Here is a 72,089-nt window from a genome sequence, read left to right as displayed (position 1 = left end):
CAAAAGAGAAGTCTGAATTTGTCTTGCAGCCCAGACATTGTTTGGTGTTCAGCCCATATCTCGAGTTCTAGAAGTTCAAATGCATCCATTCATTTTTGGTTGGAAATCTAAAACAAATACCCTCAACTTTTATGAAGATCATGTGTTCAAATTATGATGTTACTAATGATGTTTTATCCAGCCACCAAATCATTAGTTAACCACCAAATCAATAGTTCTAAATTTTAGCCTATAAAAGGAGGCATTTGTCATACATTTAGGCATCTTGATTTTCAAATAAAGATCTTGCTCTTGTATTTTTTTTCTTTGTATTTTTGTAATGTTCAAGTTTTATTTCATGTTATATTCATATTAATCTCTTGTTTATGCTTATCATTTCATTTGCTATAGTTAGTCAATTTATATCAAAACTATATTCTTATCTTAATTATTTATGTTTTTCTTCTTTCTTATGTTTAGTTAAGTTTATTTTTGCCAAGGTGAAATGGTTACACTAATAGTGTGAGAATAAGTATAGTACAAACTTAACATGGATTTTAATGTTTATATTCAATAAAGTTTGTTATTAACATGTTTTATAATTGTTATCTTACTCATTCTTAATACATTGCTTGTTAAGTGGTGAGTCTAGATTTATAATGTACAACCATTGGCATAACAAATACTTGATTCTTTCGCAGCCTATTGTATGGATAACTGATATTTGTGCTATGAGAGAAATTTGATTTGTTGTTGATATAAGTTAGCACCATGAATACCTGACAATTTACAAGTATTGGCATTACTCAAATAAGATAATTAATATAATAATGTTAATAATTTAAAATGAGTTATTAATGATAAATCATCTGATTAAAACCTCATTTGTTTGTGGTTTCCAATTAAGTAATAAAAAAAATTTGGACTAACTTATTTGAAATACCATTAGTGGAAATTATTTTATCTTTGTTTAATCTTTACATTAATATCACATCTCAAAGTTCTCTTCAACTTTGTTTCTTTTATTATTTGTGGTTTTATATAGTTAACCTCCTTATGGATTGACCCTAGTCTTGTCGGGTTATTTATTACTTTGACACTCTTGCACTTGGGAGAAGACATCAATTATTTGATCATGTTACGGATCCATACCAATAGTAGCTTGGTAGTTATTACTATATGTAAACTCTACAAATGGCAAAAGATCTTCCTAAATTCCCCTAAAATCTAACACACAAGAGTTTAGAAGATCTTTAAGAGTCTGAATAGTTCTTTCAGACTGACCATCCGTCTAAGGGTGAAATGTTGTACTTAAGTTCACTTTAGTCCCAAATGCTCGTTGTAAACTTGGTCATAACCTCGATGTGAACCTTGGATCTTGATTTAACACAATCGATATTGGCACCCCATGAATTCTAATCACTTTATTCATGTATAACCTGGTTATTTTATCCACCGAATCTGTCATTTTCATGGGTAAAAACAAAGCAGACTTTGTTAGTCAATCCATAATCATCCATATAGCATCATTACTCTTACCCTTTGGTAAACCTGTTACAAAATACATGGTAATGTCCTCTCATTTCCATTATGGGATTGATAATGGTTGCAATTTCCCCACAAGCCTCTGGTGTTCTATCTTTACTTGATAACAAATTCCATAGTTTGATACAAATTCTGCTATTTATCTTTTCATGTTAGGCCACCAATAGTATCCTTTCAAGTCTCTATACATATTGGTACTTCTAAAATGCGTTGCAACTCGAGATTCATGAGCTTCTCTTAACACCTCATCTTTTAGTGTCTTATCTTTAGGCAAATAAATTTGTCTGCCTATTGCCACTAACCCCTCTGGTAAGATTTGAAAAGGTGTTTTCATGCCCTGATTCACCTTTTTTTTATCTTTCTTATTTTCTCATCCGCCTGCTGAGCCTACAGGACCTTGTCTCAAAGTACAGATCGGATTTTAATATGGGCTAATAGTGACCCTTCGGACCCTACACTTAGTTGTAGACTCATTTTCTTCAATTCTACTAAACTCATTTGTTCTTTAACCTCCACATCATTTACCATCACCTTTTCTTTTCGGCTCAAAGCATCCGCTACTATATTAGCCTTACCAGGATAATTGTCAATCACACAATCATAGTCCTTTATCAACTCCACTCATCTCATTTGCACATGTTTAACTCTTTTTACGACATTAAATACTTCAAACTCTTATGGTAAGTAAAGATTTGGATCTGTGACCCATATAAATAATGCCTTCATAGTTGTAGGGCAAACACCACCGCTGCAAGTTCTAGATCATGTAATGGATAATTTATATCATGTGGCTTTAGCTGTCTTGAGGCATAAGAGATTAGTCTTTTATGTTGCATTAATACACATCTCATACCTCTCTTAGAAGCATCACTGTACACAATAAATTCTTCTATCCTCGAAAGAAGAGCTAACATCGAAGTAGAAGTGAGTCTTTCCTTCCATTCTTGGAATTTCTGTTTACATTCTTTTGACCAAACAAATCCTTTTTATGGGTTATTTTAAAATATTTTTCACTTAGAAATGCATCAAAATAATTTTTTAATTTTTTTTAATTTTTAAAATGAGCACATCAAAATTATCGAAAAACACTTAAAAATATATCAATTTGAAGTTTTTTTAAGGCAAACACACTTTCAAAATGCACCTAAATATAATTGGAAACACAATACCAAATAGGCACAATGGAACCTATAAAACAAAATGAAAAGTAAAAAGGACTTAATCAATAGAAAAAAATAAACCTTAATAAAAAATTTAGAAAAATACAAGAACTAAATAATTTATGTATTAATACCCTTTAATCTATGTTTACTCTGGTAATGATAATTATAGAAATTGCTTTGCTAACTATGGAGCCAATCGTTTTCACGGGACGCTGCAAGATGGTCATAGTTCCATTAAAATTTGGACAAGTTGGTCAACTATCATTGACCACGCAATTCCTGCTTACTTTATTGAACCAGTAGTTAATTTAATTAGCACACACCAACGGCTACTAATTAATTTAATTGCTTTTTTTTTTCAAAGCTATGGCATATAATAACATATAAAAAAATCATGAAGAAAAAGAAGAAGGTAGCAATGTTTTTCAAAGTTTGTCTCTCTTGTCAAATAAGTTTACTTTATTCTATGTTTACCCTTTAATCAATACCCTTTAATCTATGTTTACTTTATTGAACCAGTAATTAATTTAATTAGCACACACCAACGGCTACTAATTAATTTAATTTGAAAATTTCTTTCCACAACTTCTCTAAACCAGAAAAAATTAATTAAAGGGTTAGATAGATAATTCATTTCTAATTAAACTAATATATTAATTTTGAAAATTTCTTTTTATATGTACTTCTATTCTAAAATAATTGAGATTTTTTATTGAGCTTTAGTATTTTGTATGAATATTAAAGCTTTTTTTATCGATTCAGTTTTTCTATTTTTTTCTCATTTTTTTTTAAATTTTAATTTTATCATTGAATTTTTTAACAGTTGTTCAAGTTATTTTTTAATAGGTTAAGTTTATTGAATTACATCAAAACAACTCTCACACGATTTAATTTTAAACTTGAGCTAAACAAGGAGTTGGGTCAAAAGGTTTTTTTCTTATTATTTTTTTGCATTTTATCCTCAAAAAGTTTTTACCAATTGATTAGGTTGTCTTTGGATCGACCAAGTCGACTAGGTTACAACAAGAAAACTCCCACAAAGTTTAGTTTTAAACTCACGCTAGGCAAAAAAATTGGGTCACAAGGTTTTTTATGTTAATTTTATTTTTTTCTCAATTTCATCCTCGAACTTTTATTACCAGTTGGTCAGGTTGCCTTTGTACCAGCAAAGTTGACTAGGTAACATCAGAGCAACTCTCATATTATTTAATTTTAAACCCAAGCTATGCAAAAAGTTGAGTCGTGGGGTTTTTTATATCAATTTCATCCTCTTATTTTTTTTTACCGGGATGCTTTTGAACCAATTAAGTCGACTGAGTTATTTTCTTGTAATTTTCAAATAGTTTAATTTTAAATTCAAATTAGACAAGAAATCAAGATCATGATATTTCAAAGTTAACATGCTAGACCGGATTAATAGAAATATCAACTAATTCTTTATAATCTAAAATTTTTTATTACATCAAAAAAATTTGATTTGATCATCGAATAAGAACATGTTTGGGAACGCGGTGCAAACCGCGTTCCTAAAAAATTTTAAATTTTTTTTTTTGCTAAAATTTAATATGGTTTATACGTTTTAGATCGTTTTGATGTGCTGATGTCAAAAATAATTTTTTAAAAATAAAAAAAATCATTGGCATGCATTTCGGCACAAAAAGTTATTTGAAAAGTAACCGCTATCACACTATTAAGCACCCTCTAAATATACTAGTATCTATTAAGAGAGAGAGAGAGAGAGAGAGATATGTGGTTTTTTAATCAAGGGTCCATGGCTATCGTTGGTTTACTAAATAGAAGGTGTACGGTCATTGTAATGCAAAGAGCAGCAGCGTGTAATTAACTTAACCTGTCAAACATCGATGACGAAGTTAACACCAAAAGTTTCCTAAAAGAAAACACCGACAGAAGCAAGAAATCAGAAGCTAGATTTGGAGCGTTTCCAGAAATCCAACAAAAGTTGGAAGAAATGTGAATATTAGAGTTAAAATATAGCTGATATTATTGAATGGAGCTAAAAGTGCTTGACTGGCTGCTTATAATACATATTTTTCTCTACTTTACAAAGTTTTTTTACATTTTATTTAAACAGAATTAACTTTGAAAAGTCTGTCTGATGGTCTATATATTATTTAATTATTTTTATTTATTTAATATGTGAGTTGATCTCTCATTAACCACTAATGAAGAAAAGAATATTATATCAATTTATTTTGATGGAAAGTAGTAAGAAGATTTATAATATATCGTGATCACGGTCGAGCTTAAATTAAAAAAGGTACAAACAAGATTAGCACTTTGGGATTAAAGATTCTAAGGGCTAAATTAAGTGAGCTGGCTTAGGTGAAAATAAAATTGCCTTTTTTTTTTTTTAATTAACATGGGTGTCCGGGCTAATGTGTGCATCTTGACTAATCTTATGGGCCCTAAAGTTAACAACCATGTAAGCCTCTAGTAGTCCTGAGGTTTGTAGGACTCGAACTAGTGATTTTTAAAGAACAAATACAGAATTTAATCAATTGAGCTACACTCCTCAATGTTCGTCTTTTGTGTGTATAGGCGTAGGTGTAACATTTCCTTTGGATAGAAGCCGAGGAGTGGTTGTGAGGCTAAACTTAGGTTGGTAGGGTTATATCATTAACTTGATTTTTTTTTCTATAATTAAGGTATTCGTTGAATCTTAGGCTATACAATCGAAAGATGATATTTTTTTATTATATTAGGTTGACTCAGGACTGGGTTAAGTTAAAATAAAACATGTAGAAGTGACTCGTTCAAACCATATCGAACTCCCTGTCACTATGTCCATTGTAATTTTGTTTTAAAAAAAATCTTGAAACAGAGAAAATTTGTAAAAGAACTTTCGTAAATTGAGAATTTTTTTATTGATTTCCTTGTTTATAATAGACAGAGGTGTTTATATACAAATAAACAAGAAATAGTTGACTTTCCATAAGTAATTAGATTCTTCATATATTTGACCGATTTGTTTCTAATACACCAAGACTTAAAACTGGTTCTATACTTTCCTTCAAGAAAATTTAGTTGAGCTTCATCTGAATCTAATATTTGCAGATTGTGTATGAGTGGAGTTTCTTCTTCTGTTAAACTGCCATCTTGGTTAAAGGATAATATTACTGTTGAAACATCCTTACTGCCCAACCAGAGGCAATCATAATCAATAGGGATTTAACAAAACATAAATTAGAAATAAGTGACAACGTAATTGGTCTACGTACTGATCGTGGAGGTGAATTCACATCAAATGAGTTTACCAACTTTTGTCGTGAAAATGGCATACGTAAACAGTTGACAGCTGCATATTCTCCATAGCAGAACGGAGTTATGGAAAGAAAGAACAGAACCATTATGAATATGGTTCGTAGCATGCTGTCAGAAAAGAAAGTGCCAAAGATGTTATGCCCTGAAGCAGTCAATTGGGCTATATATATTTTGAATAAGAGTCCAACTTTTGCAGTAAAAGATAAGACTCCAGAAGAAGCATGGAGTGGAGTTAAACCTTCAGTTGAGTATTTTAAGGTTTTTGGATGTCTTTCTCACGTTCATGTCTCTGATAATAACAAAACAAAGCTAGATGACAAAAGCAGGGGTTGTGTGTTACTTGGAGTTAGTGCAGAATCAAAGGCATACATGTTATATGATCCCATGTCTCAAAGGATCATAGTGAGCAGAGACGTTGTATTTGAAGAAGATAAGAGTTGGTATTGGGACAAGAGTCATGAAGGAGCAATTAACGCTGACTTGGAATGGGGTGATAGTGAAGACAAAACAGCCATAATTGATGTCAATGAAGAAGACAGTGATGCTGGCAATGCTGTTAATCCTACATATGAAGGGAATGACGAAGACAGTGTTGCTGCTCCTATAGATGAAGGAATATAGGATTTTTCTTCAAATGAATTAATTGAAGAAAACTCACCTAAATCCGATATAGGAAGACACAGGACACTTCCAGTTTGGATGAGAGATTGTGTCAGTGGAGAAGGTCTTTCTAATGATGAAGAAACAACAAACTTTGCTACTTTGTTGACTGATGATCCGTTTTATTATGAAGATGCAGTGAAATATGAAATGTGGAGAAAAGCTATGGATTCAGAAATAGAGGCAATCGAGAAGAATAATACATGGCAGTTGATGGAGTTACCGACTGGAGGAAAAGTGATTGGAGGTAGGTGTATAAAACTAAGCTCAACGAGAATGGAGAAATCCATAAACACAGGGCATGACTAGTAGCCAAAGGTTATGCTCAGCAGCATGGAATAGACTACACTGAAGTATTTGCACCTGCAGCATGATTAGATACAATTCATTTGGTGGTTGCACTTGCAACTCAAAAGAAATAGACTATTTACGAGTTAGATGTAAAATCTGCATTCTTACATGGTGAATTGAATAAGAAAGTCTTTGTGGAACAGCCTTGTGGATATGTGAAAAGGGGTTGTGAGCAGATGGTGTACAAGTTGAAAAAGACTTTATATGGACTTAAACAAGCTCCACGAGCTTGGTATAGTCGTATAGAGTCTTATTTTATGAAGGAGGGATTTGAAAGATGTCAATATGAACATACTTTGTTCATCAAAAACAAGGCAAGAGGTAAAATTCTGATTATAAGTCTATATGTTAATGATCTTGTATTCACAGGGAATGATGAGTCTATGTTTGTTAAGTTTAAAAGTTTTATGATGCGTGAATTTGACATGACTGACCTTGGGAAGATGAGATTTTTTCGTGGTATTGAGGTGGTCTAAAGGGTAGATGGAATATTTATTAATCAAAAGAAGTATGCACTGGAGGTACTGAAGAGGTATAAAATGGACAGAAGCAATCCAGTCCATAATCCCATTGTTCCTGGATGTACGCTTTCAAAAGATGAAGATAGAGTGAAGGTTGACAGTACTTTCTACAAACAAGTTGTGGGAAGTTTAATGTACTTAACTGCTACTCGACCAGATATGATGTTTGCCGTGAGTCTTATCAGTAGATATATGGCAAATCCTACCGAGCTTCACTTGCAGGCTGCTAAAAGAATCTTAAGATATTTGAAAGGTACAACAGATTATGGTGTGTTTTACAAAAATGAAGAAGATGAGGAATTAACAGCTTACACAGACAATGACTATACTGGGGATTTAAAGGACAGGAAAAGCACATCAGGTTATGTTTTTAAAATGAGTTCAGGAGCTGTGTCGTGGTCTTCAAAGAAGCAACCAGTGGTGACTTTATCCACCACCAAAGCTGAATTCATTGCAGCAGCCTCTTGTGCTTGTCAAGCAATATGGCTAAGAAGAATTTTGGAAAAGCTCAGACATATTCAAAGTAAGTCTACTATTGTTTACTGTGATAACAATTCAACAATTAAGCTTTCCAAAAATCCAGTAATGCATGGGTGCAGTAAACACATAAACGTTCGCTTTTATTTTCTAAGTGAGCTTACAAAAACAGGCACTATAAAGATGATTCATTGTGGTACTCAAGATCAAATAGCAGATGTGATGACTAAGCCATTAAAACTAGATGCATTTTTAAAGCTGCGAGGATTGATGGGAGTGTGTCCAAAACCAGATATAAACTAATTGCTAAGCAACAATCAGTTTAAGGGAGAATGTTAAGTTGTCAGTTATTTCTAAGTTGTCCGTTATTTCTAATTAATGTTTTGTTAAATCCCTATTGATTAGGGAGTGTATGTTATGTTGATCTATTTATTAGCTTGTAACCACATTCATAAAGTTTGCTTTGATGTGGGTTATTTTATTTCAGTTTTACGTTACTTGTAAGGCTATATATATAGCTAACTCTTGGTTTTCAATTCAATAAGATTACTTCTCCCAAAACTTATTCTTCATAAAGGTTACTCTATTTTAATAGTTTCTAATACACCAAGACTTAAAACTGGTTCTATACTTTCCTTCAAGAAAATTTAGTTGAGCTTCATCTGAATCTAATATTTGCAGATTATGTATGAGTGGAGTTTCTTCTTCTATTACACTGTCATCTTAGTTAAAGGATAATATTACTGTTGGAACATCCTTACTGTCCAACCTGTCTCCCCTAATGTAGGAATAAGTATTACAGATATCCTTAATTATGAGAGTAGTCAGCCTTGTTACAGTTGTGAGGTTGTGCAGTGCTAGCATGGCTGCTGTCATTGAGTTGTGAAGTATTGATAATAAAAACGACAACGCCACAACTCTGATTGACCTGAATTATCCTACTAAATTCATGACTCAAGTCTTTTCATTCTTTGAGAGGAGATCATCATGGGCAATTAAATGCAACAATCAACTTTAACAATCTAAACGTGCATTATCTATCCAACATCCCAAGATTTAATTCTAATCATTCTTAATTAGAGTATTTTTTTTCTAAATTTTTTTATGTTTGGTGAAATTTGTTGAAAATCAGTGAGTAAAATTTATTTTTCAATCAACCTAAACAACATGTTTTATAAGGGGGATCTGCTTTCCCCTTTTTAAAAGGAAAAACGTTTCTCATAAGACACTAATTCATATAACATAAAAAAATAACTAAATTAGCATAAGATTGGGAGTCAATATATGCTTTAATCTTTCATAGATTAGCATACAGGAAGGGCAAAGCAATTGATGAGCACTTTATGTGTACAGGAAATGATCTTCCTCATGGTGCAGAAAGCATTATCAGTAATGGACTAATCCAGCTAGATGTCATCTTTGATTATCTGTTTTTATTTTTCTCAATTTTTAAAGATCTAGCCTTTTTTTTTTCCTAACCATCTTTGTCTAGTTATTTTTAATATATTTTCTCCATTTTCATTCAAAAAATTGAGAACTAAATTAAAAAAAAAAAAAAACCCAACATGAACTTGCTAACACTGCCGCGTATGTGTGTGTGTGTATCTGAAAAGAAGAGATCCACTAAAAGGATACATGCATGCCAGGCAACTAACTTTGGTCGAGGGGACCAAAAACACAAGCCATTGATGATGTTACATGTAGTAATACGACCTGATAGGCCCTCTCTCTCTCTCTCTCTCTCTCTCTCTATATATATATATATATATATATATATATATATATATATATATATATATATATATATATATATATAGATAGATAGCCTAGTTTTAATGATAGTCCTAGGAAGTGATCTGAAGTACCATGCATGAGCTAGCTTCTTCTATTTTACTTAATGCTTCGATAATTCTTTCATAAAGTAATAGAATGAATGAAACTAACTAAGATCAGAACTATGTCCCAATCGTTTCATTGGTTGCGTAGATTTTGTTGGTGGGGCTTTCAACTTTGCTATGTCCTTTGTTCATGAAAAAAGAAAGAAAGAAAGAAAAGGGAGAGAAAACACTTGTCAGAAAAGGGAAGTTCTGAGGCCATAGGAACAAGAGAAGCTTTCCAACTAGGAGGATTTGATAATGCATGCATACCATCGTCATGGTATTAATTTTAAATGTGGAATATTGAGTTGAAAACGATCACTTATAGCTTCAAGGGGGGCTGTGATTAGAGAGATCAGGAAAGTGTTCATCTAAGAATATGTTTTGTGTGAGACTTTGTTGACAGAAAATGGATTTTTAATGGAGATTAGACATCAAATGGCACCACCCTGCATGATCCCATGCGTTGATATATATATATATATAAAATAACACAGTTAGTTAAAATATTTTGCAAACTAACACAATTAAAAATAAGATTTAAAAACTACAACAGTTTACACTATTAGATATAGCACAAATCAACAGAAGTTTTGTGCAACGAAGACGCGCTGCTAGCTAGAAGTAGCGCAATTCAATTGGTTAGGCTAATTCTAATAGGGCAACCAATTGAAATTTATAAATAAATAAATAAAATGGTGCATGAATAGGAGTAGCAGAACCCTTCAATATATATATATATATATATATATATATATATATATATATATATATATATATATATATATATATATCAACCCTTTAAATTGTAATTCATTTTTTTTTATTAACATGGGTGTCCGAACTAGCTTGCACGTACCTCGACTAATCTCACGGGCCTTGAAATTAACGACCATATAAACCTCCAATGGCTATCATATTAGCAACCACAGGGCTCGAACCTGAGACTATAGGGAAGCAAACTTCTTGGTCTCAAGCTCTTATCATTAGTCACCTACTAAATGATTAACTTTTTTTTTTTAGTTTAACGTGAGTGTCCGGGCCAGTTTGCGCGTACCTCGACTAATCCCACGGGCCCTAAAATTAACAACCATGGAAGTCTCCAGTGGCCATCATATGAGCAACCACATGGCTCAAACTTGAGACTACAGAGGGAGCAAACATCTTGGTCTTAAGCTTTTACCACTTGGCCACCACCTAAATGATTAATTTTTTTTTGTTTTTATTCTTAAGGGTTGTGTTACTCCAGAACATTCAGTTTTAAAAAAAAAATTAATTGGATTGAAAAAAATTCTCGGCAATGCAATCAATTGACTTGCGCTCCTCCCTTCAGCACTGCTTTTACTAGCATAACCAACTAAACTGTGCTAGTTTTCAAAAGTTTCTTTAACTATGCTGGTTTTCAAAATATTTTTATTTATAGTTCTATTATTAATAAAAAAATAATAATTACTTACATGTGATCACTATAAAGTAAACATTTTACTATGTCGTTTAAAAAATCTTCCCTCTATCCACCAGACAAAATGCATGGCAATTATACTATAATTTACTTACCCACGATCTCCTTTCTTCTCATTATTGTTTTAAAATATGAATATGCTTGATAGTTTGATCCTAGATCCAGATAAATAAATCATAACTTGAATTAATTTGAATTGAAAAAAAAATCTAGTTGATTTAATTAAAAATTAGGTTAAATTAATGAAAAGTCGACTCGAATATGATCTGGACATCAAATATTAAATTTAAAAAAAATTTAAAACAACATAATTTTTATTTTAAAAAAAAAATAGGTGGGCTTAGTTTAACCCACCAACGTACATCCTCCGTATCCATGTCGCATGCCTCCAAAGAGGGTTTTGAAACGGTGATTCTCACTACTCCCTCTTGTTTTTGTCCTAACATGCTCACTACTATCTATATATATATATATATATATATATATATATATATATATATATATATATATATAAAATAAATGATTTGGAGACTGAAATAGGTAGGTACTGCCTAAAGATTTATTATTTTACGTACTGTCTGTCTATCTCTAAGCCACCAAAAAATCCCATCAATAATAGAGTCCAAATAATTCAATCATGCGGTCAATCATTAACTCTGTACATTGACAATTTCACTTCTTCCCAGATGACTAGCTGTCTTGTGTCTGTAAATAATTTATTTCTTTCAAAAAGGATTAAATTATCGATCTTCTAATTTTATCCAGGACTCTTAGTATTAAAAAAAAGTAATAAGCTCAAGTTCGTGGCAATTTAGGGTTTGTTTGGCAGTGTGGTTGCGGATGCTTTTCAAATAGCTTTTCGTGCCAAAATACATGCCAATGATTTTTTTTATTTTTTAAAAATCATTTTTGACATCAGCACATCAAAATGATTTGAAAACACTAAAAACATATTAATTTGAAGTTAATAAAAAAATAAAAAATTTTCAAATTTTGTCAAAAGCGCTTTTGAAACGCAGAAACAAAAGCGCTTTTGAAGTTAATGTTCACCCATACTTAATATATTATGTATCATAACAGTAATTTACAATGTATTTTTTTATTGTTTTTTTGTTTTTTCCCACTTTTTTTTTTGTTTTCTTTTCTAAAATTATCTTTGTCATTTTTACTTTTCTAATATTAAACTGGTTAAAAATTTTGTTTTGTAATTTTTTTTCTTTAAAATATTGTGAATTGCTATAGTATTTTTCCACATGGTTTTTCTATTTTATTTTTTTATTTTTTAAAATTATATTTGTTGATTTTATTTTTTAAATATTAAGCTGATTGAGAATTTAGTTTTATAATTTTTTTCTTTAAAAAATTGTTGATTGCTACCGTATTTCTCCACAAGGTTTTTTTTTTGTTTTTGTTTTTGTTTTTTTTATTATTTTCTCCAAAATTAGCTTTTTCGATTTTATTTTTTAATATTGAGCTGGTTAAGAATTACAGTTACAATATGTGAGAGAAGCATTGTAGCTTTCTTCGCAAATTACTATCGATTGCTACAGTTTTTTTTTCCACATAGTTTTTTTATGTTTTTTTCTAAAATTATCTTTGTCAATTTTATTTTTTTAATATTAAGCTGGCTAAGAATTACAATTACAAATAAATACAAGGAAGGCTAAATCATGTGAGGAAAACACTATGGATTGATAAAGTTTTTCCTCACGTGGTTTTTTTCCGATTTCTTTTGTGTTTTCTTTTTTTGTAATATTTTTTTTCAAAATTATCTTTGTCGATGTTATTTTTTTAATATTGAGCTGGTTAGAATTTAACTTTGTAATAAAACTTAATCATGTGGGGAAAGCAATGTAGCTTTCCTCACAAAACACCGTGGATTGTTACAGTGTCTCTTCACATAGTTTTTTTTTCTTATGATTTTTTCAAAATTATCTTTGTTGATTTTATTTTTTTAATATTGAGCTGGTTGAGAATTACAATTATAAGTCATTACAAATAAGGTTAAATCGTGTGGGGAAGCACTGTAGCTTTTATCACAAAACACTGTGAATTGTTACAGTGTTTCCAGCATGGTTTTTTTTGTCCCTGTTTTTTTTGTGTTTTTATTTTATTTTATTTTTTCAAAAATTATCTTTGTCGATTTTATTTTTTTAATATTGAGTTGATTGAGAATTTAGCTTTGTAATTTTTTTTCTTTAAAACACTGTGAATTGCTGTAGTGTTTTCCCACAAGATTGTTTTATGATTTTTTCCAACATTATCTTTGTCTATTTTTTTTTAATATTGAGTTGGTTAAAAATTATAATTACAATAAACTAAATCATATGGGGAAAGCGTTGTTGTTTTCCTCACAAAACACTGTAGATAGCTACAATATTTCTCTAAATGGTTTTTTTATGATTCTTTCTAAAATTATCTTTGTTGATTGTATTAGGGAAAATACTGTAGTTTTCCTCACAAAACATTGTCAATTGCTACAATGTTTTTTTCTCATGAGTTTTTTTCCTTCCAAAATTATCTTTATTGATTTTTTTAATATTAAGTTGATAGAGAATTTAGCTTTGTAATTTTTTTTTGCTTTTTATTAACATAAAAGCTAAATCATATGGCGAAAACATTGTATCTTTCCTCACAAAACACTATCGATTGCTACAAATAATTTTGTTTAGTCTCTAAGTTTTTTATCACCAACACAACTTTTTTTTTCCGTCATGAAATATTGGTTCCATCATACCTTTAGTTTCTATTATTTATCTAGCGCTGGTTCACAATTACAACACTATCAAGTATATTTTTTTTATAAACCCGCAGCAGCGCGCGGGCATGCCATCTCGTATATATCATTGCAAGTGCATTTTATAATGTCATTTTAAGTAATTGTCTTCATTATGCATGTTTAAATATATTTATTTCTTCTTAAAATTAATTATATAATTATATCAATTTTACTGACATTAAACATAAAGGCATTTGTTTTTTTAATAAAAATCTTCATATTCAATGTCCGTAATGATATACCATAATTGCCACTAAAGAAATATAATAATGTCAATTATAAAATGTTATTTTATATATATATATATATATATATATATATATATATATCATAGTATTTATTTTAGTGAATTTGTATACAAATGCCATAAAAAATAATTTTATTATGGTCTGAGACTTTTCTTAATAACCTGTTTGTTATCTATAGTTAATGGAAACACTGACCAAATTTTTTCATTGTTAAATCAGTCGGTAACCATCAACAATAATACATCGTTAGTATATACCAAGGGAATCGCAATAAGAATAGAAAGAATAAAAAAAAGTCAAACAGTGCAATGATGTGTAAGTTTTTACAAACACCGTTATCGATGGAGTTAGATTGACGGTACAATTCATCCGTGAATATACCGATAGAAAAATTCCATCGGTTTATACCGATGACATTACAGACAGTATTACAGTGGGATTCAAAAAGACAAATCGTACGGTGATGTGATATTTATATCGACAAAATTGCCAACAAAGTTACCATCAAAATAATTATATCGGTCAATCCGTTGATAATATTTAACTTATGACCTGACACTCGACCCCTCTCTCCCCCTCCCTCATTTCTACTTCTTCCTTGTAAAATTTCTCTCTACAACAAAACAACCACCCCCCCTTTTCAATCTCAATACAACTCAACCTCTCATAACTTTTCTAGCCACCACAACACTCGATTTGTCAGCATCCATGTTCTAATTTAAATTTTATTGAGGATTCTCTATTTTAAGTAAGCAAATCTACCTTTTTTTTAATTTGAACACATTTTTAAAATGTTAATTTGTTTTTGCATATTTTTGTAGTATATGTATTTTGTTTGGGTGTTTATTTGTTTTATTGTTTTTTTCTCTAACAAACTTGTTGTATGAATTTATGGTTTGTTTTAGATTTTGTAAAATTATATTTGTTTTTAAATTGTTGAAACTTTTTACCGACTTAGGTGTTTTATGATGAAATAAATAATGGCTTATTTAACGAGTTCATTTTATATTTTGTCAATTTTATTGTCGAGTTGTAATTTCCGGTAAATGTGTACAAATTTGCATTTATATAGATAATTGATAATAAATTAAGAGAAGTATTAAAATATATTGAATAATCTTGAACTAAACCAATATTTTTGCAAATTTATTTAGTTAACGTAGTTAATTAATACATGTTGTCATCATTATTATATATAGATTCAATAGAAGTGATTGATGATTATTCATGGATGTATTGAGATTCACCCCAAGAATTGCAAATGATGGATTATTGTAATAGGGTTTAGGATTTTATGAATTTTGCAATATCTAATTCAAGAAATATTAGTGGAGGCAATATTAGATATCCATGCAAGAGGTGTAAAAATAAAAAGTTTCTCTATCTAGATGTTGCAACAATGCATCTTCTACAAAAAAGATTTATGGAGCAATACATGTATTGGTATGCACACGGAGAACCATATGTTCCTCACGAGACCATGGTAGAAAGAATCATTGGGTCAACTTCTAGTGCTAGCAATGTGCATGGAGTTGTAGATGAAAATAGTAATTCTTATAGGACTATGGTTATGGATGCAATGAGAATAATTAGGGTCATGTCGGTCAATGTTCAATCGTAGATAAAGAACTTAATGCAAACATGGCCAGGTTTTTTTATCTTTTGAAAGATTCTGACGAACCATTATGGAATGGTTGCACAAGTGTTCACCATCAAGTCGGATCATGGGATGAGTGAGGCCGATAATGACAGAATTGTCGAATGGGCGAGAAGCATTTTACCTGAAAGAAACAGGCTGAAAAAGACATTTTATACTGCTAAGTTCATAATGGAACCCTTTAGTCTAGGATACCAAAAAACTGACATGTGTCCAAACTTCTGTATATTGTACTACCTTGAAAATATAGAGCTCACCGAATGCAGGACATGTGAGCATTCTCGTTATAAACCCAAAACTAGCAAGGAAAGGACTTTTGTTGCACATAAAAAAATCTTAGATACTTCTCATTCACACTTATACTGTAGAGGTTATTCATGTCACCAAAGACTGTTGAGCACATGACATGACACCAATCACATGATGTGGTGGATGGAGTGATGGTGTACCTTTTTAATGGTGAAGCATAGAAACACTTTAATAGTATGCATCCTCAGTTTTCAGTGGAATCAATGAATGTGCATCTTAGGTTATGTACATACAAATTCAATTCATTCGAGTCATTTGATGCTCCTTATTCTTGTTGGTCAGTTATACTCACGGTTTAGAACTTGCTACTGAGGATGTGTATGAGGACGGAGTTTATGTTTTTATCTATGGTCATACCTGATCTTAATAGCAGCCAAAATATAGATGTTTGCCTTCAACCGTTGATTGATGAGTTAACGCAGTTGAGGTCATCCGAGGCTTTGACTTATGATGTATCAGTTAAGCATAATTTTTAGATAAAGGTAGTTTTGATGTGGACTATCAATGATTTCTAGCTTATGGAATGGTTTTTGATTGGAGCACGCATGAAAAACTAACATGTTCATACTGCATGGAAATTAACAAGGCCTTCACGCTAACAAACGACAGTAAAATGTCTTTTTTTTTATTGTCACCGATAGTTCTAACCAATGGATCATAGGTATAAAAAAACAAAAAAGGGCTTTTTTATTGGCATAGTTGAAAAGGATGTTGCACCGCCACATCGTTCGGGTGAAGAATTGTATAACGTGGTCAATGTACAGTGACATTATGTTTGGTTTTCAATCCGATAAACAGAAGTTTCCTGGTTTTGGTTTGACCCATAATTGGATAAAACAAAGTATTTTCTAGGAGCTTTCTTATTGGAAGACTAATCTTTTTCATCATAACTTTGACGCCATGCATATAGAAAAGAATGTTTTTGAGAATATTTTCAACACGGTTATGGACGTGAAGGGGAGACAAAGGACAACATCAAGGCTAAAATGGATATAACTTTGTTTTGTCATCGTAAAAATATGGAGTTTGTTTATGTTGGGTCACGGGTCGCAAAACCCAAAACAAGCTTCGCCTTATACAATAATACACAACTACTTGACTACCAATAGCTTAAGAGTTTATGCCTCGAACATGTCAAGATTGGTTAATTTAGAGAATTGCAGATTGTATGGAATGAAGAGTCATGACTGCCACGTGTTTACGCAAACATCCATTCTATTAGCTTATCGATATTTATTGTCAAAGGGGATATAGGATACACTCATGAAGATCAATCATTTTTTTAGAGATATATGCTCCAACAAATTGCAAACACAACACATTGAAAGGCTTGAAACAAATATCATCCAGACAATATGCAAACCTAAGATGATATCCCTCAGTTGTTTTTTTAATTCGATGGAGTATCTACCCATACATTTACCATTTGAGGCAAAAGTCGGAGGCTTAGTCCAATATAGATGGATGCATCCATTTGAGAGGTTAGAGATTACACATGCAATATAATTAAAAATTTATTGTCATTTTTTTCTATAATTAAAAACATTTGTTTAATTCCATGCAGATACTTCTTCAACTTTAAGAAAAAAATTAAAAATAAGGTGCATGTTGAGGCTTTAATATATGAGGCCTATATTATTAAAGAGATCTCAACATGTTTCTCGTACTATTTCGAGCCTCAATTGAGAACAAGAATCAATCGCGTTCTAAGACATGAAAGTGATGGTAAAGTGCATTCGAGTGAGAACTTGACAATATCCTCCCATTCTGAATGACCCGCACCAAAAAATATTGTCTAGGGAAGATATTTGTCTTAAATAGAATTCAAACAAGTACATAATTATGTGTTATTTAACTGCGATAAATTGAGACCTTTTATTTAGTTAGTATACTACTTAAACTTTGTTATTAATGAACAATTTATGTCTTATAATATCATAAATCGATACATTGTTAAATACCTTGTAGGCAACATCGTCAATATTCATTGTCTCAAAACTCACGGCTAACCAAATTCCAAATCTTTCAATTACGAGATAAATAATTTTTCATGTGGTTCAGAACACATGTAAATATTATTTAATTATTATTATTATCTATCAGGATACTTATTTTCATTACAATTTTTTTGTTAACTGTTTATGGTTGTACTTTATGTACCGGGTTTATAAATTAAGAGGGAAGGCTAATGTTATTTTGTCTTTACTAAGTTTGGATCCTGAAAGAAAGGTAAGTGCTACAACAAGTATTTCATCAGTGAACACGTGTTTCATACTAAAGAATATGGGCAGGGTAGAAAGACATATAACAGTGGGGTTTATGTTAAGAGGTCGACTTCTAATGAGTTTGAAGTTGACTATTATGAGAAATTAGAAGAGATAATTGAATTGAAGTATTATAACAAGTATAATAGAGTATTTTTATTCAAATTCTATTGGTATGACACCACTAAAAAAAGAATCAAAGTAGATTTCCATCATGGTTTGGTCGAAATTAACTCAAAAGCTAGACTCTGCAATGTCAATGATGTCTTTGTTTTTGTCAAGCAATGCCAGCAAGTTTATTACACATACACCCATTCTTTTAGAAATGATCATTCAAGAGTTGATTGGTTATCTGTATTAAAAACTCAACTAAAAAGTTGTACTGAGGTTGTTCAGGATGAGAACGATGAATCAAATGTGGGAGATGATGTCTTTCAAGTTAGTGAGTTAATTGATCCATATTGAGTTACTCTATTAATTGACTTAGAAGAAAATTCAAATTTCCACATCGCTGAGAATATTTTTATTGATGTTGATGTTTAGGAGTTGAATATTGTTCTGAGCTCCAGTCGATATGCATAAGTCAATAAAGATGATGATAGCAATGAAATCAACATGCGAGATTGTGATGGAGCTAACAACAAGTCAATTGAGGAAGAAAAAGAAAACTCTGACTAATTTGCAAAACACGAAAGTGTAATGCCATAAACTATAATGTAATATTTTATTGATGAAATTCTCTACAAAAAATATTTATTCTATTATTGTTATATGAACTGGTGTCTTGTGTTATACATACAACTATCAATTTAAGTATTTGCAGGAAGGATAGATAGAGAATACAGATACAATCAGCCATCAAACACTATTTCACACCGATGGAAATACCAATGGTTTATTCATTACAAACAGGTATACTGACGGACTGTGGCCATCGATATATTCAAGAGACAAACAAAATTGTTTCCCTTCTCCCTAGAACTGTTTATGGAACTAATTACACACGGGTATACCGACAAGCTCTTTTCATTGGTATATTTCAAAGATGAAAGGAATTGTTCCCCTTCTCTCTGGCACTTTTCATGAAACCAATTACACAAGGGTATATCGACGGTCTGTTTCTGTCGGTATATTCTAGAGGCGAAGGAAATTGTTCCCCTTCTCTTTGGCACTGTTCATGAAACTAATTACACACGGGTATACCGATGGGCTCTAACTGTCGGTATATTTCAGAGGCAATGAGAACTATTCACCTTCACATGTCGGTGATGACAATTAAAATTATTAAAATTTCCAATGAAATCATTGATGGAATGCGAATTTCAACACGCTGGTAATTAATGCATTTTTGACTAACTGTTTACCATAATACCAATGGAATTATAGACAGAATTAAAAAATCTTGAAGGTTTTTGTGAAATTTTTAGTTCAAATAAAAAAATTCAAAGGGACTTTACAGCCGGAATCAACAACGGACTATTTAAAAATAATAATATTTAATTGCTAATCGATAATTTCATCCATAAAACCTAATATAAAAGCTCTATATGCATAACAAACCTTAATTTTTTTCTTTCAGCTTAAAATCTTAGTTTTCTCTCTTATTCTCATCTTTGTGGTCTATTATTAGATTTTATCTCTCAAACATCAAGGCTAGAAATCAAGCTTTTTTCCTCTCGACATAATCAACAGGTATTTATGAGGAAAATTTTTAGAGTTTTTTCTTCTCATTTTTCTTCTTTTCTGAGGTTTTTTTAAAATGTATTTTTGTTTTTTTTATCACATCTAATTCAACTCTGAAATTAAGCACGTCATTAAGGTAAGAATTTTTCATTCCTGAGGCCTATATTTGTTTTTGCATTTTTTTTAATTTTTTGTCTCTATTTTTGTTCAATCATTTGTTCTTTATAATTTTATGAAGTAATAGTTATGTTGAATTTTAATTGTTATTGCAATATTTTTTTTATTTTTTTATTTTAGGTATTATTTTTAAATTTGTTGTTGAATTTCAATTAAATGTATAGGATTAAATTTAATTATTATTTTGTATTGTATTTCATTTAGATCAATTTTTTTTTGTAAATTTAGGATCATAAATATTAGCACTTAGAAATAATTGTGTTCAATTGTAGTTGTTATTGAAATAATGTTTTCATTATTTTGTTGAAATTACTATTTATTATGTTAATTCCTTTATTGTATTGAAATTACTGAAATTTTTCTTTTTATATATTTTTACTACAAGGCTAAACTTGAGTGGAATAGAGCAAATGATAATGTTTAGAAAAGGGTTTGGGAGAATAACGTTGCAACTAGGTAACATCAAAATCAAGATATTTTTTTATTCCAAATATTAAAATTTTATTTGTCATTTACTCATAGATATTTATACTCATAGATACTCATATAGGTTGCGTGAATTTTGGTACAAGACGCAAAAGAAATCTAAAAAATATGCCAAGAAAAGCGCTCTACTAGGCTGGAATGACGTGATGGTTTGAAAAGATTTGAGGTCACCATACATCTTAGAGACTATATGGACAAAATACATTTAGCACATGATGTCCGAGCGTTTCACACGACTGTCATAGTCCGGTGCGAGGAACCAAAGTTGACAAATTCATAGTTTCATTACCACGCACATTAGTGGCTCTGTTCCATTCATTTCGCATGAAAAATGGATGATAAGATTTATTTTAATTACATATATAGTTAATTTGTTGTTATTTATAAATATATTTAATTGTCAACATTTTTATCTTGCAGGCTACGGCTCTTAGAAGTGAACCAAGCCCAATGAAGCTTTTTGTGGAAACGCACCTGCAGAATGATGACCGTAAAGAAAAAGGTGCAGCAGTTCGTTGACAGTCGAGCTCAACACTTTGTGGTATGTTGGTTTTCAACCATTTTTTTCTTAAGTTATTATTTACTTGAATTTTATAATTTTTTTTTTATTTCCATGAGACATATAACAGCCAGTTGTAGGAGAGATACGAGGATGATCCTTCGACCACCCAGATTTTGATCTGGATTTGTGGTTCGAGGCAGGATTGTCTGGTGGACTCGATAGGAATCGGGTGTACAGACTATCTAACACTATGATCGAGAACTTGCAGTCGGCCCATAATGTTTCATCCGTTGGGTGCTCGCAATTGATCTAGAGCACTAAGTCTCTACAGTTCGCAGCCTTGTCAGATCAAGGGGTGCAAGAATGTACGACCCATCTCAATGAAAAATATGAATGACTCTTTGCGGATTATGAAGAACTCCACTGAATAGTCATGTATATGAGATCACAGATAGGTGGTACATGTGCACCTTCTTATTGGCCTAATGGCCCCGAGGACAACCACCCCCTACTTTAGCACTGTCTCTATTCTAGTTTTATTATATTTGAACGTATAAATTTGTAATAAATATTTGATTTTTGTATTAAGATAATTGATTTTTAAATACTTGAATTTTATATAAATTTATTTATTTTAATTATTTTATATTTCTGTTCAATAGTTTTTTTAAAAAATATTTTTAAAATATTACTGACGGGGTTATCGACGAAATAATTTCGTCGGTATATTTCGAAGAGTTGGAAAAGAATTACAGTAAACGCCGCTGCAACTGTTAAATTACCGACAGAATTATTCCATTGGTATAATCCAAGGAGTTGAAAAAAATTACTGCAAATACCACTGCAACGCACTGAAGGAATTATCGATAGATTGAAGCGGTCAATGTTTTTTTTTACGTGCATGGTTCGTCTATAAAGCCATCGGTAAATTTATTAATGATGGACTTATAGATAGATAAAAAATTGCCGATGAATAGTTTTCTGACGGACAATTTATATTCGGGATTCTATCAATAAAATAATCATAAAAATTAATATAAATATCGATAAAAAAATTTATCGGTAAAACTGTTAAATTTAATTTACAAGAATATATTTAAAAGAATACATGAGTAGTTAAATTAGCACGGGTGTATCCAACATCAAGACCATGATTTAATGGCTCGTAATATTCTTTAAGGTGTTTTTTTCTTTTTTGTTATTTATCATTTCTATATCTAAAAGTGTATATATACACACACACACTCAATTTCTTATTTAATGGCAAATGATAATATTCTAGAACAGCTTTCGCAAAAAAAATTATGTATTTACAATATATATATATATATATATATATATATATATATATATATATATATATATATGTATATTTTTATCGTTCGTGGAATTCGAACCCTTGATATCTAGGATGCAACATGATGAATTTAAACATTAAAAATGCATCAGGCCATTCTCGCCGACTCTTCAATTAATAGGTAAAGCACATTGATTATGTTGATAACACTATCATTTTAATAGGTAAAATACATTAGTAAAAGTTTTTTTTTTTTTTAAATCAAGTCTATGCTTCTAAGCTAAGTTATTAAAAACAGTTAGACTCACTCACAACTCAATTTAAGACTTGAGTCATGAATTAAATTGGTTAAATCTAAATCAATTTCAAATGATATTGTTCTAAGATTTATTTAAAAAAATTAAAATAATATTATTTTGAATTTTTAAAAACTAATTTAAGTTTTGATAGGATAATATAAATTTGAATGATGAACTCTCAGCATTTTTTTTTAATTCAATTCCAAAATTAGATTTTAAATGAATTAGATTTTGGTTTCATCACCGAACTAAATAGTGCTAAGTTTAATAAAGGATATTTGAGAATATGGTAATGATTCTTTTTAAAATATTTTTTATTTTAAAAAATATAAAAATAATATTTTTTAAAATACTTTTAACCGTAAAGTTAACCATAAACATGGAATGTCAGAGGGTCCAAGTTATTTGTACAAAGTCTAATAAATTGGTTTTATTACGTTTTATTTTACCTTTATGACAAAATCATTCTAATATCAACAATTTTGTACTTCTTCCCAACACCGAGTTTCCCAGACGTTGGATCAATCAACATGACGTCACTCACATCCTTCGGTGAACGAATCAGAAATCAATCCAACGGTTCAAAACCCACATCTAAAGGAAACTAAAATAAAACCCAGCACTCCCAATCCCCACCCACACAACCTTTCCCTCTAAACATTTCTAAAACGTGTGATTGGAATGTCCATCACAAGTGTAGAAGCACATCCCTTCAGTGGGTCCCACATTCAGGACCGTGATGATGGTTATTACCAAATCTCTAATTTTTTTCACTTAAATAAGAGGACAGGACAGGACACGAGGATTTAACGGTAAGAATAAAGAACTCAATACACACACACACACACACACGCACAATAGTATGCGTCTAGTTTACTTACCCATTATGACTATATATTTATATTATTTTTTATGGAAACTAATATTTTTAGATTAAAATATATTTTTTTATAATGATTTTAAGAATGTACGTGCATTAAGATTTTCTTTTAGATGTAAAAGATTAATTGCAATTACTTGTGTAATTCTTTTTAGTTTAATTGGAAAAAAAAGAATCAGAGTAGAGTATTTTTATTAAAGAGATAATTGAATTGAAGTATTATAATAAGTATAATATAATATTTTTATTTAAATTATATTGGTATGACACCACTAAAAAAATCAGAGTATATTTCCATCATGGTTTGGTCGAAAAAAACCTCAAAAAGAAAAAAGTTGAATAACAAAAGATATTTATTGATTGGAAATCAAAATTATTTTATTAAAAATGAATTTTTTCTAATTGTTTTCACTAATATAAATGGTTGTTTTTAAATTTCTTCCAAGTAAAAATAAAGGTCTTGTTTGGTTCCATAATTAATTATCATTTCTTTTATTATTTTTAACCTTATTTTCTATTTTAAAAATTTTACATTAAATAATATTTTTTCTTGATTTCTTATAAAAAAATCATTTTAGAATAAATAAAAAAATAGAGATGGAAAAAAACTATTTTAAGAAAATAAACACTATGATTTTGTAGGATTTAGACAAAAATACCTCAATGTAAAAGGAATTTGAAATTCCTTTCTTAAAATCTCTTTTTTAATTTAAAAATTTAACATCTGATCGTTTAAGATTTATATTTTTTCTATAATTAAATTACTGCTAAACCATTATACCAAAACATATTACTACAGAACTGCTAGGTAGTTAAGTTTGTCCGAAAATAAATACAGCATGTCTTGTCCTTTTTTTTTTCCCTATCTTTACTTTGTTTTAGAATAAAATATTAAAAAATTAGTTATAATTTAAAAATCATTTATTTAGAATATATGAAAGATGATTTTTATAAAAGTACTTTAAATATATATTAGTTTTTATTTTTAAAAATTATAAAAATATTTTTTTAAGATGAAGATATTTATTGTTTTTTCATTTATATTATTCGATGATGCTTGTGTATTTTTTTTAAGCAATTTATTTAGTGTTTTTTAAAAAATTCAATTTATATAAAAAAAATTAATTTAAATTATATATTCAATAGTAATTTTAATTTAAATGTTTTTAACATACTCATGGTAGCTAAACTTTTTTTTTAAAAAATAGTTTTTACCTTAAAAAAGAAAAAGGAAAAGGAAAAATCACTCACTTTATTACATTAATTACTTTTTTTTACCAGTTCTTGTTTCTTTTGCTCGCTTGAGCTTCTTCAAGATTTTCTTCGATTTGTTGATCTAACACTTTGGTCTCTCTCTTGATCGATCTTTACTTTCAATGGACACTAAAGATCCTAGAGAGAGGAAGGTTTTAGAGAGAGAAAGAAAAAGCAAAAGAAAGCAAAGTGAGTGACTTTGACACTGAATTGTCTCGTTAAGTTTTGTAGTAAAGATTCAAACTTTAAAGAATTTTCAATCTTTTGAGTGTTAGAGGTTTTGGTGGGTCGGGTTTGATTTGCGTGGATTTGATATGGGTGGGTGTTTTCCTTGTTTTGGCTCATCAAACAAGGAGGGTAGTAGCGGTGGTGGTGTTGTTAAAGAGGTTAAAAAGAAGGATTCAGCTAAAGAAGGTTCAGTTGGTCAGTCTCAGCATGTTGGCAGAGTTAATTCAGGTAACAAAGTTCGAATTTTTTTTCTTTTTTGTGAATGATTTTTTGTTTGTTTTTTCAAAGATCAGTTGGTGGGTTTGTTGTGTTGAATTATGCTTTGTTTGGTTTTAATTCGAGGTTTTTGCTGATGGGTTGCTGGTAGAATTTGTTAATGTTTTGATCTGTTTCATTTACGGGTGGTTTGATTACTTGCAGGTTTTTATCTCAGTTTTGCAGTTTTTTATTGGATTGCTAGTGTGTTGGCTGTGCTGCTTAATTCTTGCTCTAATGGTGTAGTGTCAAGTGTTTATTTTGGAGATCTGATTATGTTTTTACGGAGTCTATTTGTGTTGTTTCTTATGTTATGTTTTGGTTTTTTATGATAATTGATCATTATTGGGATGAAATGGGATGGTATTGATTGCATTTCAAACTGAAAACTTCTAATGCCCTAGCAGATAGAGAATCAGAAACTGAAAACTTGTGAGGAGATCTGTGCTTCTAAGAAGAATTTAAAATGAGTAATGTTAGGCTTAAATTTTCGTCCTCTTCAAAATATGAGATTGCTTCCAGTTCTGTTGGACAAAGACAAGCTTCAGATTACTCAACTCGTAAGAGAAATCCAATGAACATCATGTTATTTGCACATCTAGCTTTATGGATGTTGTATTCTTTTTGCGGAAGGTCATTTAATTGTAAAGAGCTCAGAGTAACTTAAAGGGTATAGGGAAGGATAAAGATATGTTGTTCCATATTTCTTTTTGCTTATATATATATATATATATATATATATATATATATATATATCTTTATACTTTAAACTGCAGAATCATATTCCATAATTTAGCGTACTCAAAGTTCTGGTTATAACAACTCATATGCTCAAAGTTCTGGTTATCATAATTCGTATGCTCAAAGTTATGGTTATAATAATTCATCTGTCTGTTTTATGACATATTCATGCAGACAAATCAAAGTCCCGGAGTGGTTCTGATCAAAAGAAGGAACCATCAATTCCCAAAGATGGGCCAACAGCTAACATTGCAGCACAGACATTTACATTCCGAGAATTAGCCACTGCCACAAAGAACTTTAAACCAGAGTGCTTGTTAGGTGAGGGGGGTTTTGGGCGTGTTTACAAAGGTCGCTTGGAAAGCACTGGCCAGGTAAATTGTGCTTAGTTGAAATAGATGTACATATTGCCATGCAGTATACAATCCGTAATGTTTGTTTAAGATCACGAGCACTATCTGTTATACTTTGTGATTTTCTTATATTAAGCTTCTGAATTCTGTGGTCTTTTACCTGTTTAACCCTTTACTCTAAATTGTAATTTCAAAGAATGTTGTATTGATCTCCATCAATGATTTTTGGTTGGATGGAAATTCCATTTGCAGGCAGTTGCTGTCAAACAGCTTGACCGAAATGGCCTTCAAGGAAATAGAGAGTTTCTGGTGGAGGTTCTCATGCTCAGCCTCTTACACCATCCAAACCTTGTCAATTTGATTGGCTACTGTGCTGATGGGGACCAACGCCTCCTTGTTTATGAGTTTATGCCATTGGGATCTTTGGAGGACCATTTACATGGTTAGATTCTGTGCCTTATTTTGCATTAATACATTGCTGCTTGAATTTTCTGTTACAATGCATGGTAGAAAATAGGATCTCCTAAGGCAGACTACTTGTCTTCAATTCACAATCAAATCTCTCTTTTTTTCTGGACAGACAGCTATACCATCCATTCATGAGATCAGGGATGAATCACTTTTTCATTTACTACATACTGTTAGAAATAACCTCTTGTTTCTTTTCTCTTAAATATGTATCTTAAATATGTATTTCAGGACATGTGGATATCATTTGCTTTTATATGTTTGGTGATCTGCATGAGTTTTTCTTCCTAGGAGAGTGTGAGTGTTGACTAAGAACAGACAGAAAATGTATGAGGGTATCTTGCACTGGCCTTATCCTCTTGTTGAGATATTCTTTATTTTGAATAAAAAGCGTAGGAAAGTTTTACGAGTCATCAGATCTATTTATAGATCAGCATAAGGAAGGGAGGGAATAGACTGGCTAACTTGTTTCTTTTAAACATTTTCTGTCAATCTTTAGGTGGAATTTTTTAGAGAAAAACACTATTCTATATTTGTGGAATGGAATTGGCAACCAGCTTAAAATGATGACATAAGCAAAAGCATCATTGTCATTGATGTGAGGATATTGAGACCAATGATTAAAGTTATGGCATTTAGGATAATCTAGGAATGATTTAATAGTGCTGTGAAAAAAAGTTGTAAAAAGAGAATGGGATTGGAAAGATGGTGATGCATATTTGCTGTTGTAGCAGTAGCTGCAGTTGTTTGAATTTGATGTCATAAACACTAGCAGAATGATATTTGATAAAAATAGTCTTATATGGGATGGTATTTATAAATGTCACCATCACTGCCATTATTATTTTAAGTGCTAGTGGTGGTACGACATGTATGTTCGATATTGCTAGTAGAAGTTGTAGTTGAATCTGGCATGCTAGTGGTATTTGGAAATTGCTTGAAGTTTGCAATTGATACTTGGCACTTTGCTTCAACTCATAAGTACTCCTGCTGGTCTAGGAAAAAATAGATGGCAATTTCAGGTGTTTGTGTTGTTTTTAATTTTTTGTTGTAGTTGATCAAGTGTCAACAATGAAGACATGCATGCGCATATGTTGATAGGAGATGCTAGATGATTGGTAGTATATCAGATCTGTTGTTAAGGCAGTCTGTTAGAAGAATGCAAAGCAAAATAATGATGCATGGGTTTTAGCTTGGTAGTTCATGTCAAATGTGATGAATCAAAAGTATTAGTAGATTATTGCATATACAACTAGACTTGTTGGGAAACTTTTGTCAATATTGCTAATACTATGTGCAAGATCATCTAAGTTGAGTCTGCTTCAGAGGACTACCATACAAAACTTTGGCTAGAAGATTTGGTTGTTAAATCTCTGTTTAATCTTCTGATTAACATGCAATCAACCCTCTGTGTTGAGCTGCTTTTTCTTTTTTTTTTATCATGCATTTTTTTATTACCTTTAAATGATGGTATAATTGCATGTGCACATTTATCTTCTTCAGAGATTTGCCTGAAATGATACGACACCAATCCAATCCGGTTAAGCCTTTGTAATTTGTTTTAGCTGTCTTTTCTGTTGCAATCCGTTAAATAGTTGCTTATGAGTACCATTCTCCATATTTTTGTGTTAAGAGCTCAATTTGATTCCTCAACTTAGACTAGCTTAATATCTTTTACTATGAAGCGAAAGGATCTTCTATTTGTATGTGGACTAATCTGCAGCATCTAGTTTCCCATGGACAGAAGTGCTTAGCCTGGAAGTGGTTGTTTCATGTGTTTTTGTTCATCCTTTTCTTTTGGAAAGGAGAGTGGCACACTACTAGTCTAGCAATAACTTAGTCAACTGAGAGATGAATGAGATCCTTGAATCTGGGGCAAAGAATTCACTTATTTTATTGGGTACAGACATTGTGGCTATCAAAGAAACTCCTGCTGAAATGTGGACACTGAGATGAACTGTGGTAGTAACAAATTATTTGTATTCTGGTCAAAGGTAGCACCTGTTGAAGTCGAGGAAAATTTAACTGTGATGGTCCTACCATGTCAGTAAGACCTTGGAGTGCAGTGCAATTAGATTTGATTCAAAGTAAGGCAGGACCACAAGAAAAGCCTGACAAAACCTGGGTAGTAAACAGCTTTTGAACCAAATTTACCAGAACCTTCAAAGTCTCTTGAAATTCCAAAACTATGATTCTAGAAATTTTACTAGATATCCTTTTGAGTTTCTGAACCAGCTTTTTTCTGCAACATTGAGACCCATGATTGACAATATCTGTTAATTCTTGGAGCTAGAGCCTGTAAAATAAATGCTGTTAACAAGCTTTCCTTTTGTGGTGCCAACATTTCTTCAGAACTTTGAACATCAATTATTCTTGATTTAGAATTGCTCTAAAACTGGCATGATGCATTTCAGTGACTGATGTTGACCCCTTTAATTGCTTATACACATGTTTCAACTAATATCTTCTCTGCAACCCACTGTTTTTAGCATATTTAATGTTGTTTTCAGATCTCCCCCCGGACAAGGAGCCTTTGGACTGGAACACGAGGATGAAGATTGCAGCTGGTGCAGCTAAGGGATTGGAATACTTGCATGATAAAGCAAACCCTCCTGTCATATACCGCGACTTAAAATCATCCAACATCCTTCTTGATGAGGGTTTCCACCCCAAGTTGTCAGATTTTGGACTAGCAAAGCTAGGTCCTGTTGGTGACAAGACTCATGTCTCAACACGTGTGATGGGGACATATGGTTATTGTGCGCCAGAATATGCCATGACTGGCCAGCTTACTCTAAAGTCTGATGTCTATAGTTTTGGGGTTGTCTTTCTTGAACTTATCACAGGGCGCAAGGCAATTGATAATACTCGGGCTCCTGGAGAACATAATCTTGTTGCATGGGTAAGTGTTTCTTCCCTTCATATCAATGCATCATGGAATTTTATGTCCTTTTTATTTTGTATTATTGAATCAACATGAAAAGAAATTTCTGCTCTCATATTGTTTATTGGGACCTGGGGCTTTTAGGCACGACCTCTTTTCAAAGACCGTAGGAAATTCCCAAAAATGGCTGACCCGCTGCTACAAGGTTGTTATCCAATGCGAGGATTGTATCAAGCTCTTGCAGTTGCAGCTATGTGTTTACAAGAGCAAGCTGCTACAAGGCCTCTAATAGGCGATGTTGTGACTGCTCTCACATATTTAGCTTCCCAAACATATGACCCAAATGCCGCCAGTCAAAGTAACAGAGTTGGGCCATCTACTCCTAGGAACAGAGATGAGCGGAGGGGAATGGCAGATGGGCTGGATAGCCCAGATGAGCATGGACTTGGTGGGCGACGTGACTCCCCTTCCACATATAAAAATTCACCTGATTATAGAAAACGGGATCGTGTTAGGGAATTCAGCACTGGTGCAGAGTTAGGAAGGAGTGAAGCCGGCAGTGGATCTGGCAGAAAATGGGGTTTGGATGATTCAGAGCGACAGGATTCTCAGAAAGATAGTCTTGTGACTACCAGCAGAGCAAGGGAAACTCCAAGAAATCGTGATTTAGATAGAGAACGAGCAGTTGCAGCGGCAAAAGTATGGGGTGAAAATTGGAGAGAGAAAAAGCGGGCGAATGCAATGGGTAGTTTCGATGGTACAAATGAGTGATCCCACAAGTGCAATTGTTATTTGGTTTTGGTCTTTTAGGCAACATGTGTTGTATGCTTCTGAGGGTCATCATGAAAAAAGAGAAGTTGCACATACATCATCCTTCATTGTCTTGGTTTCAATTTCCCATCAGGGAATAAGACTTCATGTATCAACTTTGACTGTTGTTTGTCCTGTATCATTCTTGTAGTTGAGTATGGAAATGAATTCTTCAATTATATGGTTGAAGGAGAGAGAGACAGTTAAAGAAGAGTTCAGGGGAAAGGGTAGTGTTTGATTCCATGTGATTTACGGGTAGCCCCCCTTGCAGAATGATGTGGACAACATGTTAATCTATGTATTTAGGCTTTTCTGAAGTTCATATATTACAGGGAAATCTGGGAAGATTAGCTAATTTTTTTCCCCATGTATTTGTGTTTAACGTGGGGTGGTTTAGTGGGTTTGGTGTGGATGTCTCATTGGCATCACAGCTTGTACTCGATAGTCTTGTGTATGGATTTCTTTGAGTCGAGTCATGTCTCGGCTTATACAGAAAGTTTTCATGGTATTGTCCTCATGTATAATCACATCAACTCTGTAACAATGACCCTGCCCTCTCCTCTCTCTCGCTCTGCTTCTACTTGCATGTTGACAGATAGAATTGTAGGATGTTTCAGGCGCGAGAATGACTTACAAATGTTTTTATTTTTTTCGAAGCCAACCTTCGTGTGAGTCACTTGCGCGCATCCTATAGATGAATTGTGGAGATGGTCATTTCCTTAACCTCGTGAGGATGTATTGTTTATTCTAACCTCATCTAAAAGCGCAGCTGGCTACACTCTGTGTGTGTCTGTGTGTGTCTGTATCTTTCTATCCTGAGGAAGAACCAAAACTCGAAAGAGAATTTTCAGAACAGGTTTTAATCGGGGAGTGGCAATCCTGGCCAATTGAAGTTGTTCTCTGTAATGAAGCTTCTTGTTCCTGTCCTGTTTTAAAACCGTTTTTCAACTTGGAAATCTAGTCTTCCAAGCCGAAATGGAGATACTGGAAACCAAGTTCGATAGAGACTTTTAAAGGGAGTCGCCTCCATTATGGAAGACTAATTCCTGTATGTATAAGGATTAAAAGGTTGCTATCTTTCTTTATAAAACAAAAGCCTCAACAAAGCGAGCTTTCTTCTCCATTCTTTTGTTACCATGGTAAACCATCATACTAAGATGGCTCTTTAGGCATTCCCAGAACCTCTAGTGTTATTAAAGCATATACAGTTTGAGCTGGACGATTGACGAGGTTTGTTGAAAACCCCCACGAAGATCGTGGTCTTCTTAAGGTTGGAGGATAGATTATGTCTTAATTTTTAAATTTTTTGAAAAACGCTTAAAATAGAATGTTGGGCTAGATAACAGGAACATTTACAAAATAGATTCTCTATTCGATGGAGAAAGGTAGTTTTAGAATAAGGTTGTGCTATATATGTTACAAAGCTTAAGGAAGAACATACAGTTTGTTTTTTCTTAATGAAAGAGAACGTTGTAAAGGGATGTCTATCTTAGAGCTCAAGGCTATTTATATAGCCTTAAAGCCAATGCGGATGTTTTCATGCAAGGTTAGAGTTGTCAAGTGCCGTCAATAATTTTAGATGAATTGGAGACAAAGGTCCAAAGTGACAATAGGTCACCACAAAAGAGATCAAATAACATGTTATGATTTAATGTGTATATTTTATTCTCATAGTAGATTGTGATTTAACAAAAAGATAATACATCCGAGAGTGATAATTGGTTTTGAAACGTATTAACTCGATCCGTGGTTAAACTTGCACTCATCAACATGTCTTTTGTCTAAGGTTATTGTTTTGTTAGACTTTATGGGCATTCTAAATCTAATTTGATTGTTGGTGTTGTAGACTTGTTGAGCCATCAAGGCTTTTAAACTCTCAAATCAATTATCCTAGTTTCAATTAAGCATTAGGTCACATTATATATTTGATCTAAATATATACAACTTTTATTTGGATCTTGGATACCCAAGCAAGCTTTATGACCTTTCATGGCTTTGGACTTGTGTCTCCAAGCCTTATCTCGAATTATAGGACATGGACTGTAATACCCTACACTTTCATATACGTTTAAAGTTACTTTCCTACGATTTGATACTAAAAAAAATATACAGGTTTTTTTTTTTATACAGTTCTCATATAATAATCTACCAAAATTTCCACCAAAATTTTGGTAGAGTTTCCCTATACCGGGAAATCTCAAATTATCGACGTATAACCTGTTTACACTTCAAAATCCCATATCTCATAACTCACTCACGACCCAATCATCCTGGGTCTCCATCCCACAAACATCATCATCATCATCACAACCACAATATTTATATCATACATTGAACAACAAATATCATTTTGTCCGCATCATAAACAAATATAAATTACATAATCATGAAGTGGAAATATAACAGTAACCAAAATGAGGAAGACTAGATATTTAATAATAAATATGATATTTAATGCTACTTATATTATAATCCTCCAAACAAGAGTCTAAGTTATACTAATTACAAACAGTAACATTATGCAATACTGTAAAAGTTTACATTATAATTACATGCCAAAAGAGGAAGCCTATACATGCACAAAAGTCTCCTTAACATTTACAGGTCACACGGACGGAGAAACGAGCCTACCGGATATGTGAAGTTCCTGCAGTTAATGAGAAAATAATACAATAAAATCTATTATATTAAAATAGACATGAATATTTCGATAAAAATATTATTTCTATGATAATAAATTTAGCGTAGTTCATCAATCTCTCTTTTTATTTTATTTTTGTTAGATTTTCATGATTCGTTAGGCAACATAGGCACTTTAATACTTCCATCTTTCAATATGGCGTTCCATTCTTAGACGCCTATCTCTTATCAAGATTCCTTAGTAACCTTTAGCAACCAAATTAAATTCCATAATTTTGGCATTTCATCTTCGAAAGCCAATTTCATTTATGATTCAATAATCATTTCCAGCAATTTAACCGATTGCTATGCATCCGGTGTTCCATTCTCGGAAGCCAATTTCATTTCTTGATTTAACGATCAGCTCTAGTAATTTAATCGATTGCTATCCATTCGGCGTTCCATTCTCGGAAGCCAATTTCATTTCGTGATTTAATGATCACCTCTAGCAATTTAATCGATTGTTATACATCCAGTGTTCCATTCTCAGAAGCCAATTTCATTTCATGATTTTAACAATCACCATCAACGACTTTATTGGTTGCTATAAATCTGGCATTCCATTCTTGGAAGCCAGTCTCATTTTGTGATTCAAAAATCACTTCATTCTAATATTAAATCCATATCAAAAGTTTCATCTTTATGACAATTAATACAACAACTCAAATAAATTCATTATCGGATTTACATGGCTTAAAAAGAGACATTTAAGGAATAATGTCACCCACCTAGAGTATGATGTGATGTTCCGGTGTGGGTACGCTGGACTGCCTCGGGGACCTCTCCTGCACCATAACGAGATTAAAGTTTGTTAATCAGAAACTCTGGATCGGACCGCAAATCTTACTTGACATATTCTTTCATCGAAAAATTTAAAATATATTAGTTCATTCCTGTGTTTCTCATTCAAAATCCCATAACCATTTCTTTTGAAATATTCATGGTTAAAGATTCCTCCCAAATGGTTGTCATTCATTTATCAATATGCTTTTACGACTAAACATTGTTTTGCGTTCCAATTAAAACTTAACTTGTTTAATTGGGAATATGGTGCAAATTCTATTTTCTCACACATTAACATATCCTTTTTAGATTATTAAGGAAAGGGAGGTTAGATTACCCATTAACACATCTAATTTTGCTCATTCTCTACACTCTCATAATCCTGTCTTTTAGGTAACAGCCTGACCCTTCTATGAATTTTTTATGCATAATTGAAGTTTTAAAGGTTCAACTTATGCAAAGTTTGCTTCAAATGAGAATTAATATCCTTAGTACTAATTCCATGAAGAGGTATACTCAAAATTCCATTCCTGTCTTTTTCTAATTTCAGCTTCAATTTAGTCATTACAAGCTGTCACACAAAATATAGCAGGACCTATCTTCTGGTTTTTTATTCGTAACTTGAGTTTTAGGAACTTGAATCAGGTAAGGCCAATTTCTAATGAAAGTTAACACCCATATGCACAACTTTAAGGAAGAAACTTATCCAAAATTTCATGCTCTACTGATCCGAAATTCACTCAAAAGTCAGGCAATAATTTCAGTTTTGGAATGCGACCCCTCATTAGTATTTCGCCCACATTTAGAGTTCCATAACTCCAAATGAACCAAATCTTGTTGCAATGGAAAGTTAACATACCTGTGCTTAATCACGTAAAGAAAAATATCTCAAATTCTTTTGGTTTCTATTCTCAAATTCAGCTGCAGCTTGGACGTCAGAGTTGTCCAGCTGCAGTTCAATGTCTCCCTTCATCAATAATTAATTAAGCAAATAAAGTCTTCCTCCACTCTTTTCTTCCATTTGGCTGAACCCAAAGGCCTCTCTCCCATCCTAATATTTTCTTCAATCTTGAATAATAATGTTATTTTATTAAACAACTAATCTTCTAAGTGCAGAATTTATAAGTTTTTCCTCTTTCCCCAAATTTTTTCTTAAGAACCCTAAAAGACAAAATCTGAAAATTAAGGGTTTTACTTACAATTTCAGTTAGGAAGTATTTAGAATACTTTAGTTTATGCTCTTTGGCCTCCAAAATCCTTCTTCACGTCCCCTTCTTCTTTTCTTTCCTTCTATTCCCGTTTTCTTTTATCTCTTCAATCAATATCCTTTTTCTTCTCTTGATAACACCTTAATTACTCCTTGCATGTTTCCACTCTCATCTCTCTTTGTTTTTCACACTTTAGGGAGGGTAAATGGTGGCATGCAAGGCTGGTTGGTTTTCTAAAAGGAGGGAAAAATATAGGGAAAAATGTTCTTCCCTTCCAACCGTTGGCCTCCCTTAAGAGAGGGAGGCTTCTCACTCTTTTTTTTTTAGGTCCTTTAATTTCTTAAATTCATGTTATAATATCCCTCTTCATTCATTTTTTTTTTCAATTTAGCCCTTGGTTAATTTTTTACTCTTTATTTTTTTAAAAAAATATTTTGACTGGGGTTTTACATGGACCATGTGGTTAAGGGTGTAAACCCCAGGTCCAACCATCCCCCTTAGTCTTTGTAGTGTCACTTGTATAAATACTTTACTCATTAAGGTATGACATCCTAATTTTGCATACAAGGGTGACATATGTTCCCCCATACACTCCTTTATCACATTTATATGCAATCAGGATGGTTCTCGTATGTATTTTCACATACTTGCCCAATATCATTTTAATAATTTTGTCATTTAATTTCCCTAAACTTGTCATTATAACAAAACATGTGTTGGAAGCCCAAGAGTTGGCATGTGAATGAAAGTTAAAGTTAAGGATTTGAGACTTTTGAAATTCTAACCACTCACCATCCGTCGACCACATCTCTTATTGCTAGTACACATGTTGAGGGATAATTAGGCTTAATTGTATAATCATCAAAATATTTTTGATATGTCCGACCACGTTGGTAGGCTTATATATAAGGCTAAAAGTTATCTTGCTTTTTCATTTTCACAATTTCTATTCACTTTCTCGAGCTCTCTTTAAACTAATTATGACGAGGCCAAACCATCATAAACCACCACTAACACAAACTCAAATCCACCTAAGAAAAAGCAACTGCAATGGAGATTTGGGCTATTTTTATGCCTATAAATTAGCATTTCAAGAGGGTTCATAGTGTTCTTGTGGGTTGCTCTCATTTGTTCATTCAAAATTCATTTATCAAAATTTTGTAAGGTCAAAATTCTTTTCATCATTTGAGAATTTTTTTTAAGTAGAAGAGACATAAGTAGGATAGCATTCGGGTCCAGGATTACCGTTGGAGGAGAAGTCTACAAGGAGTTAGTTATAGAGGTTATAGAACTTTGAGAGGGGGCTAGAGGATCTTTATTGAGACTAAGAGATCACAAGATGTGATAATATAGTCTTGAGACAAACTAGAGGACACATACCTAAGTGAGGTGTCCCTAGCTTAGATAGTTAAATGTCATGCTTGATTATGAAGATGATACTTATTAAAAAAAAAACTTTCAAATAGAGAAAATTAATGTCTAGTTTGTTGGGGTCCATATAGAAGGTAAGAGATTATATCTCCACTTTACATGTTTAAATAAGGGTATAAAAAATAAAAAGTTATGAAAGAGTAACTAAAACACTAAATTTTAAAACCACGATTGGGTTCCAAGTAAAATGAAGGATTCTAAACAGCTTCAAAAAACAATTTTTTTCTCAAAATTAAAAGATATTTATTCTATCATTGGTCATATAATAATTAGTTACGTTTTTATAATTCAAGGAGACTATGATGCTCGTGAAATACCATTCAAGATTGTATTTGATAGTAACCTTGTCATTGTTCCTTTTACAAAAATCAATTTTTATTTCTGAAATTGATACACATATATACATAAAAGAAATAAAGGGATTGAGAGAGGTTTTCCTCTTTGAATTTTGGTTCCAAAGAAGCCAAACCAAATCAAAAACTCAAAATGAGAGGCAAATACACTTTTTTTTCCCTCGGAAAATTATCTTAGAACTCCTGTGTGTTTTTAGTAAAGTAGCTATTATAATTTAATTGTTCTGTGGGATAATTATAAAAGAAAAAATTATCCCTAGAATCTTATAGTATTGGAAAATTACATTTTGCATCTTGAATTTTATACGCATGCTAACATTTAACATCATTGTCTAAAAACAATTTTAAAAAAATATCTGATTTTTTACAGATTTGCTATTATTTTTCATTTAACAACTAAATTACCCTTACATTAAATATTATAATTTTTCCATCAAATTAAAAAAAAAAAACACAAAGTAGATACAACCCTCATCCTTTTCTCATCATTGGGATTTGGTCATCCAAACCCAACAATTGAATAATGAAATTATCAATCCGGTGGAGATGAGATATGTAACATCTCATTTAAGTCAAGCATCTTCGAAGTTGTTCTTCTTTTTCCATGAATTATTTTCATACAAATCCCACATATTCTTATGAAATAGATGTAGTAATAAAAAGATTTATATACTCAACAATTTCTTCAATTTGAAGAGAACAAATATGATAAGGTCCCTTGTAGAAAACTTTCAACTCAAATTCCACTCAAACATAGAATCCGTACGTCCCTCCTATATTTTTCTTTCCTTTTAAAATGTATATTTTGAGTATATTTAAAAACAAAAATGGTAAAGTGAATTTAAATAATTATACCTTGATTTTTAGAATGGATAGTATATTTAAATTGAGACTATCAAGAATAAAAGGTTAGACATTTATTTAGGGACGGAGGAATTACATAATTTGTTGGGTAGGGCCTTGCTCCTTTTATTTATTTATTTTATTTATTTATTTATATTTAGGGACGGAGGAGTTACATATTTTCACTTTCTTTTTTCGAATTCGGGCAACCTTGCTTCCTTTATTTATTTATTTATACTTTATGAAGGTAATAATTAAAAATATCGTGTAATATTTATTTCTACCACAAATTTATATATTTATAAATGTCTAAATTTCATTCTAATCTCATTATCAATGTTGAGATTGGATGCTCAGAAGGCAACTCGCTTGATGTATCCTTTTAAAAAACTTCTAAAGTAATTATGTAGAAAAATAGATTAGAAAATAATTGTATTGGTTAATTGATAGTTGTTACTTTACACAAATATTATACTATAAGAATAAATATAAACAAGATAATTTGATTTTCTTTGATATCTTCTAATTAGGATCTTCAATTAATATTGACTCCTATATATTCTCTAATATAATAAAAATAAATTAAATTTCAAATATATAGCACGTATAAAAACATTAAGAAATTTATTTTTATCTTTAAGTTTTGGACCCGTTCTTCACTGGAAATTGATTGCAGGGTTCTTGAGTGGATTATCTCAGATATCAAAGGAAAGACTGGCGAAATCCTGCTCACTGCTAGGCTTTGCGGCAACTGTTCTAACTTTCAGTAATCTTAAACACGTCTTCTTTGAACTCACCTACACGCTGCTGAAGGTGCTGTAGGATCCCAGAACGTTTGGGAACTTGGGTTAGCAGTAAGAACAGGGCATTCACGAAGACTGCTCTCTGTTCTATCCATCTCTCATGAACAAGAAAAGACACCGCTGTAGGTTTTTACAAGCGTATCCTGATAAGTGCATAAACCCTTCGCAGCTTCAAAACTCAGATCAACACATCAAACATCTCTCTCTTGCAGCAGATCCATCTATGGTTAGGGAAATCTAAACTGTTCACCCAATAAATCCATTGAACTTACTGCAATAAATATAATAATAGTTCAAAAGTAGACTCTTACATTTTATACATCTCGAAATCTAATGTTGGCCCTCTCCGCAAGCAAGACCATGGGATCACTGATTAACAGCGACAAGGGGTACTCACCATGATACTACTACTAGAATAATATAGTTGAGATTTGTACCCCCTCACAAAATCCTATAATATATACTCAGGATTACTTCTTCCTTTTTCCCTGCAAACAAAAGAGAAAAAATACACAAATCAGCTACAGCTCACCTTTCCATCCATTCAGCAGCACCTCTCACAAAAAACAAAGGAAAATAAAAGGGAATTAAATGTGGATTGAAACTTACTGTGGTTAGGTAATCATCCATTGACAACTGCTTCCGCTTCTTTTGGGAAGGAGGGCTCTCGGTCTGTCTTCCCATTGAACGCTTCGACAGGGTCATGCTCTGCTGTGTATGATGGCAATAAAAAAGTTTGTCAGCATAAATGATTAAACATAATCCAACCACGTCAATCATGCAATCCAACATGATGAGTTTCAAAAACAAGACAATAAATGATAGCTCATGTGTGCAAGTGTGCGGCAATGATGGGTAAAACTGGGCTAATGAGGATCATAAATAGAACCTTGGCAAGCTTCTTTTCTTTACGAGCCTGTCTCTCCCTCTCATCATGTTCTTGGTTTTCCTTCTCCACCAACCGAATTAAGGTATCACATCTCCTTGCAAGTTCTTGAGTTGTCCGAGACTTTACAAACCAATCAAAACGAAACAAAGGTGATGTACGGAAAGCCACTTTCAGCTCATCCCAGTTCCCATATCCAAGCTTGTGAACCATGCACATCTATGAATTGCAAAAACAGCCATTTAAATCATAAGATGTTCAACATTCAAGAAAATGAATAAGCTATTTGTATGGCATTACAGTAAATGATTAAAAAAAATGCACCATGAAACGATCACATTCTTCATTGTACAATTTCCCTTTGTTCTGACCATACTGGATCTTCAATTCAAGCCAAGGATTCTTGTAACGATCCAATTTCTTCCCAATTGCTTTCATGATCTCATCTTTACGAGAAATTCTGGCCTCCCCTCTTTCAATGTTCTTAATGATCCTATCATAATCTGTACGTATGCCACAATTAGAGAGAAAAATGAAAGATGATGAAATTTTTTAAAGGTCAAATAAACAATAAAATTCAAGTTATCCAACATAATAAACCTGACCAAAACCAGACCCATCTGCAACCAGTAACAATCAAGCATAGTTCCAACAACTTTTTTTGTACATAAGTGACCAGGACCAGACAACCAGTGCAAGTAGACAAAAAATGAGACTTTCATAGAATAGGTTACAACAAACCAAATGAGCGGTTTCCAGACATTTTATTTGCTTCCAGTTCTGTTACCAAGGGCCCTTGCACCCAACAATACATATGCCATATGACCCCACTCTAACAGGTATGAAGTTCAATCCAGGTGAACTTCATCCACAGCCACTAAATCAACATCATTCCACCAAAAATGAGATCACTTACCATTTAACTCTTTGTATCGCTCTTTGAAAACTTTAGCGTATCTTTCAACTTCCTCTTCTGTTTTCCCTTCCAGTTCAGTAGCAATACTTTTTAAGTCATTTCGACCATATTTTTCACAAGCCCTAATAAAGGTATTGAAGTCTCTTCTACTCCATGAGGAAAATCCCTGAAATTACACTGATGAAATGTAAGTAAGGAGACCCATTATTATCTAATTAACATTTAAACATTCCATTCACCTCTTCCAAAAGCCGTTCTTTTTCTTCCAGTTCCTCAGCAGTCAATGGATCTCTCGTCTCTAAATATCCAATAATCAGTAAATAGTTAGTGAAATGATGTAGAAGACAACATGAGGACAAAACAGGGAGCGCAACTGAGATAAAGTACCTTCAGGTTCATCCACATCAATTGTATCTTTCAGTTGATTCTTTTGATGTGCTTGCTGAAATTTTGTAACAACCAACCAAATAAGTAAGAAGCACAAGTACCTCAAAAAGCACAACTAAGCAATAAGGGCAGAGATTAAAACTTGTATTATCTCAATGACAGCACCCACCATGAGGTAGCGTACTTCTTTTTCATACAACTCACTAAGCCTCTGTGTGTTGAAAAACTGGAAATCATGCCTGAAAACAGCAGACAAGAACATTCAAGCACAGCATCTCAGAATTCCAATACATTCCAATGAGAAATCAGCAAGTTCCAGAAGCAATTACAATTGAGGCATGCGAGGAATTCGAGGTTCCTTTGGTTTTGCCGGACCACCTTGACGCATTGTTTGCTTGAAGTATTCAGATTCTGAGTAACTGGTAGAAGGAAAGATTACAAAAAAAGAAAACACTTGTCATACAATGTTGAACCAATATACTCAAAAAGATTATGGAAGAATGCAAAGGGAAGCATTACTTGCGCTTCCGCTCCCTCTTTGGAGGTTCGATCCAGTTCTCACTGACAATTTTCTCAAAGTCGAACTTGTTTTCATCCTTCATCAATAAGAAACAAAATACAAGCACTGAGATCATAGGGTGATGAAAACAAGCCTTGAAGTTAAACTGGTAAAATTGAGATCAAACAGAATATCCTCCAATGCATAAGAAAAATGGAAGAAGTGCACCTACCTTATCATCATCAAAATCATATAATTCAGCATCTGCCAGAAACCAGATAAAATATCAGCACTATTACGTGTAAACTAACATTCCAATCACTAGGCAGATAAATACACAAACTGCCAAAAAAATTCAATATGTGGATTCACATACTGTCATCCATTTTAAATTTGATTGCATCTTCAGTGAATTTCTTCATCTTGGCATCGAGCTCAGCTGTTGCCTCTTCTCCCTTAGCAATGATTCTGTCAATGTCCTCATCTGTAATCGTACTATCCTTTGAGCTGAAAACCATCTCAGCCCCAAACCTCACCATTTGAAGCAGCTCATCTTTATTAACAGCTGTATGAAAGAGAAAGGCATCAAAATGTTGCACACACAAATACAGATAAGTGCTCAAAATGCAAATGCAACTTACTTTTCTGCTCTGCTAATCTTCCTTGTTGGATCACTAAAGCATCAAGTGCAAGCTTCTTATAAGCCCTCTCAATCACTTTTTCCTCAATCGTATACTGTTTAACAATCATCCATAATGAGAGAAAAAACCAACACAGATTAGCTTCTACCTTAGCACATCAAAGATCAAATGCAGACCTCTGTGCAAAATCGGAACACTTGGACTTCTTTCTTTTGACCAATCCTATGAGCACGGTCCTGAGCTTGCAAATCAACTTGTGGGTTCCTACAATAAGAACCCCCAGCATCAACAACCCAGACAAGACGAGGAAAAAAAGGGCAGATGCAGCTAAGAGAGACAGCAAGAGCCTCACCAGTCACTGTCATACAGAATGACAACATCTGCAGTAGCAAGATTGATACCCAGACCTCCAGCTCTTGTTGACAACAAGAAGCAAAATTTCTCACTTCCTGGCCTGTTAAAGGCATCGATGGAAGCATCACGATCTTCTCCGCCAGTATTCCCATCAATCCGACAATACTGATGCCCACTAAAAATTAAATAGTCTTCGAGAATGTCAAGCAACCTCGTCATCTGCATTAAAGGCAAAACCAATTGCAACATCAGTGATTAAGCAATTGAACTGTAACATAACCAAAAGGTTACAGAGGGACATTTCAAATGCTAGCGTACACAGAATAACAATCTTAGCTATCCAGCCAACCATAGCTATCAACAACTCACCTGTGAAAAAATTAAGACCCTGGAATCCCTCTCTTTTAGCTTAGGAAGTAACTTATCCAACAAAACCATCTTACCTGGAAAAGGAAGAATGCAAAAGACTGATTTCTGCTACAAAATTATGAACACAAACCCAAAAAACATTGTATCCACCCGAAGGCGAAGTTTACCAGCATTGGTAACAAGATGCTCTCCTGTAGTGTAAGGTGGACCAGGCTCAGCACCCTGGAAAAGATATGGATGATTACAGCATTTGCGAAGCTGCATTGCTATGTTCAAAAGACGCTTCCGTTCTCCACCAGCATTAACAACTTCAAGATCTTTCTGCAGTAAGGCCCTGTAGTACTGTTTCTGCATCTGGGACATTCCAACCTTCAGTATGGTTTCCTTCTTGGGAGGCAAACCTTTCTCAACATCTGATTTCAATCTTCGGAGAAGAAATGGCCGAAGGACCTTAGAAATGCAGAATCCATGGAATCAAAATATCAGATGACACCTCATTGTGGCAAAATAATTAGAATCCGAATATTTTTACAAAAACAATTGAGAACTTTTCAGGCTCAACGCTAAGAAGGCAATGTGCTTACCTTGTGCAGTTGTTGAACAACTTCCTGCTGGTCATTTTCAGCAGAAATTTGAAACCATTCATCAAAAGTTTCAGCTGAGCTAAAAATCTCTGGCAGAAGAAAGTTGAGAAGAGCCCAGAGTTCATGAAGATTGTTCTTCACATCAAAAATACAAGAAATATTATATTTTTATAACAGCAACTATACAGAATATTATATTTTTACAGCCAAAAGATAACACAAACAAACACAGTAAACTTCAGTGCAGCCCCATGCCACCCAAAAACAATTTATCAAACTCAATGAAGTTAAAGAAATCTACAGTAAGCATCACAGCCAACCTCTTTCAGCATCAAATGTACAGATATTACATATACAGATCAGTTTTTCTACAAGTACCCATGCATCCCAACTTGGTAACTTTTCATGTCATTAAAGATTCAAGCATATACCTGAAGTGGAGTACCAGTAATGAGGAGGCGGTAATTGGTGTTATAAAGCCTCATTGTTTTTGAAAGGAGAGAATTTTCATTCTTAATCCGATGAGCTTCATCAATGATAATATACCGCCAACTGAAGCGACGCAAGATAGACTTCTCTTTGATGGCCATTTCAAAACTCGTAACACAGACATCAAATTTCCCAGCAACCAGTAACTCCTCACGTATATGTTTCTGAGAAAAAATTCAGTGTGAAAAAACGCATAAAGTAAAGAATTATCCATCAATGCGTGCATTGAGATTATTTTTTTTCTAAAAAGAAAATCATGCAGCAAAAAAATATCACTAAACCATACTTAATGCAACTTACTCTTTCATCAGGATTGCCAAGAAACTTGATAGCACGTAAAACTGGACAAAAACGACGAATTTCATTCATCCAGTTACCAAGTGTAGATTTTGGAGCAACTACCATATGAGGACCAGTGATTCCTCTAAATTCATGCAGGTAGCCCAATAAAGAGATTGTTTGTAAGGTTTTGCCAAGACCCTGGATTGCAAAATGAAGATGTGTTTAATAGCACATAAATCACCTGAAACTCAAGAGGAAAAAAACCAAAGCACTTTTAAAATAAAATAATGCCAAGACCATTTCTTGTTTTGCGCGTACCATTTCATCTGCAAGGATTCCATTTATACCATTCTCATACAGCCTTATAAGCCAGTTCAATCCAGCAAGTTGGTAATCCCTCATCTTTCCCTGAATACCTGCAGAAAAAAAAAATGAATCTTAGCCTCCAAAATCAGGCTACCCCAAAACAATCACATCAAATGTAAATATTTCAGTGTAATGAGGATATGTGACAAGCCAGGCAAACATCAATAACGATGCATGCTATTCTTCAACTAGCATTAATTTGTGTACATGTAAAGCTAAGGATGATCAGTAGGTTTATAGGATCAAATCTCTGGTTAGCTTTGACAAAAATGGAATAGGTAAGAAATATCAATGAGCCTGCTAAAAAAAGATGGCAGTAGAAAAACAGTATAAACAAATAAATATAAGTGAATCCATAAATGCACTGATTCATGATACATCAAGCGCGTGTGTATGCAAACAGCAAAGAGAAAGTATTTGGATCCAAACTAATAGCAAAGAAATTTACAATTCTACACTTAATCTAACAGTCAGTCAGGGAGATGCATGTGCGTGCGTGCATGCATGCATCAGAAGAGTACATATATAAGGACATTACAAGATGGTTGTGCCACCAGCCGTGTGTTTCCTGATAAACCATCCTCTTCCTCCTTCAGGTATTCTTCATCTTCCTCCTCTTCAGTTACTTTTGAGGCATGTCGACCCCTAGATTAAATTATGAAACCAAAGTAAATTGCAGTTAGATGCACTGAACATGACCAGTACTTTTAGCCTTACCAACAAGCACACATAGTGAATTCAGAGTATAGAAGTGGTTCAGTCAAATCAAGCTCCTACATGAGTTGCACGAAAAATTGAATTAAGCATGAAATGCACATTAAACCAACTTTGCTGAGCTTGATAAGAATACAATTAATAAAATCCTGTATCTTAGTAATCTAGCAAGACAATGAATGAAGATCATTGTCTGCTACGTATTGATGCATGCCCTTCACCTCACATCCCAGCCTTTTATTAACTATGAAGGCAAGAAAATGTGTATGCAGCCCATCCTGTGCTACTTAGTCTGACATAAAAAAAACCTAGCTTACTATGATTTTCAAAAAGCCCTCACAATAAAAGTTTCTGAAAAAAATCATCAGTCTTATTAAGAAACAACTAATTGAGTCATGCACAGTTGATACTTGATACTCAAAAATGGAAAAGTTTCCAACAAGCAATTAACAACATAAACTTATTTACTAGAGGAATTGTCAGCAAAAGTATAATCAAGCAATTACAGTATTCAATTTCTTTAGAAAGGGATCTTCAAACAAATAACAGTCAAACCTTCCCTTAGCCCTCTTCTGGGATGCTGATTGATCATGTTTAGCAAAGTGAGCAAACAACTCAGTTTGCTGCAGTAAATATTTCAAGCGTCCCTTCCCCTTGTTATTCTGCAATTAAACTAACTTCAGTAAACTTGCCCAACATCTTTTCATATTCTACAAGCAACACATTGCAGAAGCCATTCTTGAAAATCAAACATACTATATCAGCATCTATAGCAGCATTTTGTTGATCCAATATCTCCTGAATCTTATGTTTCTTCAATTTTTGCATTTCTTTGAGTCTCTCCTTTTCACGCTTGCTAATTTCATTGCTGGTTCCTTCCTACAGTTCAAATTATGCACACAAAAATATCAAAAAATATGCAAAAAAATCAAAGGTCAGCAAACTCAGTACAAATACACGTCACATTGAAAATATACACCAAAACACCCGCAGAGGAATTCAAAAGGCAAACCAACACGGTTCACAATAATTTCAGAACAGTCAAAGCCCAAAAGGCCATCGTCAAATCAAGGAAACCCTACAAAAAAAGGCCTGGCCAAAACAATGCATGTGAGTCTACGTAGCTAAACTAAGCTTTTTTATGAACATTTAAGCATCCACCAGAACAAAAACCATAACTACCAGTTCCCCTACTTCACTTTCTTTCCTTCAGCTTCCACCGAGACCCATCAAACAGTACATTATCACAGCAAAAATGCAGAATCACTCCTTCGTTCAGCACGGCAACACATTACGTCGCTAATTTCTCAGTGCCTCCTCCTTTCGAAGCCTAATTTAACAAATTTTCAAGTCTCGTCTCTATTCAGTCTACAAATTTCTCAGTATCAAAACAATGTTAAACCAACAAAGCTCCTTAAAAACACCAAAACCCTAACTAGATCCAAACACACAACAAACTATCAACAATTTAGAATGGCAAGACCGTAAATTACTTCATCAGCCTCCTCGCCTTCATCACCTTCAGCATCTCCATCGGCCTCATCGTCATCGGAATCAACTGAGCGAGCCACCTCCTCGATCTCCTCCTCGTCTTCCTCTTCGTTGATCTGCTCGTTGAGTGGCTCTTCCTCCGATGACATCGCCTCATCCGACGACGTTCGTTTCTTCGAGGGTTTCGCCATGTGAAATATGTTCTTCTCTTTCTCTTAGATTGGGGGTTTCTAAATTTTAGAGAGAGGGAAGTGCGTGTCGTGGATTTTTGGAAGCGAATTTTGAAAGCAGCAAAAAGAAGGGGTCGAGGGCAGGTTCGGTAATTTATTTATGTGGGCTTTTTATTTTTTATTTATATTAGGAGTTTTGAGGTTGGTGATTTCCCGCCTTTATTGGGGAATCGTGATTTCCCTCCTGCGTGGAGGCTGGTTAGCCCATGGTGGCTCAACAGTTAGGTTTGTGGGCTCGTACCTATTGTGCCCAAACACAGTTTTATCCCGTTTAGTAAAAAAAAAAAAACAGAGAAAGAGGTTTTGCACGTCACTAATTACTAAACTATATTTTTAAAAAAAATTAATTTTTTTATTATTTTAAATTATTTTAATATGTTAATATCAAAAATAAATTTAAAAAAAATATATTATTTTAATTCATTTCTAAACTTTTAAAGTATACTCATCATAGTTTTTACTATTCTAGTTTGAATGAATTTTGGTATATATTATTCATTAATTAAATACTTTTCGAATCTATAATGGATATAAAACACAAACTTATGGCACCACAAAAGACATACGGAGCCAATAATGACGCATGATGGGAGTTGGGTTACGTGGGGGGAGCATTTGGGGGTTGGTTGCATTGGAAAAGGGTTTGAAGTTGTTATGGCTTATGTTAAGTTATTCTATCTATCTATTTTTGTTTTTTAAAAGTATTTTTTTAAAAAAATAAATTTATTTTTTATTTTAAATTAATATTTTTTTGATATTTTTAAATATTTTAATATGTTGATGTCAAAAATAATTTTTTTAAAATAAACAAAAATTATTTTGTTTGTATTTTCATTAATCTCTTATTTATACTTTTCATTTCTTTTACTTTACTTAGTTAATGTATATCATTATTATGTTTTTATTTTATTTATTTATGTTTCTCTTCTTCATTATGTTTAGCTAAGTTTATTTTGTCAATGTGAAAAGGTTATACTAATGGTGTAAGAATAAGTATAGTATAAACTCAACATGAACTTTAATGTTTTGATATTAACATATTTTGTATTTGTTATCTTATTTACTCTTACTATCTTGCTTGTTAAATGGTTAATCTAGATTTATATTGTACAACCCTTAATACAACAAATACCTGGCACTTTTATAACCTATTATATGGTATAACCGACATCTGTGTTATGAAATGAACTTAATTTGTTGTTAACATAAGTTATCATCATGAATACATGACAACATTTACAAGTATTGGCATTACTCAAATAAGATAATTAATATGATATGTTAATAATTTATAATTCGATTGAAACCTCCTTTTATGTGGTTTCCAGTTGAGTAATAAAAAGAGTTTATATTATACTTATTTGAAATACAATTAGTGGATCCTCTAACCTTGACATTTGTATTATCCTTGTTTAATCCTTACATCAATATCACATCTCAAAAGTTCTCTTTAACGCCTTTTCATTTATTATTTATAATTTTATATAGTTGATCTCCCTGTGGTTTGATCTCGGTCTTGCCGGATTATTTATTACTTCGACACTCTTGCACTTGGGATAAGACATCAATCTTTTGATAGTGTCATTGCCAGCAATGAAAGAAAAGGAAAATGAGGGAGTGTGCAGCTGGCCAAGAGAAGAAAATATGAAAAGAGGGAGAGATATCGAGACTAGCGCATTTTAATGTGTGAGCCTCCTGAGAGGTATGTTATTGGAAAAGAAAAGGATTTTGGTTTAATCATAAAATTATGATTAAAGTTCAGGAGTCGCCACCTAATATTATGGTTCCTAGGAAACCTATGGTCTACGAGAGTTTGAGTAAGGGACTGGTTGTGCAAGGCAAAGACGCATCACCTCCAGTGCACCCTACTTAAGGTAAGCTGCATTGTTGTTTAATTGTTTAACTATGTCAAGTTCCTATCTGTTGGTCTTTTTCTAAGATCTAAGGCAAATCTCCCTTCATAAGAGAGTCTTTAACTTATTGGGTTCAATTCTAACCATTTTAAAGTCCAAATTTTAGCATAGTATTTATTTTGCACTTTGTATCTTTAATATATGATGGTGCACTCTATTATGTAGTTTTACATCACCAATTATTAAAGTCTACATCTAAACCCTGATATAAAATGAACAAAATGATTGGTGAGGAGTTTTTGACATTTTGGCCAAATCCTAATGAATAATCATAAACTAGTTATGATATCCCTTTTTTAAAAAAAATATGATGAAGATGCAATTTTTTTGTTTTTGTTTATGAAAACATGGTTGGAAAACCCTTAGGATTTGGCCGTATGCATGAAAACAAAACATATTTTGTTTGTTTTTGTTTTTTGAAAAGCAAAATTAATTTAAAAGTTTTGAGATTTTTTTTTAATTTTTAAAAATGTTTTAGAAACGTTTCAGAGAAAACCAGGTATTTTAATACCAGATTTGCATCTTACAGCGTAAAAAATATAACCCAATATTATGCAAAATTGGTAGAAAAACACGCGAAAAAATCAGAAATATTTTAAAATGACCCTTGGAATTTTTTTGGATATAATAATAATAATAATAATAATAATAATAATTGAGCTGGACCCATCCATCTGGGCTAGACCCAGCCGGATCTAGTTGGGCCGACTAGCAGCCCAACAGACCTGGCCCTTTCCTCTCTCTTTTTCTGGGCCAGGCTAGGCTGACACGGGCCTAGCCCAACCCAACTCATAGGATAATTAAATTGTCTCATACATGCAGAATGAATTCTTGTTCTGTATGCAAACAATGAACCATGCGGGGGGGGGGAGAAAAAGAAGGAGAAGAAGGGGGGAGGTTGCCTGGCGTGGGGGTCGTAGGTCGTGATGAGGAGGTTCGATCGGTAGCTCAGAAGGCTTTAGTGGAGGAAATGGTGGTTGGTGACGACTGTGGGAGGAAGAAGCAGAAACCTGTAGAGGAGAGGGGAAACACGTAGTGGCTACGGTGGTGGTTTTTGTCATTGGACCACGATGGTGCTGGGGGGAGAAGCTGGTCTATTGGTGGTTGTCTTTGGCAAATGTAAGAGGTGGTGGTAGTGGCAGAGATAGAGAAAAACAAAGAGAGAATTGTCGGCTGGGGAAGGAAAAGCCAAGGGATGCTGATTTTTTGCCAACTTTAGACTCGATTTTCTCCTCCCCCAGGTCATGAAATCCATCCATATTTATAGTGGGTGGAAGATGGATATTTTATCTTTACTGGTGCCAAATCTTGGCCCTTTATTCGACCCGGAAGTATCCCAATCGTTGGCTTAAAGTAGCTATTATAGGCTGTCATATTTGTTGTAGGAAAATGGCTAATCGAATTGGCCACTTTGGGGTGGTGTCACGGTCGTTGTGGTGTCAATCAACCAAAATAGACCACACTAGGGTGTAGTTATATGTCAAGTGATCATTTTCGTGTAAGTTTTGTCCAATTCGGTGGAGAGATAAAGCATTAAATGCCTTGGGAATGTGGCACCCTTAGTAGCCTTTCCGGTTGAAAGCCTATAGAAAAAGATGAACAGTTCACTCAAAACGGCACCGTCTTGGGAAATTGCATTTTAGTCATTTGATTTATGATTTCTCTCAATTACACCCCTGATTAGTTTCAAACTTTTAATTTTGTGCAAATTTACCCGTGATGAATTTTAATTTCAACCCTGGATTTCAGCATATTTTTCATTTTGGTCCTTAGTCTTGGATCTATGCAATTTGACCTTTAATTGACCATTAAACTTTTAATTCTCTTCAATTTCACCTTTGATTTCAACCAATTGGGTCCGTAGAGTTTGATTCCTTTTCCAAAATGGTCATTGGCTTTGAATTTCTTCAATTTAACCCATAATTGACCCTCAAACTTTGATTTTCTTGCAATTTTACCCTTGATTTCAATCAATTGACTTGGTAAAAAATAAATTTGGTCTTCTAAAATTCTAATTTTCTCAATTAAGCCTAAATTGGGCTCCCAAAATTAATTTTTCACCAATTAAGCCACCTAATAAAATTAATTTGACCTATTTAAAGTATAATTAAGTCCTTGCACCTAATTAAATCCTTCAATTGGACCCACATTAATTCTTAAACATAATTAAATTTTAAATTAGCCTATGATTAAATCAAATTAGCCTATTAAAAATCTAATTATATCCTTAGACTTAAATTTTATATAGATTTGTCCAATAATAATTTAATTTGACCTTGAATCTGCATTGTTTCTTTAGTTTTGAGTAAAATGGGGTACAATTAGGCTCCTAATTTCATCTAAAATTGCAACTTGATTTTTTCTATATGTAAAATCCTCGTAGCTTGCTTTTGCCAAAACGTCAGCCCTCTTACTATCATTATTTTATTTTTGTATTTTTATTTTGAGAGAAAAAATAAGTGAATTTGGGGAATAACCCATAAATGAGTTATGATAGTTTCCCCCCTCTTTACAATGCTTACGACAGAGAGTTTTGTAAGAGACTTTAGATAATAAGCTTTGTAAAAAAGAAAAAGGAATGGTGATACCAGATCAAGAAATGGTTAATCCTTCTGAAAGTGTTTGAAGTGAGGGCTCACAAACGCATTCAAAGGAAAAAGAGATAAGGCTAGAAAGGGAGTGCTAAAAAGCACACTTTAAAGAAAAGGAAATAAGGTTTGTAAATAAAAAGATGATCTTATGAAAGACCTTTTGAAGTGGTATGGTTGTACTAAGCAACCTGTTTATTGGTAGAATTCAAAGATTTTGAAATGATCAAATTGTCATAGGTGACCCGTCTAGGCAAAAAATGCAAAGATTTTTCAAAGTGGTGAAAAATGCAAAGATTTTTCAAGGTAGTGAAAAATACAAATGAGTTTTCAAAGTAGTGAAAAATGGGAAGATTTTTCAAAGTGGTCTTATTGTAATAAGCAACCTGCCTAGGTGGAAAATGAAAGATTTTCAAATGGTGAAAAATACGAATGATTTTTCAAAATGGTCTTATTGTAATAGACGACATATCTAGATGAAAAATGCAAAGATTTTTTAAAGTGGTGAAAAATATGATTTACCTGGTAAAAGGATTTGGTCAGAGATGCCTTAAAAGGACAACAAGATAGGGCTCGAAGGTGTACTATCTAGGAGATGAGAACTCAAAGAAACGCTTAAAGAGAAAAGAGATAGGGCTCAAAGGCATATTATCTGAGGGATGAGGGTTCAAAGGCATGCTTCAAAGAAGAAGATAGGGCCTAAAAAGGAACGAGAGCTCGAAGGTGTACTCGAAAGGAGGTAGTGTTAGACAATATACTACCCGAAAGATAAAGGGTTCAAAGGCACACTCGAAAGAAATAAGATAGGGCTCAGGGGCGTATTTGAAAGGAGGTTTGTTGTCGAGACGCTGGTAAGACATTGGTCTGTCATAGATCAAAGTAATGCATTATGATCAATATATATGTATACTTACTTGAGAAATATAAGTTCCTTTTCTTCATTGACTTTCCTCCTCAATGGTGAGATCAACTAATTTGTTCTTCCCTTTTTCAGCTTCTCATTTTAACTTATAGTGATCCCTATCTTTCTTTGAAGAAGCTATTAACTCCTCGTTAGCATGTTCTCTACTTTCTAAGGTCTTTTTTAGAGTCACCAACTCTTCGTGCTTATTTACTAGGTATCATACTTAGCATTTCTTTCTTTCAATTGCCCATCTTTTTCTCTCAACTGTTAGCTCAGGGAGGCCTTTATTTCTGCTTTTTTCAGGAGTTGGTCTTCCAGGAATTCCTGATGGCTTTTATTGTTGTTGAGCTCAATCCTCAATTTATCCAACTCCTTTTGCAGGTCTTCCTCATTGCTAACCGTTTTTCTTTTGGGTTCCATAACGACGGATGGCCTATCTTGCATCTGGCTTTGTTCTTTCATCCCTTGGAGTATCCTCGATAAACCATCATTTCTTTACACTAAGTAATTAGGGCTAACTGAGGACTCCTTTTGATGCTCCTCCTTGTAGACTAAAACAAGTCGCCCCTAGTCACTTCTGATGGTGTCTAGTTGGCTAAAAAATTAGCCCCTTTAAACAGACTGGTATATTATACCAACCCCCAGGTTCTTGGCACGTATTATACTCCTCCAAACTATCTGGCTACCAATGAGGGAGAGACGTTGGGATTGACGTGCTTCAATGTGTGAGCCTTCTAAGAGGTATGTTATTGGGAAATGAAAGGGTTTTGGGTTTAATCATAAAATTATGATTAAAGTTCAAGAGTCGCCACCTAGTATTATCGATTAGGAAACCTATGGTCTGCGAGAGTCTGAGTGAGGGACTGGTTGAGCAAGGGAAAGACGCATCATCCCTAGTGCACCCTACCTAAGGTAAGATGCATTGTTGTTTGATTGTTTTTCTAGGTCAAGTTCCTATCCGTTGGTCTTTTTCTAAGGTCCAACTTTATCCAAATTCTTCAACAAATAATAACTTCAACACAACACAATAATTTGGCCTCCATTTCCATAATTTTTCAAATGATACAATTGTTTTTTTTAAAAAAAAACAAGGCACTTCAACAAGCAAACTAACACATAAAATTCAATATTTCATATTACACAACTTACTAACTAAGCCTCAATCCATGCCAAAAACATAATCAATCATAATGAAAGGATTCTTACCTTCTAATGACAAGATATCAAGGAGAAATTAAAAAAAAAATCAAGCTTTCTTCACCTTTTCTTCCATCTCCTTCAGCTTTTCAAAACCTTCCCTTTTAAGCTTTTAAAACTCAAGAGAGTTTCTAGATTTCTAGCTTAGATCTCTAAACCCCTTTTTGGTTTTTAATCTAACCTTTTTAATGTGTTCTATCAAGAATTTTGAAGGGAAAAAAAATCAAAACCCTAGCTTCTTTTCTCTTTACCTTGCTACCGACTAAGAGAGAGGGAGAGATGGTATTTATAATTTGTTTTCTTGTTAATCGTACATTAACCCCACATTCTCTCATGTTTTCATTTTGTCCCCACAATTTTCTAATCTTTTTTTTTTCTCATTTTCCAATTTAGTGTTATACATATTATCGCTTCATTCAATTTCACGCTTGTCATTTAATTTAATTTTTTTAATTTAATTTAACTCATTTTATCTCGGGGTTGAATTTTAATATTTTAAAAAAAAATTAACTGAAGGTTTACATTTGTTGTCAATGATCTATTTTTTTTATTTTACTCAAACCTAAAAGAATATAATTTCACCATTTGTTATCAATGATCTACTTTTGTTATCTCGATTCTAGATGCCTACCACAATTTTTTTCTTTAAAAAAAGAATTTCATACAAAAAATTATCATGCACTTCATTGTCGTATAATTAAATGAAAAATAATCTTTGGGATACAAAATTTATTGAATCCAATGATGTGCATGACTTGCGTCGTGAGTTCGCTTTGTTGACTTGAGTTCACTTAGTTTTTTTTTTTAAAAAAAATAAATGTTGTTTTTTACCAATTTAGTCTTTCAACATTTACTTAATTCGGGATTGAACATTGACTTAATTCGAGGTTGAGCTTTTCAATTTATTTATTTTTAGATTATCTCTGTGAGTTTCATAGGTCAGTTGGGGTAGATCAAATGTTTTTTCATCTCAATATTAAATAAAAATATCATTCAATTCATGGTCAAAATCTATTTTTTTAGTAGGCATATTACCAATGGCTAGATATTTTTTTGTGCTTTTTTTTTTCTCTGACCCACAGTGGAGCATGTGCCATTGGGCTAATTATAAAGAAAGCTAAATGGCATAGGGTTTTCACTGTAACTCTAGATACAGATTATTATGGATTGCAACAGTGAAATTTACTTGGGTATAGTGTGTAATTAAAAGGACCATAGAGGGTGTTTTAGTATTTTCATGTTGTCTTTTCTATTTTTTATTCAAAAAGTTGTTGGCACGTGTTCCACACGCCCTAGCAAGTGGGCAGCGTTTGCACCATTAAGGAGGCACGTGAGACGCCTCCTAGTGGCCAAGTCTGGCCAAACGCCATCTAGATAGATGCGCAGACGTACTCTATTCCACATGGTGCGGCGCGTGTAGACATATCATGGATGGATTGCCATCTGTGATCAATTGTTTGTGTTTTTTCATTCTTTTCTGTCTCTTGACGACTAAAGTGCACAATTGTCATCTGTTTGTTTATTGTTTGTTTGGGTCTTGCAAACACCTCTTGGACTGACATGACCGTCAGACCCAAGACTCTTGAGCCTTGCATTGCCGCTAGACCTAAGTCGTTTGAGTCTGACACATAGTTGTCAGACTCAAAGGGTTTGAAACATTCTATACTCTTAATATCTTTTTTTACTTTAAAAAAATAATATTGACCCGCTACAGAGCGCAAGCCAATACACTAGTATATACTACATAATGACGACTGTAGGCAAGGAAATAAAAATAAAATTCACCACTCATTCAATAATTAAGGAATTTAAATTTATTGTAATAGTTTAAGGGGAATGCTAGCAGCGGTCACTTTGACATCTGCTAGCAACACTCTTTTTCGTGACAAGCTAGGTGGAAAATATAATATGATAGAATATTGCTGGAAATTGATCAAATATATGACCCACAAGGAAACCAAAAGAAGTCATTATTTCAAGTATATCCTTTATTTAAGAGAGATTCTTCCCCCGAAAACTTGTCACAAGCTCTTGGGCTTCGATTTTTTTGTGCAGCTTAGTGGCAGGGAACAACAATGTAGACCATTTAGTTTATTTTAGTGTGGAGTTGACATGTGAGACATGGAGATCTTATGGAATTGTGATGGATTCTCTTGCCAAGGAGTATAGCAAAACAGATCCCAAAGGAAATATTATTTTGTCTAAAGATCTTGTCCTAAGAATGAAAGCAGACACAAATGTTAAGGGAGATTATGGTGTCGTTTGGTAATGCGGCTGCACCTGAGGTTAAAGTAAGCCACAATTTTTATGTGTTTGGTTATGCGAAAACCGGGTTTTATTTTGGTGGGACCCATCAACAATTGTGGTTGCACCTGTGGTTGAACAAAAGTTGGAAAATTGTGCTCTGCAACAGCAACTAACCTTATTTTTCAAGATCCACCGACAAGCTAATCCCCTTAGAGAGAAAAAAGCCGTTGGAATATCAAACTTCCCAGCTCAACGATTCATCTTAAAAATCAAAGAAAAAATACATTGCAATCATTTCTTCACCTAGCAGATCCCTCATCTCTCTCACAAAAATATTTGTGATCTTTGTCTCCTGCGACTATTCTCTCCTCTACTGTAAAAAATTCAACTCAATGATTCATCTTAAAAATCAGAGCAAAAATACATTGCAATCGTTTCTTCACCTAGCAGATCCCTCCTCTCTTAAAAATTCAGCTCAACGATTCATCTTAAAAATTAGAGCAAAAATACATTGCAATCATTTCTTCACCTAGCAGATCCCTCCTCTCTATCACAAAAAATTTGAAATCTTTGTCTCCTGTGACTATTCTCTCCTCTACTATCAAAAATAATTTCCTTTTCTTTTTTCCACCCGATACGCCTTTCCAAGCTCTTGATCTTGTAGATATGATTAAAAAGGTATTTTTTTTCATTTGTTTATTTCTTTCACCGTGAACAGTTTTGCATATCTTTTGTGCCTGTCTTCTTCACAAACGGCACCAAAATTAATACATGATCTGGAATCTCCTTGTTTTGTAGTTGCAGAAAAAAAGAAATGAAGTCCATTTTTTTTATTGCTTCTCACAATTTTGTATTTATTATTGATGAATTTATTTGCAGATCTGAGTTGGTTTTAGAGGCAAAAGAATAATGAGATTCTGAGAAATTATTTGGGAACAAAAAGAGAAGGTGCTGTAAAATTGAGTATGTGTTTTTGTTTTTACAAATATTTAACTAATTACATGTTTTTAATAATACATGAATTAATGTTTAGGTGTTGTGTATTGTTCTGGGTTACAATATTATGAATATATGGTGTTGTGAGGTAAGTTAATTAACCACAACCATTTCTTGCTCGGATGTTGATATGAAAAAAAAAAAAATGGGTGTTGTGAATTAGGTTAATTAACAATCTGTATTTTTTGGTCATTTGCATTTCTGTCTCGGCAATACTAAAACTTTGTTCATTGTTCTGTTAAGTCGGATTCTGCTGTTGCCATTTTAGTCCAAAACTGTGCTGCTTCATTTTATATTTCTTTTAGGACTTGATGCTATACAATGCTCTGATTACTGGTTTCTTTTGAGATTTGAGAATAGGGAGGCAAGGGTTTATGAGAAAGAATCCACAATTTCTTGTTCTGAAAGAGTAATTGCAGTCAAACTGTTCGATATTTGGTTTATGAAGGATTTTGGATGAATAAATTGAGCTGTCAGTTTAGTTTTTTAATTACCTTGGTGAAGGACCACTGCAATTATCTCATGTTATATTAGATTAAAATTCTAGCCCTTCCATAAGACTAGTGCCTCTCTTTTTTTTAATCAAAATTTATACACAGTATGCCTTGTCTCTTATTTTTGCACCAATTTTTCATGATGATTTGCAGAATTGATGTGTAATGTTTTTGTCATACATGCATGTTTTATGGAAGCGCTAGAATTTTGATAGAATGATAATTAATTTTAGCTGGTGTCATTATATATTGCATTACATGTTTGATCTAACTACCATATATATATTTGATGGTGTAAGTTCATTTTTGGGACTACAAGTCTTCTGCTTTGAATTTCAATGTTGTTTACATTGTTGATTGTTTTACATACTTACATGTTAACTACACTTCCATCTAAGATTAGTCAAATTATTAGCATGTTAAAATTCATTATGTTTGCTTTCAAATATGTTATCCAACTAGGAATGGAATGTTTTGAAACTATGGATAAAGCTGCTTGGAATAAATAAATTTTGCCATCTTTTGTGACCTTTGCATTAAGGCCATCGACATGGGAATAAGACCGAATACTCATTTCGACAAAGCTAGTTGGAAATATTTGTTGACAGCTTTCAAATAACAAACTGGTCATGCATTCACCAAGACACAACTGAAGAACAAATAAAATAGTTGCAAAAAGGATTGGAGGATATGGACAAAACTCATTTCCAAAACTGGTGTGGGCTGAAGTAATGAATTAGGAACAATTTCTGCAAGTGATGAGTGGTGGAAAGCAAAAATTCAGGTTATTTGCCATGATTCTTAATCTTTAATTTGTTTAAATCTCAGTTTAGTAATTACTAAAATCTTTAATTTGTTTAAATCTAAGTTTAGTAATTACTAAATTATTTGAAATTGCATTAAATAATTTCATTTATTTTGTGTAGGAAATAAGAGGAGCAAAAAAGTTTAGGCAAACTAGTATTGAACCGTCTTTACGTATGAAGTTCGACAGAATGTTCTCGAACATTGTTGCTACTGGAGAGTATACATGGGCACCATCGTCTGGAGTCCTCTGTGATGATAATGTTGGTATTGATGAGGATCCAAATACCAATGAGGAACAACCTGATTTGGAAGAAGGAAGCGGTGATTCAAAAGAGGATGGAATTCCAAATTTCACCGATGATGTTTGTAACATGGTTAGAGGGGTTAATATGTCCAGTAGTAGCAACACACGCAGCAGTGGGAAGAGAAAAGAAAGAGAATGTTCTGAGGTTCAAGTTGGGAAAAAAAAAGAATTCTAGAATTGGGGCACAACTATTGTCACGTTAGGATCAATTAGTTGATAACATGTCAAACAATAGTGATTCAACATTTGTTTGTAAAGATAGGAAAAGGTGTAGTATTCCTGAGGTTATGAGTGAGCTTCACTCAATTGAAGGAGTTAATATCGGAGATGATTTTCATGGGTTTGCTACTGAGTTTTTAGGTTTGAGAAGGAATAGGGAAATATGGTCAACTATGGGTAATCTTGAAAACAAGATAAAATGGTTGCAGAGAATGTATACACGGCATAAAGCACCTTAGTTAGAGAGATATATATTCATCCCAATTGTGTGATTTCATTTATTCTTTGGTAATATTATTGAGAATGTTATTTAACATGTTTTGAAATTTCTTGTCATTTATATAAATTTGCATATTAATGTTGTAGCAGTTTTCTCAAGATGATATGGAGTAATGATTCCTTCATGATGGTTCGAGAGTATAAATAAATTTAACTATTGAATATATCAGTTGTTGGCGACTATAATCATTTAAGTTATGGAACATTCATATTTATTATGTTCATGTTATGAAAGGTAGATTAATTAAGTTAAAAACTTTGGTGCTATTTGATCATTGTTGAGTATGATAGATTGCGATCTAGTTAAGTAATTCTGGGAAAATACTATTTAATTTCCCGTGAGATTGGTTGATGATGTGGACAATGCTTTTAGTTTTATTTGACGGAACAAATTTGGCTTACGAATTATTCAACGCAAGAAATCCAATTATTCAGAATTTGTATATGTGCACAATGTTATATACATATTGTGTCTTTCCAATAACAAAATTGATTTAAAGTAAAATGTAAACTATATATGAGTTTAATTAATTGTAAAGAAAAGAAATAAAACATATGAAAAGTCAAACATGTTTACAAAAATTTCAATCATATATCACGAGATGCACAAATCAAAATCTAGGATCTCAAATTCAACAAGCAATTAAATTTGGCAAATTGAAGGTATAGGAAAACTTTCCACATGGGGACAAAATACATTACATTACATGTTGTACTATAATTCTACGAGAAATAAATAGAAATGACATGACATGATAAAGGAGTAAAGGAATCAAAATGTTTACAAATGGTATAGACAAATAAAGTTTACATGTTGCACGCAACTTGTACAAGAAACAAATAGAAAAGACATGACATGATAAATGAATCAAAATGTTTACAAATGGTGTAGACAAATAGAGTTATGAATAAATGAATTATTGAAGAACAAAATCTGTACAAAAGATAATAATAGATGCAGAGAATTATTGTCGTATTAAAGTTTTCCCTACAATAGCAATAATATCAAAGTCATGCCAAGCACAATGTCGATATACCTTTGTAGTTTTATCAATTACATTTATCTCTATATTCTAAATAAGGATTTGTTCCTTTTCTCCAAGTTCATTTATTATTGTTGCCAAAGAACATCAATTCTACAAGAATCATTTACACATCAGATCATAATAAAAACACAGAGGTAAGTAATTTACAATAATAATGTTATTATTCATTTATTTTTCCATGTATATTTGGTTTTTGTTATTGTGTTTGTTTTGAAAAACTGGTGTTTAACATTATTTATTTGTTTGTTTATTTAGCATTATAAATATGGAAGATGCATGTTTTAATGCAATATTCAGTGAAGATCTTAATGATGATTACGAAAATATAATAGATCGTGTTGTTGATCACATTAATTATCATGATGGTGATCACAATGGTGGCTCAAGAGGGGATGATGATGATAGGGAAAATGACGACGACGACAACGATGATGATAGTGATGAGGATGATGAATCATTTTGGAGATGAGAATTTGATAGGAAAAAGTTAGTTGTGTCCACAGCTGGGGCAATAAACATATATTATATTAATTATATGCATAAAAAACCGTGTATGGTTTCATACCACACAGGGTATGCGCTGGTTGATTGAAGTTTAAGAGGATATTGGAAACGATATGTCAACATGTTTAGAATGGACACATCAACTTTGTTGAGCCTGTGCAGTGATTTAGAAACAAAGTATGGGTTAAAACCTTCTAGAAGAATGAGTGTTACTGAAAAAATGGCTATATTTCTATATACAATAACACTAGGAGCATCAAATAGGGAGGTTCAAAAGCGATTTTAACATTCAGGTAAAATTGTTAGTAGATGCATTAAAGAAGTCCTAGTACTAATATGTTTGTTTGCGATGGATGTCATAAAACTAGAGGACCCTAATTTTACAAACACTCCACGAGAAATTGCAATGAATCCAAGATATATGCCTCATTTCAAGGTAAGACAAATGTTTGTTAAATGTGAAAGAAAATTATTTTCTGCATGCTAGTAAGTAATGACGTTATATTTCTGATTGGTTTTCATGTAGAATTGTATTGGTGCAATTGATAGCACACATATGTGGGCCTGTATATCAACTAAAAATCAAATTCTATTTATTGGAAGAAAAGGTGTACTGACTCAAAACATAATGGTTGCTTGTAGTTTTAACATGCAGTTCACGTTTGTATGGGTAGGATGGGAAAGCAGTGCCCACGATACACGTATTTTTCTTGAGGCTATTGACAATAGTAATATCAAATTTTCTAAACCACTAAAAGGTAGGTATATAATAGAAATTGTTATTTAATTATAATTACAATAATTTGCTTTTTATTTACTAATATTATGACAAATTTAACATGTTGTTTGTAATTACAGGTAAATACTATTTGGTCGATGTTAGATATCCCGATGAGTATGGGTATTTAGGTCCATATAAAGGTGAGAGATATCACTTACAAGATTTTAGACATCGTGGACAACCAAGAAATCGACAAGAAGTTTTTAATCGTACTCACTCATCGCTACGTAATGTGATAGAACGTTCTTTTGGAGTATGGAAACAAAGGTGGAGGATTTTACAAAACATGCATGTTTATCCATACAAAACGCAAGTTGAAATTGTAGTGGCATCAATGGCACTACACAATTACATTAGAAGGAGATCGTATGATGACGTAGCATTTTGATCGCAATCCTAATTTTATTCCTGATGATATTTTACTTGATGTTGTTGCACACTTAGAAAGCCATGGTACCTCGAGGCCTGGTCGGATGGATTTTGTACGTGATGGAATTGCAGATAGTTTAATGGAGCAGTAAAAAATATTTTGTATCAAGTATTGTTTATTTTCATGATGTGTAGTAGTTAAATCTACAATATTTTAATTAAAAACCATCAATATTAATATATGTTTTTTTAGTTATTTTGTAACCTCAATTTGAAAAGCATTTTTAACCAAACACATTAAACTATTTTTTTTCAGCCTCAATTTCAACCACAGTTTTAACTAAACATATATTTTATCAAACCAGCATCAACTAAAAGTGCTTTTTATAAAACAATTTTTTTCAAATAACAACCATAAAATCTACCACAATACCAAACATATATGTCTAGGTGAATAGGATTTAAAATGAGAGGCCAGTTGTGGGCTTTTCTCCCCTAACGAGCTTTTCTTTATTTTTATACTTGGAGCCTTCTTTGAAGTTGTAGCTGATGACCAGTGCCGTGAGCATTATCATAAGGCTTTATGTATATAGATATGGATTTGTACATTCCACACCTTGTTAATATAAAGACACATTATTTGAATAAGCGTCCTTATATTGGTGTGTGTATGTTTCCATTTGAACTTGGATGGTTGAATCGGTGATTTCCATGGACTCCCATTGATGAACTGATATTGAAGTTAATTCCATTTTGGGGCCATACAAATATTCATCCTGTAAGAGCAGTTAATGTTAAGAATTACTCTAGATGAGATTGTGCGAGGTTGTAAATGTGCTTGGAGTTTTATCACTGTGTTGTAACTGTAAGGTTTTGTAAACCAGTAATTATCAACCACAGCGATTGCATATGGCGTTGGAGTATTATATATAGGAAAGTTTTATAAAAGAGGAGAGGAGAATAAGGAAATAGCTGTTACAGGCTATACAATGAATTACATACTATAATTAGAGTTAATCAATTCCTAAACAAACGTTGCACAATCAATTGTAATGCAATCAACTGTAATGGCATGATTTTCTCCTTAATGCTTGGATTGATTCTCTCTTGGATTGTCTACAGGAGATGAGTCTGTGTTAGATCCAATACTCCCCCTCAAGTCAAGCGTGGTTGGTAACACGCGAAGCTTGGACCTAAAGAGCATAAACAGAGATTTTGATGGACTTTTAGTGAAGATGTCCGTAATTTGCAAGTTGGACAGCACATGTTGAATCTTTAAGACACCATTGCATACTAACTCGCGGACAAAGTGAATATCAATGTTAATATGCCGAGATCGTTTTTGAGCTACAGGATTGCAGGCCATGAAAATGGCACTAGCATTATCACAATGTAGAATTGGCTTGTCTGATGGCTGAAGGTGTAAGTCTTGAAAAATATTTAACAACCATTTGACCTCAGCTGCAGTGAGGGCTAATGCTTTGTATTCAGATTCTACAGAAGAGCGAGAGACAGTAAATTGCTTTTTAGAGGTCCAGGAAACTACATTATCACCTAAGAAGATGGCATACCCAGATGTTGATCGACTTGTATCTGGACAGCCAGCCTAGTCGGCATCTGAGAAAGCTGAGATGCTGAAGGTGGTGGATGGAGTGATTTTGAGACCAAAGTGCAGAGTTCCTTTAACATATCGGAGGATCCTTTTAACAGCCTGGAAATGGTGTTCGCTTGGGGCATGCATGAATTGACTTATTGAGTTTACTGCATGTGTAATATCCGGCCTAATAATGGTTAGATATTGAAGTGCACCAACTAAGGATCGATAGGTAGTGGGGGAATGAAAAGGATTGTCATCAGTAGTTAAATGTGGGAAACAATCATGGGAGTGCCGACCGGTTTGGAATCAAGGAGGTCAGCTCGAAGTAGAAGATCTCTCGTATACTTTAGTTGACTCAGAAATATTCCAGTTGCAGAATGAGTGACTTTTAGACCCAAGAAATAATTCAAAGTGTCAAGATCCTTCATGGAGAACTCATGACGTAGCTTGCGAATGAAAGTATCAATGAGGGCCATATTGCTGCCTGTTATGATAATATCATCGACATATAATAATAAGTAAATAATCTCGTGAGCTGATGAATAAACAAATAAGCTGGAATCAGCTAGACTGCTATTAAAGCCAACAGTGAGTAAGAAATGGCTAAACCGATGGAACCATGCTTTTGGTGCTTGCTTCAGGCCATAGATTGTCTTTTTAAGACGACAAACATAAGTTGGATGAGAGGAATCAGCATAGCCCAGTGGTTGTTCCATATAAACATGTTCTTGAAAAAGACCATGCAAGAATGCATTTTTCACGTCAAGCTAACGCATGTTCCAGCCACAAGATACTGCAATGGAGAGAACAATGCGAACTGTTGATGCTCGAACAACTGGACTAAAAGTGTCATTAAAATCAAGACCACATAGTTGAGTATAACCTTTTGCAACAAGGCTTGCTTTGAGCCTATCAATGGAACCATCCAAATGATATTTGGTGTGAAAAACCCATTTGGATCCAACCACATTAGTAGCAGGTGGTCGTGGAACTAGTTCCCATGTTTGATTGAGCTTGAGAGCACGAATTTCATCCTTCATCACAGCAAGCCATTTTGGGGACTTGGCAGCACTGTTGAAACCCTTTGGTTCCTTCATAACTAAAAGAGATTATAATAAAGGAGATGATGGGATCTGACAAACATAACTGTAATGTTTGGATTTGGAGATGCCTGTTTTGCCACGAGTGATCATGGGATGAGAATTCTGATGTGAAGTTGATGCTATTGGGATTGCTGGAAGTTGCTCTGCCTGAGGATTAAAGACAAGTGGCACTGAAATTGATGAGCTTGAAGATGGAAGCAATTCCAAAGCACATGATTTACACGGCATGGACGAAGTTACTGATGATGAAGATGAAGGTCCTGCAGAAGAGTTAGTACTGGACATAACAGGATGCGATGAAGTGGGATCATGAAAGGCAATAAAATCTGAGATGGCAGAGGAGGGTTGCATACTAGAAGAAGAAAATGGGAATACATTCTCATCAAAACGAGCATGTAGAGTGACAAGCACTCGATGAGAAACAAGATCAAGACATCGAAACCCTTTGTAGGAAGTGTGGTAACCAAGAAAAATACAATGAAGACTTTTTTGTTCAAATTTATGCTTGGCATAATCACACAAGTTTGAAAAACATAAGCATCCAAAGATTTGAAAGGTAGTATAAAGAGGAGACTTACCATACAGAATTTCAAAAGGAGATGTCTCATTCAAGACTAGTGTTGGCAAGCGGTTAATGATGAAGACTGCGGTGCTAAAGGCTTCAACCCAGAAGTGAAGAGGAACGGTGGAATGAAACACCATTGTTAGACCTGTTTCGGTGATATGCCTGTGTTTTCTCTCTGCTCTACCATTCCGAGATGGTGTATAGGGACAGGAGAACTGGTGATGAATTCCACATTTAGTGAAATGAGACTGCAAATTCTTACTGATGAATTCCCCTCCCCCATCACTTTGGAAAATCCTTATTTTCGTTGAGAACTGATTCTCAACCAAAGATTGAAAGTTAAGGAATGTCTGGTAAAAATCAATTTTGTGTTTTAATGGATAAAACCAAGTAAAACGTGAGTGATCATCGATAAAGATAACATAATATCGATATCCTGAGATGGAAGTTATGGATGCTGGACCCCATAGATCGCAATGTATAAGACCAAGTATGGTGTTGGAGCGATTGTCACTTGTTGGAAATGGCAATTTATGGCTTTTAGCCTTTTGACAATTAACACTCAGAGATGGATTTGGCAATATAAAAGAGAGGGACAGGGAACCTTGTTTATTAAGAATGGAAATTATTGTGAAGGAGACATGTCCTAAACATGCATGCCAAATGGCAAAGGAATTACAAAGATTGGATTTGGTAATGACAGTAGAGAAGGCTTGGTGTCCACGCTTCAGTACATAAAGACCATCAACATGTTTACTGCTTGCCACCACCTTTTGAATTTGAAGATTATGTATGATAAAATCATTGTCAGTAAAAGAGACAGATACAGGATAGTCATGGGTGAGTTTACTGACAGAGAGCAGATTTTTAGTTAAGGCTGGGACGACAAGAACATCATTTAATTGAAGATTTGGAGTGGGGGAGCAAGAACCAGTATATGTTATGGGTAGAGAGGATCCATTACCATCAATAACCTTGTCCTTACCAGTGTAAGGTTCCACCTTATCAAGTTGAGATGCATCAGTTGTCATGTGGGTTGATGCACCCGTATCTGTATACCAATCTGCAGGTTCATTGCTAATGGTACAGTGGGCAAGAGCTTCAGCAAGATTAGCATCAGGTTTGTCGCACGTGAAATGCGTCATCGCGGCGATCGCCCTCCACACTCCAATATGTGTGGGTGTATCTTGAAAATATGGTGAGACAAGGAATTCTTTGTCTCTTAGCGTTGAAAAACAAGAATGGGAGTCGCCACCTAGTATTCTGGTCACTAGGAACCCTAACTGGTCTCAAAGATCGGGTACGGAGACTGGTTGTGTAAAGGGAAGGTATTAGCACCCCAAATACGCCCTACCTAAGGTAAGCTGCATTGTTTTATTGTCTGATAAAAATCTAAGGTCTCATCATGTTTTTTAATCGTTGGTCCGTCTATGGTTCAAGAAAAGCCCTTCTCAGTAAGGAGGTTCTTATCTTATGGGGCAAAGCCTAACCGTTCTAATGTCTATAAAAGAAAACTACCTTTTTTAATATCGGGAGTACGTTTTACGTATAAATTTATAATCCCTGATATTAAGAAAACAAAATAAATTTTTTTGGAATTTTTGAAATATTGGCCAAGTTCTCGTGACTTTAATAAACGGGTTATTAAAGCCAAAATGCATGCTAAAACATTTTTTTTTTTTTGAAGTTTTCTTTGTTGTATGAAAATATGATGTAATTTTTTTTGAGAGACTTGGCCGTATGCACAAAAATATTTTTTTTTAATTTTTTTGTATTTTTTTAGAAGTTTTGACCAAAACCGAATATTTTAATATCGGATTTTGTATTTTTAGCAACATAAAAAATATTGCTTGATATTAATAAAAATGACATAAAAAAAATACGCGGAAACTTGTAAAATTACAAACAAATATTTTTGAATTTTTCTTTTAACAAAAATTAAAAAAAAAATAAAAAAATGGGCCGGATCTGGCCCAACCATCCTGGGCTGGGCCTGACCCGGCCCATATACTGTGGGCTGGACTCAGCCCAGCCGCGTGGGCTGGACTCAGCCCAGCCGCGTGGGCTGGGCTGATGTTCCAGCCCATAAGCAATTAGAGGGCTGGTTACTGTGCTGCACACAGTAACCAGCAAAATATAATTAGCTAGTTACTGTGCCCAGCACAGTAACTAGCTAATTAATCTTCATTTTGCTGCAGAACGTGAATTGCTCACGTTCTGCATGCAAAATGAAGATGAACAGCTAAAAACGACAGGGAGAGGGGAGAAATTTACCTGGAGCGGGAAAGCACGGCTGTGGTCGTCAGCGGTGGTGGAAGGCGGCGGTGACAGCAGCGGCGTTTTTCTTCCTTCTCTTCTCTCCTCTGTTTCTCTTCTTTGCCCCCTCTCCTCTGTGTTTTTTTTTTCTGTTATCTTCTCCTTTTCTCCTCTGTCTCTTCGGGGCTGTCAGCTGCGGTCAGGTGGTGCGCTGTGGCGGTGGAGAGGAAGCACGGTGGCAGCTGTGGTAGGGGTGGTGGTGTAGGCGACGACTGTTCTTTCCTTCTCTCCTCTGTTTCTCTCCTCAATCCCTTCTTTGTCTTTCGTTGTTCCCTCTCTCGGTTCTGCTCCTCTTCTTCCTCTTCAGTTCTGCTGGCGTTGGCAGCGTTGATGGTGGCAGGATGGTGGTGGCAGCTACTGGGAAGCCCGATGACTGCGGCTGTGCTTCTTCTCCGCGGTGCAGCGACACTAACGTCTGTGTCTTCCTCTTCTGGTCTCAGTTTTCCCCGTCCACTTTCAGATCCCCTCTTCTCCTTCCCTTCCTTCCTCTATTCTCCCGTGCTTCCTTTTCGTTTTCTTTTTTTTTCTGTTTAAGTTTGCTGGTGGTGGCGTTTGTTTCTCTCTAAACCTTTCTTCCCTCTCAACGTCTCCTCTGTTTTTTCTTCCCTCTAGTTTCTACTTTCGGTCCCTTGCTCTTCCATGGTGTTTAACTCCTTCGGTCTCACCTCTCTTTCTCTCTAATAACTGTCGGTCTCTCTCTCGGTTTCTCCTCCCTTTCTCTTTCAAAAAAATTCTTTTCCAGCTCTCCCTCTTCCGTCCTCCCCCAGTTTTTTCTGTTTTCAACTACTCAAAACACCCAGCCCTCTTTTTGTTTTCTCCCCCCCCCCCCTCTTTCCTTTTCCCCTCCTTCTATTTATAAGCAGGAAGAGAAGGTGCCCCCCCTACTCTGTCCCATCGTGGTGCAGGGGGGGAACGGGCTGCCTTACCTCTGCAGGGTAAGGTGGCCGGCTGTGTTTGCAGGGCATGGTGTCCCTCTCTTTTATTGTCACGTTGGCAGGGTATGGTTGTGTGGGTATGGGTTTTGACAGGGTTTTATGAAGTGGAAGGGAGAGAAAGTGAGCGGGAAAAACATTTTCAAAAAATCTTCTTCTTCCCTGACTTTGCATGCGCAGGGAAGAAGAAGCTGCACAGTGCCGTTCAAAACGGCACCGTGCAGGTTTTTTTTTTTTTTGAAGAAAAGAAAAAAAACTTGGGAGTGACCCAAAAATGGGTTATGACAAGGTTTGATGTATCTGCGGTTGCAATCCGTGGCATAGTGTCCTTCCTCACGACAGATTTGGCATTGAGGAGGACGTTTATACTGCTGCTTGCTACGGTTTCCTCCCTTTGATGGTCCTCCTTTATATTTGTGTTGATAGTTGTTAGAGTTTCCATATCGGTTTGAAGATGCAGGAGAGAAATTTGCTACATATGCAGGGACCCCTGTATTATAATCAATAGACTTGGAAAAAAGATTAAAGCTCTCTGCTTTAGGAACAATATCCTTGAAACTAGGAATAGTGGTTAAAGAGAGTTGAGTGATGGAGAAAGTTGAAAATTCATGGCCTAAACCACGTAGATACCAGTGCACCTTGTAAGTATCTTCAACTGGACGTCCCATTGCTGATAATTGATCACAATGAGCCTTAAATATTAGAGAGTCTTTAGAAATACTACGAGAGCCACGCTTCATGAGATGAAGTTCATCTTTTATTTGAAGTTCACGGACCTTAGATTTTTGGCTGAAAGTAGTTTCAAGAGAGTTTCAGACATCTCTTGATGTTGTAAAGCCAATAGTAATAGAAAGTGCTTCCTTTGTGAGAGAAGAAAGCAAAAGGCTCATGACAAGCTGATCAAATTGCTTCCAAATATTATGAGCTGCAGGATCAATGGCAGCAGAAGGCATTGGTGTTGAGCCATCAACATATCCATATAGTTTTTGACACTGCAGTAGAGGAACCATTTGACTGCGCCAAAGAAGAAAGTTGGTGGAGGATAGTTTGATAGTAACCATGTGAACCATGGTGTTGAAGGAGAGAGTAGAAGAAGAGTTTTTTGAGGCCATAGGAACAGATGAAAGTTAATCTTATGGCTTTGATACCATGTAAGGTTTTGTAAACTAGTAATTATCAATCATAGCGATTGCATATGGCGTTGGAGTATTATTTATAGGAAAGCTTTACAACAGAGGATAGGAGAATAAGGAAATAGCTGTTAGAGGCTATACAAGGAATTACATACTATAATTAGAATTAATCAATTCCTAAACAAACGTTGCACAATCAACTGTAATGGCATGATTTTCTCCTTAATGCTTGGATTGATTCTCTCCTAGATTGTCTGCGGGAGATGAGTCTATGTTAGCGTCAATAGTAACCTTGGTCCTGGAACTATATGCAATCCTAGTTTATCGAGTTGCAGCCATGGTGTTTTCTTTTCTCGTCTCCTCATGGTGATCCTGACATCAAGTTTTTCTGTATTCTGTGCTGTTGCATATTTGAATTACTTAATTGAAATGTTAAGAGCTATTATCCCTCTTGAATCAATCTAAGAATTTGAGACTGATAAAAATATAAAGGTGAATTAAGTTTTGAAATCGATCAGCTTGGCCATGGAAAAAGTACACAAGTTTTACGTACCAAAAAAGGAAAAAATGAGGAGAATAACAAATTTATGATTAATCTTGACAGTTCTGATGAGTTCTTTCAATGGATGTTGCAAATTACCACATAAACTAGAAAAACAATTTACTTGATAAATAAATACAAGGCATACAGCTATAAGTTTCACATATCCTGACTTTCCTCTCAGGCTGACTTCAAATCCTTTCTTGGTGAACCCACGCACCAGCTTATCTTGAAGAAAAGTTGTGTTCTGTTAGTTCATTTGAATATCTTTCATGCAGTAACATATAGACCTGAGAATTCTCCTGCTTCTTAATTTGTAGTAGGGCTTGCAACTTCTAGCTCAGCAGTTATAGGGTTTGCAGCTTCTGGCTCCTCGTCAGCATTCTCTTGCTTCATGGCTTGAGGCTCTTCTGTACATATGCAAGCAGATCAATTTAAAATATAATAACAACAAATTAATTTTTTTATTTTAAGGTTAAGCTGTCTCGAGTTTAAAACAAACCATTTTCTGCTTCTTGTTTTGTTTCTTTCTCAACCAATGTTTCCTTGGCATCATCATCCAATTTAGCACTCTCATTTGACAAACTCTCCTTCTCAGACTTTCCATCAGAAACGTTATCTGACGACTCTTCTGAAATCAACTTTCCTGGTTCCTGCTTCTCGACAACACTTTCTTCTTTAATCTCCACATCTTTTCCTCCTCCCTTCAATTCTTCTTTCTCATTTGCAATATCCTGTACAACAGCAACAACCTCTACATTTGCATCCTGTACAACAGCGACAGCCTCATCCTGTACAACAGTGACAGCCTCTACATTTGCATCTTGTTCACTAGCGACAACCTCTACATTTGCATCCTGTACAACAGCGACAGCCTCTACATTTGCATCTTGTTCACTAGCGACACCCTCTACATTTGCATCCTGTACAACAGCGACAGCCTCTACATTTGCATCTTGTTCACTAGCGACAGCCTCTACATTTGCATCTTGTTCACTAGCGACAGCCTCTACATTTCCATCCTGAACACCAGCAACAATCATTACATTTACATCCCGAACACCAGCGACAAGCTCTTTTGATGACTCTTGGCTAGGAATTTGCTTTTCTTTTTGTTCCTCCAATATGCTTGCGTTGACTGTAGGCTCCAAGTCCTTATAATTGCTTTTGTTGCTACCCACATCAGATTTCTTACGGGTGATGGTGTTTCCAGCGGCAACATCATGTTTTGATTTTCCACAACCCATTTTCTTGAATTTCTAAAAAAGAAGAGATATGCAGGCAATGAGAGTTCTCTCCCCTTCTTAATATAATTGAGGGAGAGAGACTAACTTTTGAAATGTTTGTCATTCTTTTTGGAGAACTTTCCATGCATGGGTGTATACAGACAGATGTTTTCCTGCTGTAACCATCTTTCCTTTAGAGATTCGGAGGTTGAGATTGGCTTTCGGCGGATCAATGTATGAAGGGAGTTTATCTTTAGGCATGTTTTGAGGTGGCAATAGGAGGAATTATTAGGCATATGCACTGGTTTTAGGTTGTCTCATCTCATGGACAAGGTCTCTTACATAGCTATTCCTTTTCCCTTCTATTGTACCGGTAATTATCGATATAATAAAGGGGAAGCTAGGCTAGCTTGATATACGTTATGACAGAGAATCAATCTGATGGGAAGCCAGGCTAGCTTGATATACGTTATGACAGAGAATCAATCTGATAATCTCTATTATGGGACACAAACAAGTTCAATTCTTAATCTTTGTCAAGAATTGTAATTAATGAAGACAACACTTGATATTTATAACCCACCCAATTCATGTCCTTTTTCTTTGTAGTCAAACAAATCATATACGCTATGGTAAATCAATCTAGGTTCGGCTTTTCCAACTATGATCCTAAGATTTGAACCAAGCACGCTCTTGATCTTTACCCTTTTGTCATCCTTTTCTTCATCCGTCCTGCCAAATTGAGATCAAACAAGAAACATATCCACCATTTTTATCAGTAATGTGATAATAAAAGAACACTGGGCCAACATTAATTGTCATCCAAGCG

The 72,089-nt window shown here is 33.8% G+C and overlaps 4 protein-coding genes across 8 annotated transcripts; 2 read left to right on the top strand and 2 right to left on the bottom strand.

The window, feature by feature from the left end:
• Positions 1-25,166: 25,166 nt before the first annotated feature.
• Positions 25,167-31,438, top strand: LOC7454265 (serine/threonine-protein kinase PBL27-like). The gene is made up of 5 exons (XM_052455281.1): positions 25,167-25,608; positions 26,551-26,750; positions 26,982-27,171; positions 29,708-30,099; positions 30,226-31,438. Exons 1-5 carry the CDS (start codon positions 25,467-25,469, stop codon positions 30,850-30,852), a joined length of 1,551 nt encoding a protein of 516 aa, XP_052311241.1. The 5' UTR covers positions 25,167-25,466; the 3' UTR covers positions 30,853-31,438.
• A 7,809-nt stretch (positions 31,439-39,247) lies between these two features.
• LOC7454263 (ISWI chromatin-remodeling complex ATPase CHR11) lies at positions 39,248-47,275 on the bottom strand. 3 transcript variants are annotated; one of them, XM_002311811.4, is made up of 25 exons: positions 46,972-47,275; positions 46,235-46,357; positions 46,034-46,140; positions 45,303-45,409; positions 44,717-44,814; positions 44,417-44,596; positions 44,059-44,280; positions 43,628-43,762; positions 43,211-43,493; positions 43,044-43,117; positions 42,673-42,893; positions 42,497-42,584; positions 42,321-42,414; positions 42,056-42,244; positions 41,912-41,943; positions 41,700-41,776; positions 41,510-41,599; positions 41,350-41,419; positions 41,181-41,235; positions 41,033-41,091; positions 40,794-40,959; positions 40,202-40,380; positions 39,881-40,096; positions 39,601-39,702; positions 39,248-39,479 (listed from the first exon to the last, which is right to left on the bottom strand). In XM_002311811.4, exons 1-25 carry the CDS (start codon positions 47,158-47,160, stop codon positions 39,462-39,464), a joined length of 3,174 nt encoding a protein of 1,057 aa, XP_002311847.2. In that variant the 5' UTR covers positions 47,161-47,275; the 3' UTR covers positions 39,248-39,461. The 3 variants fall into 3 exon arrangements, with proteins under 3 accessions (XP_002311847.2, XP_002311848.2, XP_024463206.1); XM_002311812.4 differs by having other exon boundaries at positions 39,601-39,699; XM_024607438.2 differs by having other exon boundaries at positions 46,981-47,275.
• Positions 47,276-58,533: 11,258 nt separating this feature from the next.
• On the top strand, positions 58,534-60,662 carry LOC127905672 (uncharacterized). Its single transcript, XM_052455427.1, has 3 exons — positions 58,534-58,786; positions 58,908-59,045; positions 60,526-60,662. Exons 1-3 carry the CDS (start codon positions 58,534-58,536, stop codon positions 60,660-60,662), a joined length of 528 nt encoding a protein of 175 aa, XP_052311387.1.
• A 9,399-nt stretch (positions 60,663-70,061) lies between these two features.
• LOC7481644 (uncharacterized) lies at positions 70,062-71,486 on the bottom strand. 3 transcript variants are annotated; one of them, XM_052455480.1, is made up of 3 exons: positions 70,877-71,486; positions 70,537-70,819; positions 70,062-70,444 (listed from the first exon to the last, which is right to left on the bottom strand). In XM_052455480.1, the coding sequence occupies exons 1-3, from the start codon at positions 71,279-71,281 to the stop codon at positions 70,344-70,346; spliced, it is 789 nt and encodes a 262-aa protein (XP_052311440.1). In that variant the 5' UTR covers positions 71,282-71,486; the 3' UTR covers positions 70,062-70,343. The 3 variants fall into 3 exon arrangements, with proteins under 3 accessions (XP_052311440.1, XP_052311441.1, XP_002311846.4); XM_052455481.1 differs by having other exon boundaries at positions 70,537-70,786; XM_002311810.4 differs by having other exon boundaries at positions 70,537-71,486.
• Between the last annotated feature and the right edge of the window lie 603 nt (positions 71,487-72,089).

Source organism: Populus trichocarpa, chromosome 8 (assembly GCF_000002775.5).
Source record: "Populus trichocarpa isolate Nisqually-1 chromosome 8, P.trichocarpa_v4.1, whole genome shotgun sequence".
Lineage (NCBI taxonomy): Eukaryota > Viridiplantae > Streptophyta > Magnoliopsida > Malpighiales > Salicaceae > Populus > Populus trichocarpa.
This window is presented reverse-complemented; position numbering and strand designations above follow the sequence as displayed.

What these genes read in the sequence shown, in the direction of transcription:
- LOC7481644 (XM_002311810.4), bottom strand. Translation starts at nt 71,281, where the DNA reads ATGGGTTGTGGAAAATCAAAACATGATGTTGCCGCTGGAAACACCATC. An exon ending in AAAACAAGAAGCAGAAAATG is followed by an intron (nt 70,445 to 70,536) that starts GTTTGTTTTAAA and finishes GCATATGTACAG; the next exon opens with AAGAGCCTCAAGCCATGAAG.
- LOC127905672 (XM_052455427.1), top strand. Translation starts at nt 58,534, where the DNA reads ATGTTCTCGAACATTGTTGCTACTGGAGAGTATACATGGGCACCATCG. An exon ending in GAAGAGAAAAGAAAGAGAAT is followed by an intron (nt 58,787 to 58,907) that starts GTTCTGAGGTTC and finishes TTGTTTGTAAAG; the next exon opens with ATAGGAAAAGGTGTAGTATT. An exon ending in GGAAATATGGTCAACTATGG is followed by an intron (nt 59,046 to 60,525) that starts GTAATCTTGAAA and finishes AAAATATAATAG; the next exon opens with ATCGTGTTGTTGATCACATT.
- LOC7454263 (XM_002311811.4), bottom strand. Translation starts at nt 47,160, where the DNA reads ATGGCGAAACCCTCGAAGAAACGAACGTCGTCGGATGAGGCGATGTCA. An exon ending in CAGAAGAGGGCTAAGGGAAG is followed by an intron (nt 45,410 to 46,033) that starts GTTTGACTGTTA and finishes AATTTAATCTAG; the next exon opens with GGGTCGACATGCCTCAAAAG. An exon ending in GGGTCTTAATTTTTTCACAG is followed by an intron (nt 42,894 to 43,043) that starts GTGAGTTGTTGA and finishes CCTTTAATGCAG; the next exon opens with ATGACGAGGTTGCTTGACAT.
- LOC7454265 (XM_052455281.1), top strand. Translation starts at nt 25,467, where the DNA reads ATGGGTGGGTGTTTTCCTTGTTTTGGCTCATCAAACAAGGAGGGTAGT. An exon ending in TGTTGGCAGAGTTAATTCAG is followed by an intron (nt 25,609 to 26,550) that starts GTAACAAAGTTC and finishes ATATTCATGCAG; the next exon opens with ACAAATCAAAGTCCCGGAGT. An exon ending in TTTGGAGGACCATTTACATG is followed by an intron (nt 27,172 to 29,707) that starts GTTAGATTCTGT and finishes TGTTGTTTTCAG; the next exon opens with ATCTCCCCCCGGACAAGGAG.